This window comes from Capsicum annuum, chromosome 1 (genome assembly GCF_002878395.1).
Source record: "Capsicum annuum cultivar UCD-10X-F1 chromosome 1, UCD10Xv1.1, whole genome shotgun sequence".
Classification (NCBI taxonomy): domain Eukaryota; kingdom Viridiplantae; phylum Streptophyta; class Magnoliopsida; order Solanales; family Solanaceae; genus Capsicum; species Capsicum annuum.
The window spans coordinates 250,448,446-250,519,373 of record NC_061111.1 but is presented as its reverse complement, the minus strand read 5'-3'; the positions used below and the strand labels follow the sequence as shown (position 1 = coordinate 250,519,373).

Here is a 70,928-nt window from a genome sequence, read left to right as displayed (position 1 = left end):
CCCCCCCCCCCCCCCCCCCCCCCCGCCGAAATAATTAAAAGTGTAATTTTGACACCCTTAGTGCCTACGTGGTGCCTACATGACACACACGTGGCACAACACACTGAAGTGTTCACGTAGGTACACGTGTGTGTCACGTAGGCACTAAGGGTGTCAAAATTACACTTTTAATTAGTTCATGGGGTAATAGGATCCCCTTTAAGTTGAGGTGTGTCATATCCTTTTTGAGTATAATTCAGGGGGGAAATTGGGTATTTCTCTTTAGTTTATTCTAATATAAGAAAATTTTAGTAAAACAAAATGATTACTATCTAATAAATGATATGAAGTAACTATGTACATGTGTCGATGTGTGTGTATATATATAATCAAAAGTAAAAATATCTTTAAAAAATACCTTTCTTTTTTTCGTTCATGAAAATGAAGTTTCTCCAAGCTTTATTTTTTTAATAAAAATATTTATATTTTAAATTTCGTCAACATACCTAATTAAGTTTTGTATGTGCATATAAAAATTTATCTCCATTCTTATCTAAATTTATTAAAGAGATCATTAATAAATACTTTTTATAATCGCGCGAAGCGCGAATAATTTCACTAGTTATAATTATGTTTAAGAATTTCCACAAGGTTGTTCTCGACTTATGGAGTTGAAGAGTTCCTAATGGAAGTAGTAAAAAAGAAAACGAAATAATTTAAGTGACATTATTATTTGTTTGTGAGGAATTTTAATAGCTCAATTAGTTAACTATATGAACTTTCACTTTATTGATGAGAATTTAATTCCCCCTCTCTGACTCTAATCTCCTTTTCAATTTTTCTCTTCCCCTACCAAAAATTGATACCGTAAGCGTAAAATTGACATTTTACAAATCAATTGACATATAGAAGGATAATGTCTATTATTCAGAACTGAAGGAGAATTTGATTTTTGAAGCAAAGTTTGCGGGTGAATTTTTTTTTCATTTTTTAAGAAAAGCTAAAAACACAACATTATTTAAATAAAGAATCAATACATGTGAATGTATAGTATTAGGAAAACATATTCTTCCCTTTAATCATTACATGTGAATAATTTGTTACTAATAAAAAGTATGGGGTGTCAATCTATATCTATGCGGTGTCAATCTATATCTATATCTATAACTATATTAAAAGTGTGAAGACCTTAGAAAAGTAATTTGAACTTTTTGCTCATTAAAAGACTCTTCTTCAGACAAAACTATCTTTTTACTATTTTTTAAATTATTTTTTATTATATCAACTAGACTTTCTAAAATATATGGGACTCCTGAAATATATGGTAGAAGAATTAATTAATATTTTTCTTTCTACTAGACTTCCTAAAATATATGGGGCTCCTAAAATATATGGTAGGAGAATTAATTAATATTTTCTTTTCTACTATTTAATTACTAAAATACTCCTAAAATAGAACTATATCAAGGAAATACTTCTATAAATATTGAGATGTACGTTAAACTAGAGAACAAATCGGTTTGCCTATTGAGAGAATATGATTGATGCTCATCTAACTTGATTCGATTGCATGTCTAGATGGTGGATGCTTGATTTTCTAACCCTCAACTTCTTCATTATTTTTGTTAGGATAATAGAATTCAACATGTGTGTGTGTGTGTATATATATATATATATATATATATCTTCTTTATTTTCAGTCAAAATCATTCTTTACGGTCAAAATTTTCTCCCAGACAAGAATTAGTTGGATCAAAATCGAAGCTTTGTGATCATTATTATATTTTTTCTTATAGTTTACAGGTCGTAGATGAATGTCGGTTGGCTTTGAAGAATTTTTTGTGTAAAGGTTAGGTTTAATTGTAGTGTTTTGATATCGTTATTGTCTTATTGTTTTATTTTAATTTACAGATGCCAGATGAATGCGGGTCAACTTTGAATTTTTTTAGGTAAATGTTAGGTTTAATTGTATTATCGTAATATCTCTATTAGTTTGTTATTTTGTTGTAGTTTATAGTTCATAGATGAATCTCGTTCGGCTTTGAGAAACTTTTGTGTGTAAAATTTAAGTTTAATTGTATTGTTTTGATATCACTTTTAGCATATTATTTTGTTACATTTTACAGGTGATAGATAAATGTTGGTCGGCTTTGAGGAATTTTTTTTATGTAAAGATTAGGTTCAGTTGTATTATTTTGATATCTTTATTATCATATTATTTTGTTATTATTTAGATGAGTGTCAGACGACTTTGAGAAGATTTTTTTGTATAAAGATTAGATTTAATTGTATTATTTTGATGTCTCTATCATTGTATTATTTTGTTGCAATTTACGGATGGTAGATGAATGCCGATTAACTTTTAAAAATATTTTTGGTAAAGATTAGATTTAATAAATAAATTTTACATCTTTACATACTCAAAAGATATTAAATTTAATTATTATATTCATCTTTATTATTTAAACAAATATCCTATTTAATGTAATGTTTGAACTCATTAAAGTGAGGTACACGCACAAGGCGCGTATACCTAAACTAGTAGTTTTTAAAAAGCTGAAGTACTCAGCTGAATCGAATCGATTTTTAGTTTTTTTTTTAAAAAAAAAAAATTGTCAAATTTTAAATTTACTTTATATTAATTATAATCGGACTAAATAATTAAGTAGGTTTGTAGTTTATAAAAGTCAACCAAAAAATATCAAATTATACCGAATAATACGCATATAAATATATTTTATATATTAAGTTTAGAAATAATAAAATATTTAAGTTTTTGCTATAGACTCAAGGTGAAGTAGTAAACATAACTAACACTCAAAGTCCTAATATTGAAACTTGTTATACTACTTCGATTGAAAATAAATCGGTTCTAGCATCTGACTCTCGAGTAATAACTAGTAAGCTACAAGGTATTCTAATGATATTGGATAACAAAATACAAGCTCTTGGATATTTTCTTCTATGATTTAAATTTCTCTTATTCGATAATTAATTTAAGTAGACTCAATTTTTGAGTTTCATCTTGATGAATTTCTTCCCACTCATTTCAAGTATTTTTTTTCTTCTGTGTTTGATATTTTTTTACTACCATAAAATAATGTGATGAATTTCTATTCTTGTTTGTTTTTTTTTTTAATGTTTTCTTGATTCATCACCTCTACCAATAAAAATGTCTAAAGAATTGTTGTCACAGTCGTATACAAGGACTATACATGGTAGAGTGTTTTAACTTTTATATTTTTTAAAAATAAATCCCAAAAGTTAACCTAACATATCGATAGTGAAGGGAAACCAAGATGATGACAGTTTCGAAAAATCTTATTTTTAGTATATTAAATAAATAATCAAAAAATTGATATGATACAAACTTTTACAACATAATCGTCCAGAACTGTATCATTTACTTCCGTGTTAGTATGTGGGGGCTTTGAGCTGTAGGTGGCAAAAGAGTTTGAAAATGAGGTGTATGTGACTCAAGTCTTAATAATTGAGTGTATATGGCAATTACTTTATTATGGATTAAGAAAGTTGGGTAAGTTTGAGAATAGCCCAGAAGTTTTTAAATTCACTTTGATTCAAATGTTTACCTAATATAACGAGAAACAGAGGGAAAAAAAGTGTGTTTCTCTCTCTTCCCAGCCATTGTTGTTTTCTCTCTTAGCGATTTTTGTTGTTCATTGTTTTGCTGCTTTATTCATCATTTGTCGCTTCAATATCATTATCTTCTACTTCATTATCATCTTCATCTTCTTCTTGTTGACCATTGTTGTGGTTGTTGTTACCGCTACTGGCTACTGCTGCTATCTGACCAATTTCTTAGGTTAAATTTTATTTCGTACATCACTTTTCACTTTGGCATTACTAGAGACTTTGGTAAGTCAAATTATGATTTTTAGTTGAATTTGTTATCTGGGTAACTGTTATTGTATTGTTTTTCCAACAATAAATAGCACGTGAACATGAATGCAACATAAGAGATATCTATTTAAACTGATCAATCATTTATTGCGACAGATGAGCCATTCGTTGCAACGGAAGACATATGTTGGATTCATGTTTGTGGTTGAATCGAACAGATGGGTCATCTGTTGCAACAAAAGTAGTTATCTATTGCAACAGGGGTAAATATCTGTTGCAACAGATTAGTGACCTGTTGCAACAGAACCTGAACTCTATTATGACAAACTAGTTGTCTGTTGCAATAGGGTAATATCTGTTGCAATAGATTAATAACCTGTTGCAACAGAATCTGTACTCTGTTCCAACAGGCTCGTCGTCTGTTGCAACAAATGTATAGTCTGTTGCAACATATGTTTCACCTGTTGCAAAAGATGACTCATCCTCGGTGAATATTTCAAGAATAGATTCCCCGATGGCAAATGCCCTTCTACAAGGGTTATGGCCAATCAACTCTTTACGGAATTGGGTGTCCTGGTCAGTTATTGAAAGATGTATACAACCATGGGGATTTCCAAGGACTTGGTTAGGAGGACACACAAGCATAGGTATACAGTCCTCGATGCCTACCGTTACATGTTTGAGTCCACAAATCCTGAAAGTAAGACGACATCGCACGTTCATGAAATGAAAGGTTCAAGTACTTTTTTGTATCCTATGATGCATGGATTCAAGGTTTTTGACATTTGAGAAAAGGCATAGCCGTCGACGATACCTTCTTGAGGAGCAGGTATAATGGAGTTCTGCTAGCGGCAGTAGCGTAGGATGCGGAGAATCATATCTTTCCTGTCGCTTTTTGTGTAGCGGACAAGGAATGTGATGCCTCTTATGGATTTTTTTTGAACAACTATGATGGTGCATCGAAGATACCGAAGAGTTGTGTTTTGTTTCAGATAGGCATCCAAGTATTCCAAAGATGGGTTCAATTTTCTTTGCTTCAGCTTACTTTGATTGTTGCATTAGGCATCTTTGAGAGAACATTCGGACCAACTTTCACAATGAAAGGGTCATGACCTTTTTTTATAGAGCAGCTAAAGCATATAGTAGAGAGGAGTTTTTAGATCATTTCAATCAAATAGTGGATATGCATCCCAAGGCAGTAGAATATCTCATACGAAGCGATTTTGAGATATAAAGCCGGGCATTCTGTCCGGCAAATAGGTACATTCTTATGAATTTAATATCTTGTTTGAGTTATAAGTTTAGTATGATGTCGTACTAAGTGATTCTTTTATATAGGTACAATATTATGGCATCAAACATAGCTGAATCAATGAATTCATTGTTTGGTGATGAAAGAGAATTTCCCATCAACACTCTGTTTGAAATAATAAACAAGAAGTATGGCCATATTTTTCATGAAAGACATGTGGAGTACGAGAAACCACAAACCCCATTTGTTCTAGAAGTGGGAAAAAAATATCAATGAATATCAGTCTGGGGAATAATTTATTATCTCATCAAATAACAGATTACAAGTTCAGTATCAATAGTTATGGTGATCTTGCCACGATCGATCTTCAAACAAGATCTTGTACGTGCAGAGTTTTTGACTTGAACCAAATACCATGTCCACATGCTATGGCAGCTCTTCGAGCTCAATATGGTGCAAAATATGGACCTAAAATTTATGAGAACTTCTCTCCATATTATTGGTGGAAAAATATACAATGGCATATAGTGGGCATATTACTCTGGTGCCTCCCGAAGAATCTTGAGTTGTTCTTGCAGAGCTTTTGGAGAGATTAATACCTTCTCCATATATTGACCCAAGCACTATCGAACCGGGAAGATGACCATATAAGGGGAAGCGTGGAGTCAGTGAATCATTTTCATCTAGAAGAAACAAGTGCTTCGTATGTAAGAGCGTTGGCCATGAAAGAACTACATGTCCGGATCGTAATCCACTATGATCGTTGTAATTATAAAAACTTGTGTTATTTTTTGTTGTTTGTTGTGGGCTTTTATATATTTAAGTCACTGTTGTGAACATAAATATTATCATTTAATATATATATAATATCTTTTTAATAACTTGTGCATCAATAAAATGAGGCAAAACATGAACTAAATACAGCAGACCAAAAAATTATTTTCAATAGATTACCCATCAGTTGTAATAGATGAACATTAGCTGGAAGAACACAGTACAGTTCATAAAACTAGAATGTTTTTCTATAACAGATGACAAATCTGTTGTAACAAATGGATAATCTGTTGACAGAAATCCAACTGATGATTAATCTGTTCCAACATATGGTCCATCTATTGAAACTCAAAAGCCAAAATTGCTATTGCTGCTAGATTCAAAATTGCTCCTTACCTCCAACCGTCGACATTTTAACATGTTTAGAAGAAATAGATGGAATAAAAATTAAATAAAATAAGAATTAAAAATCTAAAGTCGACCAAAAATAAAATTTTCATTAAACGAAAAAAATACATTAGATATAAATCTGATATAGAAAAATTAAAATACATATACTAAAAGAAAAAAACACATTCTAATTATCATCATCATCATTATTATTGCCAGCTAACCAATCGTCAACCGGCAACAGCAGGGCCCTCATCAGCCTCTGCATCTCTCTGAACATCCTTACTCTCACAGCGACTAACTCCGTCTACAGGTTGTTAACCTGCCTCTGAAGTTCCCTCACGGTGTCGCATAGAATAACAATGTCCCAAACAGGATCAACCACATCTAGAACACATTTGAATTGACAAAAAATAAATGCAAAAGTAAAGAAAAAAGTTCGAATGTAATACACCGTATACTACCAACTGGTAGATTTACATAGAAAAAACTTACTTCAACGAAAAAGGAATATGCTCTTTGAATAGAAGTGGTTGAAGATGTAATACAAAAAGACAAAATGCAAGAAATAAATATAAGTGGAGTAGAATGAAATTAAGGAGGGACGACCTATTTATAGAGGATTGGATCTTCTTAATGTGTTAGGTAAAAAGGCACGACTGTTCAGCTCCATTGTATTAATTATATTCAAACTGTTGGCTTTTTGTTTTCTGTGAAAAGTCGTGAATTTTTATTTTACATTCAAAATTCTCACCTTTTCAAAATGGTTGACTTAATAACAACAGTTATTATTGACCTGTTGCAACAGATCGTCCATCTGTCATAACAAATAACCCATTGGCGTAACAGATTTATCATTTGTTGCAACAGATGATCCGTAAAAAAAATAGATGAGACATTTGTTGCAACACATGTATTGTCTGTTACGCAGATGGACCATCTGTTGGAGGAGATGTTCTTATTTTTTCTAACAAGTTTACCATCTGTTGCAACAGATGGTCCGTATGTGCAACAAATGAGATATCTGTTGCAACGTATGTATTATTTGTTGCGACAGATGTACCATCTGTTGGAGGAGATATTTTTATTTCTTCTAATAGTTGATTCATCAGTTGGCAAAAGATAGGTGATTCATCAGCTATTGTGAATGTGTTAGACAAAAAGTCACGACTTTCACCTCGTTTTTAATAGTCATCACATCACATGCCTTAATTAATACAAATTGGTGAATTATTATATAAACATATTTAAAAGCATAAAAGGTGAAAATTCATGACTTGTAGCACTTGTTTTTTCTTGACGAGCAAGTAGTCATTTGACATTGAAGATGGCTACTCTTTGAGCATTCGTAGTCTTGTACACTATAACGATGAAAAGTGATGAATAAACACTGTCTGACATGTCTTGATGGGGTAGGAAGAATAAGGGCATGCAGATGAATGGATCCACTTTTATGCGTGGGAGTTATGTATTGTTGATCAGGCTACCGTGATAGACACACATAAAGTACAATGATTTTGTGAATGCAGCTTTTTACCGATTACATTGATCTTTCAAACAAGATCCTGTATTTTACAGTTTAGTTTGATAGGTGCGAACTGATAAGGCCGAAGGATTCCAAGATGGTGGTGTCGATACCTTGTTACAATTTAATAATGATCTATGCTCATATTTTTGTGTCAAGTTTGGAGAAGGGTTCAAGATTTTGACGGTAGTGTAAATATCCAATAGTGATTGGACCAATTTTAATGGCGCAATGGACTTCTTGAAAGGCCTCCGAAGCCTCGCACTGCAGCAAACAATAATGGAAAACTAATAGAATTTTCCCTGGTCTAAATTTATATGAATAGATTGGTCGAGGAGACTATTATACAACAGAAGGTGCTTGGGATAATACCTGTACGGGAAGGGGAAGGTGGATAAGACCATATATCATCTCAGACCTTGTTTAAGAGAAAACACAGGGAAGTAAGTGATACGGGTATCATGGGCTCGAGACCAATCACTAGGAGACAAGCTTGGGAACTACAAAGGCTTTATGACACATTTATGAAAATGGACGTATTGAAGCATGTATTGGAGCCGCCCAAAGGAGTATATGCATTGACATGTGAGGAATTTCCTTAGGTGTTACAAAACACACCAAAGCTGTCCACTTTTGCATCCCAAACCCACCCCTTTTATTAAGGGTAGAAGGGTCCTTTCCTCATGACTTTTATAATAGACTATTTATAGGATCCTTTTAGTCTTGCTCTCCTTAGCTAGCTTATTTTGAATGAATATTGTAACATTGAAACACCATTTTCCTCTCATGAAGAGAGTACACCACCAACTTTGAACATCACAATTGAAAGGTTCCACGTGTGTTGTGAAACGACTAGAAACGTGAGTGCTTGAGTGAATTGAGTTCCTCTTGTGTTCGCGTAAGAACTTGGTGCTTGTTAATGTAATTGTAGAGGTTTTAGAGTTTGATACACTTTTTAGTTGCTACATTTCATATTCTCTTTGTTTCAAGTTATCTATCTTTTTTATCTTTCAAGTATGTGTTTGTTGTTTCAGCTTGGTGTCTTGTATGTGTGGGCTACTTTTACGATATTGCGGACTATTTTGTGATCATTTAGATACCGTTTGGTATCATTTGGTATCAAATTCATCATTGATTTCATTCCCACGACATCAATCTTGGGCTTGTTCACTTGAAAAATAAAAAAAAGGTGTTGAAAAGTTGAAAAAACTCAAAAAAAAGTGAAGCTGTCCCATTTTTTTTGGTTCTTGGCCAAAATTTTGGTCTTGAATTTTGTGTGTTTTATGTGTTATAGTGTTAGATCTTTGTTTCCTAACACTAGAAGATGTGTCCAAAATCAAAAATCTCACAAAAAAAGAGTTGTTCCCCTTTTTGTACCTTGGCAGAGAAATTATGTCTTGTTTGTGTGTCTTGGCCGAGATTTGAAGCATAGATTTAGGTATTATTTTGCTTTTCTTAGTAGTTTTGTGTGTTAGCTTGTTTTTTCCCTAGCACACTCGAGTCTAAGTTCCAATATTTGAGCCTTTTTTTAGTGTTGTTGAAGGGTTAGACGGCTTGAATATTGTTGTTGTTAATAAGTGTTTTTATTGTTGTTCATAATGTTCTTGAGTTGTGTTTGATTTGAAAGGGGGAAGAGAGAGGTTAAGTCTTGTGTTTGTCTTGAAAATAGTTTCAAGACAACACCCAAAGAAGCAAATCAACAATACCTCCCAAAAGATCCCTTACCAAAAGAGTGTCAAAATCTTTTTCAAGAAGAACCAAAAGAGGAAAGGGATAAAGCCAAAGCAAAAAGGTGTTTTGCCATTTTGGTGAAAGATGGTGAAAAGTTTATTGATAGATTTTTGGCCTTTTAAAAGAAAGAATCCAAGGCCTTTTCTTTCATTCCAAAAACTGAAAAAGCCTCACCAAATAAACAAAATTGAATCATTCAAGTTGGACAACATCAAACATCAACAAAACAACAACACCAAATGGCCAAAATAAAAATTCTAGGCCACATACAACAAAACTCAAGTCATAGGACCTTCAAAGTTTCTTTCCTTGTCTCTAATAGTTTTCTTTCTATTGACTCCTACACTAGTTGGCAACTAAGTAATAATCTACTAAGTTGTGAACTAGTTTTCAAGTACGTCTTTGTGTCAACGTTCTTTATGGTGCTTTGTTCATTTACAATTCGTAGTTGTCTTGGTTCAAGTGCATACGAAACTTTCTTGAGTCTTCAAAAGTGAAATCCATTCTAACTCAAGAGTAGGATCATTCCTAAGCACTGAAGGATTGATAGCCGGCTTACAACACTTGAAGAACCAAGTGAGAAAGCCGAGTGTGAAGAATGTGTTAGCGTATTTTGAACTAACATTTGCTTGTTTTGTAGTTACAATTGCAAATGGAACCCAAAAATTCCAATGCTCCAACTGTGGACAATAATGTTATGAATACCCTCTTAGCTAGTCTTGAAAATTTATCTCGAGGCTTGGCTAGGATAAAGGAAAATGTTGAGAAGTTGGGCTTGTATGTGGCCTCAACGAGTGAGAGGTTGGAGAGGGTGGAAAGCCAAAGGAGTTATCGACCTCATACACCTCAAAACACCTCACCTACTATTACTCCCGATACCTTACACCAAAGATTGTATCTACCAAGTGCTAACCAAGTCAATATTTACTCCCAAGCCTAGAACAAGATGGACCTAGCCGTTCCTCACTCCACCAAGTTCCACAAGACGGACTTGGAACCCAAATTCCATACCTAAACCCAAATCCTCCACTCTAAAATCCTCAAATTCAAAGACCCTATACTCCACTAAATCCAATGTCTCCTTCACAAGCTAGACTAACTCGAAAATACCCCATCCAAGTAGAAAAAGAGGGAGAGTTAGAATCCAAGGAGAATGAGTCCAAGCCTCAAGATGGAGATAAACTTAGTGGTGAGATAAAAGAAGAATGTGAAGAAAAGAAGGCAAGAGAAAGGGAAATCACGGGTAGTGAAGTAGGAAATAGAAATAAAAATTTACTTGTGGGGTTTATCCACAAAGGATCTTTGATACTCACTAACCCATATGCTAGCACTTTGCCTAGAATTGATCCTTCTTATGTACAGGTTCAAGTTCATATGCTATCAAAGAAAGATTAAAAAGGGGTTCCACACGATAACATGGGAAATGAGCTAGTGACACCCTTGGCCGAGAGCTCCAAACAAGTGGACTATCGTGGCATACACCGAGGTATAATTACTACACTTTACACTTCCTTAGGCTTGAAATATTATGATAAGGATATTAGTATCCAATGTGAAGTAGCTTCGGGTTTACATAGTGTAGAAAAGCATGAATCCTTCCTTGGTAGTTCTCTTGTTACATATGTTGGTCAATTTGCTCTTAAGGATAGTTCACTACTTGATCATGTGAGTGGTATGATTCAAAATCCTCAAGTTAGTGTTCATTCTTGTAATATTTACCATGATATTGGACCTATTCCTTTGAGCTTGTGTGATGCAAACCGTGCTACTAGTTTTGCTCAAGGTAATTATATGCTTGGAAAACTTTTGAATAAAGGTGTGCTTGCTTTTAAGAGAAGAATTCTAGGCCACAAATCTTTAGTCTTGGATGATAGCCTAGTAAAAGGATTGGTTAATATCAGCTTATACCCTTGGTTACACCATCCCTTTGATCTCGAAACACTAGTGGGTTGGAAAAGGAGTTGCCTCGGCTTATGCTTATCTTTCCTTGATGATTATATTATCCCTATCCTTTGTAATTTTCAAACTACGTATTTCATGGTAAAAATAAATGATTGTTGGTTGAATTTTAAAAGTGTACTCCCTCGGCAAGATGTCTTCACACTTGATTCCTTTCTATACTACCTCTTTACCTATGATGATAACCATGTTAATTTCAAATTTGTATTGCGTAGTGGTAGAAAGTTTGGTGGCTGGTTTTCTTGTTTGCATGATAGTGATATGTGGTTGAGGTGGATCTTAAGATCAATGTGGCACTATATTTGATGAGGTCCTTTGTAAAGGTAATGAAACAAATGTATCTTATGGTTCCTAAGATAAAGATAGTCTTACCTTTTGGGTATAGTAAATCCATTAAGACCATTGTAGTTTCCTTATCTCTTGATATTTTCCAAAGCCACTTCCTTTGTGACATTCATACTAAGCTTTTCATGTCACACACAAAGGACCCTTGGGTATATTCCGAATGTGAACAACCTTGGCTTGATGACATATGAGATAGTTTTGGATTGCACTTCTCTTTCCTTGATGTTTATATTACCCATGTCCTCTATGATGCTTGTGTTAGGTGTTTCATAATCATAACAAATGATTGTTGGTTGTATTCCAATAGTGTACCCCCTTGGAATGTCTATATAATTTGTGGTACTAATGCTAACCCTCATATCATGAGGATTGTGTGCTTGTTTTCCCTCTATTTGGTATTGCAAGGTGCGAATTGAGAATAAATTCCTTTCAATATGGAAAGGATGATACAGGTATCTTGGGCTCGAGACCAATCACTAGGAGCCAAGCTCGAGAACTACAAAGGCTTTAAGACATGATTATGAAAATGGACGTATTGAAGCATGTATTGGAGCCGCCTAAAGGAGTATATGCATTAACATGTGAGGAATTTCCTTATGTGTTACAAAACACACCAAATCTTTCCACTTTTGCATCCCAAACCCACCCCATTCATTAAGGGTAGAAGGGTCCTTTCCTCATGACTTTTGTAATCGACTATTTATAGGATCTTTTAAGTATTTATCTCCTTAGCTAGATTATTTTGAATGAAGATTGTAGCATTGAAACACTATTTTCCACTCAAGAACAGAGTAGACCACCAACTTTGAACATCACAAGTGAAAGGTTCCACTTGTGTTGTGAAACGGGTAGAAAAGTGAGTGCTTGAGTGAACTGAGTTCCTCTTGTGTTCGCGTAAGAACTTAGTCCTTGTTAATGTGATTTGTAGAGGTTTTAGAGTTTGAGACACTCTTTATTTTCTACATTTCATAATCTCTTTGTGTTAAGTTATCTATCTTCTAGCGAATCTGGCCAATGAAATTGACTTGAGAGATAAAAAACTAAATGAGCTTCAAATATGGAAGCGTATTCAAATATTAAAATTCGTCAGTCATTCTTGAAAAAGAAAAATGCTCAAGAGGACTGGAGCTGGTCACTTTACTAGAGACTGCGACTAGCAAGCGAGCGTGTCCTGGATGAAGACCTACAAAATGCAGGACCAGAACTCTAAGGAAACAGCTAGGCGAGCACAGAAGGTGGTAAGATTGTATGTCAGGATTGAAACCTAAACCAACAACTCCATAAGTAAAAATAAGGAAAGTGAAGGCATCAAATTTCTAAAGTCTAACTTGCATCCCATGTTTTCTTTTTGTGGTTATGATCAGGTCAATGACACTAGAAACAAAAAGGTTTAAAGTTGGGCATGTTCCACTGCCTTTAAACTGACCAGAGCCATAATCAGGAGGCATGGGATGCAATTTAACTTTAGAAATTACCACCTTGGATTGATCCCTTATTTTTACTTTAGGAGTTGTTAGTTTAGGTTTCAATACTGACCAATAATCTTACTACCTTCCATGCTCTCGAAGCTGCTTCCTTAGAGTTCTGGTCTTGTATTTTGTGGGTTTTCATTTAGGCCACGCTAGCTAGTTGCAATCCCCTAACAAAGTGCACAGCTCCAGTCCTCTTGAGCATTTTTCTTTTTCAAGAAGGACTGATGAATTTTCATTTTTGGATACACTTTCACATTCGCAGCTCATTCAATTTCTTTTATTTTTCATGTCAATTTCATCAGTCAGTTTTGCTACACTTTCCTTCCTACCCTGTATTTCTTCTTTAATAAGGCCGAGTTGATATATGACCTTCTCCACCCCCCACCTATATAGGTATTCTTACAATAACCTTTTGGTATATAATAGTCTCCTCGAGCAACCCATCCATATAAATTTGGACCAGAGCAATAACTATATTTTTTTTTTGTTTGCAGCAGTGCGAGGCTTCGGAGGCCTTTTAAAATTCCATTAAACCCTTAAAGTCAGTGCAATCACTATTTGAATATTTACACTGCCACCAAAAACTTTAACCCTTCTCCAAACTTGACACAAACATTATCAAAATCTTCATTAAACCATAACAAGGTATCCAGACCACCTACTTGGTCCCTCAGTCTTACTAGTTCAAACCTAACAATCTTAACTGTAAAAGGTCATATCTTATTTAAAAGATTAACGCCTAATAGGTAAAGAACAAACATTCACAAAATTAATGTACTGGATGTGTGCTTTTCATGATAGGTTGATCAGTAATACATACTCCCACATATGAAGTGGTTCCATCTACAAGCAGCTTATTCCTCCAAATCTATCTTTACTCTAGCCTTTAATACTGGTCAGTCAAAAGTTGATCCAGTTTCACTTTCTTTTATCTGCAAATAAGAGAAAAACATTTGATGTCAAACAAGAAAAGAATAAAAAGAACATTACAAAAGGGTAACACAAAATTGAATGAATAAATATATAACCCATCTGATGCAACAAATTCCCCATCTATTCAGTCGATGAGTCATCTGTTGCAACAGATGATGTATCTGTGGCAACAGATGGATGATATGTTGCAACAGATGGGTTATCTATTAGAATAAATCAAACCAGCCTTGCTACTGGTTTGATTTCTTACAATAGTTGCTCCGTCTGTTCCAACAGCTAATTCATCAGTTGCAATAGTTGAGGAAACTGTTGAAATACCACCACCAACATCAACAACAAAGAAACAACACCATATGTTCCAACATCATCAACAACACAAACACCACATGTTCCAGCACGAACACCACCCCCAACAACAGCACCATCAAAGTAACAAACAAAAGACATAAATAAAACTATACTGACAACAAGGCTTTTTAAGTTCTCCCAACTAATGACTTTTGCACATATTTTAATAAAAATAACTGTTCATTCATTCAAGACTTAAAAGCCACATTTTCTTCAATTTTCTCAATAAATAAGAAATTGGTAATGGGTAAATCATTAATAACAACAAATGTAAATATCTAATTTAAATAACATATAAAGAAGAAGATGAGAAGAAAAGAGCAATAGTGAATCATAAAAGCAAAGGGATCAGAACATCCAGTTCGATCGAGAAAAGATATTAATCGATTGAGATCCAAAAGAGGAAAGAAAAGAGAGAAAAAAAGGAGAGAAAAAGAATTGTGAATAAAGAAGAGAGATGAGTTAAGTTAATTTATGGCTGAAGGAGAGAGTAGAGAGTATTCTAGATATGGGTTTTAATATTCATTTGTAACTTTTAAGAGGCATGAGGAGACGGTGACATTGAAAAGACAAGATAGGACTACTCAATGAGGAGATTTTTGAGTTATCCAAGTAATATTTTTTACTTCCTTAGTATTTTATCTATTTTATATCGGACAGGAAATACCTAAATTGCTTTAAAAAAAGATCTTAAAACATATAAGTCATACTTTGAAACAGATGATAATTTCTGTTTGAAAATTTCCAAAGCTTGGCAGCGCCTATTTGATAACTTACAATAGATGGGTAATCTGTTGTAACAGATGACCTAATTTGTTAGATAAATTCCAACAGAAAAGTCATCTGTTGCAACAGGTTGAACATTTATTTTTATACAATTTTAATTGAGTTCAATGTCCAACTACAACTTTAATTTCTGTAATCTAGGACTAGGGGTTAGTTCATAGCGTCAACTACAACTTTAATTAAGTCTTTTGGCAATTGCATGATGTTGGTATGGCGCTCCTCCCGACCAGAGTCATCGATTGATCACTCTGAGTTGAAGCAATTCTTATTACCTCATCGTCAAACTAATACCTAAATTACTTTAATCTAGGACTAGGAGTGATTTCATAGGGTCAACTACAACTTTAATTGAGTCTTTGACAATTGCATGATGTTGGTATTATGCTCCTCCAGACCAGAGTCATCGATTGATCACTCTGAGTTAAAACGATTCTTATTACCTCATTATCAAGCTAATACCTAAATTGTTTTATCTAGGACTAGGGGTGAGTTCATAGGGTCAACTACAACGTCAATTAAGTCTTTTGGCAATTGCATGATGTTGGTATTGTGCTTCTCCCGATTAGAGTCGTTGATTGATCACTTTGAGTTAAAGCGATTCTTATTACCTCATTGTCAAACTAATACCTAAATTGCTTTAATCTAGTACTAGGGGTGAGTTCATAGGGTTAACTACAACTTAAATTGAGTCTTTAGAAAATTGTATGATGTTGGTATTGCGCTCTTCCAGACCAGAGTCATGAATCGATTACTCTGAATTGAAGTGATTCTTATTACCTCATTATCAAGCTAATACCTAAATTTCTTTAAAATAATAATAATAATAAAAAAGATCTTAAAATATATAAGTCTTACTTTGCAACAGATGTAATTTATGTTTGAAAAGTTCCAACGGCTCGATCATCTGACGCAATAGATTACAGCACCAATTCGATAATATACAACAGATGGTTAATCTGTTGCAATAGATGACTTAATCTGTTTGATACATTCTAATAGGTAAGTCATTTGTTGCAACGAGTTGAATATTATTTTTATACAATTTCAATTGAGTTCATATGTTCAACTACAACTTCAATTGCTTTAATCTAGGACTAGAGGTGAGTTCATAGGGTCAACTACAACTTCAATTGAGTCTTTTGTCAATTACATGAAGTTGGTATTGCGCTCCTTACGATCAGAGTCGTCGATCGATCACTCTGAGTTGAAGCAATTCTTATTACCTCATTGTCAAGCTAATACCTAAATTTCTTTAAAATAATAATAATAATAAAAAAAGATCTTAAAATATATAAGTCATACTTTGCAACAGATGAAAATTTTTATTTGAAAATTTTCAATGGCTCAGTCATCTGTCGCAACAGATGGCAGCGCCTATTTGATAATCTATAACAGATGGTTAATCTGTTGCAACAGATGACTTGATTTGTTTGATAAATTCCAACAGGTAAGTTATCTGTTGTAACAGGTTAAACATTTATTTTTATATAATTTCAATTGAGTTCATATGTTCAACTATAACTTCAATTGCTTTAATATTAGACTTGGGGTGAGTTCATAGGGTCAACTATAACTTCAATTGATGTTGGTATTGCATGATATTGGTATTGCATTCTTCCCAATCAGGTATTGCATGATGTTGGTATAACTTCTTTTGGCAATCTGGTATAACTTCTTTTGGCAATTGCATGATGTTGGTATTGCATTCTTCCCAATCTGAGTCGTCGATCGATCACTCCGAGTTGAAGCGATTCTTAATATCTAATACGTTCAACTAGTACCTAAATTAATTAATCTATGACTAGAGGTGAGTTCATAGGGTCAACTACAACTTTAATTGAGTCTTTTGATAATTGCATGATGATGAGACGGTATTGCGTTCCTCCACCAGAGTCGTTGATCAATCACTCTGAGTTAAAATGATTCTTATTACCTTATATGTTCAAATAATACCTAAATTGCCTTTAAATAAATAATAATAAAAAAAATCTTAAAACATATAAGTCATACTTTGCAACAGATGATAATTTTTGTTTGAAAATTTCCAACGGCTCGGTCATTTGTTGCAATAGATGGTAGCACCTATTTGATAATTTACAATAGATGGTTAATATGTTGCAACAGATGACTTAATCTGTTTGATAAATTCCAACAGATAAGTCATTTGTTGCAACAAGTTGAACATTTATTTTTATACAATTTCAATTGAGTTCATATGTTTAACTACAACTTTAATTGCTTTAATCTAGGACTAGGGGTGAGTTCATAGGGTCAACTACAACTTCAATTGAGTTTTTTGGCAATTGCATGATGAGACGGTTAAAAATTATGCATATTTTTTTAATATTTTAAAAAATAGTTAAGATCAATTCGGACCAAATTAACATTTTCAAAACTTGTCATTCTTTTCTAAAATACAAATCAACCCATACAAATCATCCATTTGCGAGAAAAACGTTTCATCATTTTAAATCTTTAGTTCTCGATTTTTCTCTCTCTAAATAATACAGACAACAACTACTGAATAAATTGCTCAACAATTTATAGCAGATTGATTTTCTTCTCATTTTCAACCACATAGCTGTTATTTTTAACTTCATTCTTGCTTGTATCAATTGTTTTCTCTGTCTTCATAGGTAACAGAGTTTGAGAAGAGTTCTATATTGGTTATTTTTTCTAAAAATTAGGGCTTTTAAGTTAATGATGAAAAAGAAGTTTTTAGTTGTATTATCTTCGAGAATGAGTTTACAATTTTGAGTTTTGATAGTAAAATCATAGGAAGAACCTGAGAAAACCTTAGTTTTTGTCTCAGTGTTCCGTTAACTATTGTGGTATTGTTGGATGGTGTTTGTGGTAATGGTGGTCGTGGTGGTGGTGTTGCTGGTCATCGTGGTGGCACTGGTGGTGTTTATGGTGGCTGTTGGTGGCATTGGTTGATAGTGTTTGTGGTGTTGGTGGTTGTGGTGGTGGTGGTGGTGGTCGTCGTGGTGGCACTGGTGGTGTTTGTGGTGTCTATTGGTGGCATTAGTTGGTGGTATTTGTGGTGGCTATTAGTGGTGTCGGTATTGGTGGTATTTGTAATGTATTTTTTTAAAATTTATGTATACATCAATTATAATGTAATTTTTTTTCTATTGTTTGTAGGTAAAACATGTCTCCCAAAAGAAAATAAAGTAAAAATGGATCAACTTCTGACCACCTAAAAAAAAGGCCATAGTACAAAGGGATTCGGAGGATCTTTTTGAACAATCTCAATTAGGAAAAAGTAAAGCTGGGGAAAGTTATGAAAATGACATTGAGGAAGGTGGACAAGGGTCTGTAGATGGTGATGAGAAAAATGAAAGTAAGGAGGAGGAAGAAGAACATAAAAGAGAAGAAGAGGGATAAGAAAGTGAGAAAGAGGATGATAATACATCACCAATGGGGCATGAATTAATATCGATATCCCAGCATGAGGCTATCAAAACTACTAGTATTTACAGGTCTCAAGTTACGATGCCGATAACTGACCCTGCAAAACTAACTGATGATTTTGTTCTTAAATATCAGTTGGGGAAATCTTTTGACGAATTTAGGAATATTATGAAGATTGAAAACATAGACGGAATTTTTAAGAAGAGCTGCTTTAGATACTTTCTTGAGCTGCCTGAGGACCACACCTTCTATTTCCAAATGAGCATGATATATGGTCTTCTTAAACGCAGGATCAAATACGTAGGGGATGATAAAGATTCGAAGGAGGGGGGAAAAAGATGGATGAAATCTGGATCAACTACTGTGGCATGCCGGTTTGTTTTGGCTTAAAAGAGTTTGTCATAGTGATGGGCTTGAGATGTGATTGTCCATAAGAACCTCTCACCAAGAAAAAAACACCACGCAAAAAGTCCAAGGCAAACAGGACAGTCAAACCACCACCATCAAATAGTGGCAATGCAACTACCCACTAAAACCAACAAATGCAAGGAAAAACTAGATGGGTCATTGGACATTGATAGACGTGGGTGCAAAGCCAATGAGTTGATAGAACATCTCAAGGATAAAACCATACCAAAGCAGTACAAGGAGTAGTTGTTCTGGTTTGGTTTACCCATGTCGTTATATTGGCAAGAGACGTCAATAAAGTCATAGAAAATGATTTGTTGAAGTTTGCTGATAATTTTGAGAAAATAAAAAATTATCCCTGAGGATGTGACAGCTACTACTTGACTTTCAAATATTTACTGACAATGCTATCTCCAAAGACGATCACATTATACGGCTTTTCTTAGGGTTTCATGGTAAATTTAATCAGTATTTATTCACTCATCCATAATTTACATTGAACAGTTACTATGACTTTTTTTTGCTTGCCTCCTATTTAAATTTTTTAGGCTTGGGCATTTGAAGCCATTCCTCACCTCCGAAAGCAGTTCAAATATTACCCGAATGAGATTTCTCATCCAAGGATCCTTAGGTGGTTGGCTGCAAAGAATAACCCAAAAATTAAGGAGGTTGATCTTTTTAACCCTCCGAATGATGCAGTATGTATTCTTTTAAGTAAAATAATTTGACTCAAAGAAAGATATTAAAATAGATGTGTCATCTGTTGCGACAGATGGGTCGTTTGTTGCAATAGATACCCATCTACTACAACTGGTGCAACAGATGGGTAATCTATTGCGATAGACGATCCATATTTCACAATAGATTAACTATCTGTTGCTTTATTTCTCTGAACCTGATTTAACGGATTACCCATCTACTGTAAATTATGTAATAAATGGATAATCTGATGCAACATATTATTAATTTTTTGCGACATACAGATCAGTTGTTACAATAGATAGATCATTTGTTGCATAAGTTGTCTGTGTTAACATGTAACCCAACTGACTGCAAATTATTATATGATTTAAATGTATTTGTTATTTTATAGGTTGTGCATTCGTGGATTGTGCCTACTGAGTAGGAGTTGGGATGACTTCTTTTATTACTCTAGGTCTTATTAATACAATAGTAGACCCAATAATAGAGTTAATAAAGAAAGAATTGACTGGAGCAACAGACATAAGAAGAGTAGTTAGGCAAGGTCAACTTAGTGTTAAGGCTCTTCATGACCAAACTACTACAACAGATTCGGGTGCTTCTTCTGGGTGCGTTGCTGGTGGAGTTGATATTGGTGGCAGGCATGCTGATGCTACTGCCACTCGTGATGTTGAGCATGTTAATGCTCAGTAAAAAATAAATATGTTTGAAAACACATTTTTCACAGGTCCCTCTCCCTACTACACAGGTCCCTCTCACCCTTACACCGATCCCTCTCACCCCTCTTCACCCTCATGTTCTCGTTGTAAATGCGAAGAGTGCCAGGACAACCAGGATAAACTCTTTGAAAAAATAGAGGCTATCGCTAAAGCTGTTGAGGAATTGAAATCCAAGAGGGGTGTCATACCATCAAAGAAGGTGACAGAGCCATACATTTCTACAGTGGAGGTTGGGAGGAATAAAAGAGTAATTAGCCTAGTACTCTTCAATTGGAAATCCAAAAAATTGTAACTTCTCCCTCTCCAAAAGCTGTTAAAGTTCAGGGGCCATTCAAGAAGGTGAACATATATGGGAACTTGGCGCCAAAGAGAAGAAGGATCTGTGACGGGCCAATCAAGGCGCACAACATTACCCCATCCGTACTTTTTTCCCCCAAGACTTCAGAAGTATGACAGATATGCGTACGCAGTATGTAGACAGGGTAAGTTTACATTTCCTAACCTAGCCTTCTAATCTACTTGTCATCTGTTGTAACATATGTGTATTCTGGTGCAACTTGTGGTGGTTCTGTTGCAACATATTACCTATCTCTTTCATAAGTTATGTTAGGTGGGTAATTTATGAACAGATTTAGAGAACCCCCTACAATAGATGGACCATCTGTTGCATCTTTCACTATGTTTTCCTTCTTTACAATTACTAACCTATTTAAAAATTGACTTCTTATATCACAGTATGTTGAAGAAATTCTCTGCCTCATGAGGGGCAGGCAATTAGCGTACCGGAAAGCTTATGATGCTGTTGATAGGATAATAGACCTCGACTTCCACATGAATCTCAAGGATAGGTACAATTATCTCAGTAAGCTAGTGTCAACTCCTGGTGGCGAGGGATTTTATTCGTTACTTTCTGGGTTCTAATTGGATAAAGATATGATAAAATATGTTAGAAGGGAGAGGCTAAATTCACATGACAAGAGCTGGACCAAGGCAAAGAGAATTCTTGGAGTCATGAACATGGACAACGTACATTATCGGGCTGTTGAGATACTTCTCGAGGAGGGAAAAATTAAGGTTTATGACTGCAACTTTCCTTCCTTGGATGAGGTCCATTTTTTTACCTACATGCAACCACTATTGGAGTTGTTCCCCGTCTTGTTGAGGCAGAGTAAACTAATGGATCGTTTTCCAACAGAAGTGTTGATGAAGTAGCTATGGGATTTTAAAGGTCAAAACAAGGACATGGACCTTCCAAAAAATAAAACCGTTGTCACGTGCGGGTCGCACACTCTTGGACATATCGAATATTTGCTGACCAACATAGAAATGGCCAAGCCAACGACCTTTCTATGCGACAACACTGTGGCAAACATGCAAGAGGTCTGGGCTAATGGAGTACTAACTGGATGCTTGGAGCTTGTGTATAAAAAAGAGCCTGTGAAATAATAATTTTTTTATTCCAAGTCACTTCATGTTACATAATTTACATTACATACATACATGTAGGGGCAACATTTTTTGTCTGGTGAAAGTTGAATTTTTTACAATGCAATAGATTGTCCATCTGTTGTAAAATATATTCTATTTATTGCGATAATAGTTTATATGTTAAAATAGGTTAGTCATCGGTTGCATTATGTTGATATAATCTTATTTGTTGAACAGTGGAAAGACCTATTTGATAATTTCCAACAAATGACCTACATGTTGCAACATATGTCGAAATCCATTTGATATTTTCCAACAATTACGCTTGAATATTCATGTGCTCAACAACACCAAACTAGTAGCAAATACAAATACACCACCATGAAAATTTCAGTAATTAGGCTTGAATATCCATGTGCCCACCAACACCAAACCAGTAGTAATAACGCCAACAATGTAGTGTCTTCTTGCTCGATTTTGTTTCTCTTTAAAAGCCTTGACTTTCTTCAACAAACCCTAGATTACATGATTTGCTTGTGAAGGGTGTCATTCTTCATACCAATCAAAGTAATCACATCCACCCAACTTTGACAAAAAAAAAGACCACAATTACAAAATAATTACAAGTCAATAATTAATCAACTAATTAAATAAAAAAATATTACCTTTGAAATCTTACAAGTAAAAAATCTACGACCTGGATTTTGTTGAGTCCAAGAAGTCTTCAATAAAGCTTCATGACCATACTTACGATATCAAAAATCTTTATTACAAAAAATAGTGGAAGATGAGGTCGACATTGTGAAGCTCAGTTGGAAAAATAAAAAAAATATGCAGAAAAACCAAATACAAATAATTTGAAGAATTTGGATAGAGGAAAAAAGATTTGGGAATTTAGGGTTAAATTTTAGCAATAAGATGAATATATAAGACAATGGAAGAAAAATAACCGTTGGGGCCAAATCAGACGCCAAGTCTGCAAAAATGAGGTTCAGTGAGCCTTGACTGCGTGAATTACACGCGAGCAGCCAACAGGGCCAAAAGTGTCAAACTGACATATTCGATGCCTATTTTATTTTATTTTAAGTGTTTAAAATGAACGCTATCTACTTGATATCTATTTTATTTTAGGCGTTTAAAATGAACACTATCGATCGGTTCCGCCTTTTTTATTTAGTGACAACTTTTTATGTCAAATGAAAGTTGAATTTTTGTAATGCAATAGATTGTCCATCTATTGTAATAGATATTATACCTGTTCTAACAGATAGTTTATCTGTTACAATAGGTTGGTCATCTGTTGCATTATGTCGATGTTTTTATCTAAGTCTATCTATTGCAACAATGGGAGGACCTATTTGATAATTTCAATAGATTACCTATTTGTTGCAACATATGTCTAAATCTATTTTATATTTTCCAACAGATGTGTCGTTTATTGCAACAAACACATTATCTGTTGTAATATTTGAATCTAGTATTCCATTTCAATTAATAAGTTCAAATCTAAGGAAAAAATATTCATAGACAAAATAAAATAAATCTAATCCTTCAGAAATTACATGAAATAAATTAAAAAATAAATGAAATATAAAAAAATTATCATAGGTACAGATCTCAACAAATACATCAACAATTTAAGTACCGATGCCAAGAATTCCTAAGGAGGGGTGAGGTTATTACTTTGATGGACTTAAGCTATAAAGATCTACTCAATATGGACAAGTTGTTCTTTATTTGGTGCTATAGAATTCGGCTTTGGTCGTCGTGGATCTTTATTGTCGCTTGCGTAGGATTTCTGCGCTTTCTGTTCTCCGTATTTTCATAAAAAAAGTAGCATATTGTCAATGTTGTTCATCAATAGCTTCTACATCCACCTGGAAAGCTAAAATTGGTCAATGTTAATCATGGATATACAAAAAATTGGAAAAGGATAACTCATCTATTCTAGCAAATCAAATAGGTCTTCCTCCTGTTTTAAATTATCCCAAACAAATTATATTTCTGTTACAATAGATGAATCAACTGTTGGGACAAATTTCTACATGAGGAAGACCTGTATGATAAATTCCAACAGATAAACCATCTGTTACAACATATGACTCATCTTTTTTGAAAAAATTAAAACGGTAGAAAGTCTTGACTTAATTTGTCCCAACAGATGACCCATTCGTTGCAGCAGATAGGTCATCTATTGGTACAAATAAAATTAGTACAAAGAGCTATTTGATTTGCTAAAACATACGAGACATAAATTGCAACAGATACATTACCTGATGCAATAAGTTAGTCAACTGTTGTAACAGATGTATATATCTGTTTGATAATTTTCAGCAGATGTGTCATCTGTTGAAATAGATATGTATTTGTTTGTTAGTTGAAACAGACATATATATTCACCTTCTTCAGCTCTTTCTGCTTTCATTTGGCCATTGTACATTCTTCAATAGTGCAACACACGAACAGAAAAGTTGCAATTTTGCTTTTTTGGATGCTTGATGATGCCTTGAAAATTACTTTCCTTCTCATCTTAGCCTTAATATCTAATGGAGTGGATGGATATAAAATCCTCTTTGATGGAATGACACCTCTCTTAGATGTCAATTCTTTTACAGAAGCAATTAATGCATTAATTACTACATCATATCTCGTCTTGCATTCTTGACATTTGCATTTAGAACATTCGCTAGGAGAGGCAAAATCTGTATAACTAGTATGATAATACTCATAATGGTTTGTTTTAAAAACTACAAGAGGAGCATCATTAGCACCAACAACAGCACCACTACCACCACCAACAGATCCATCACCACTAAGACCATCAACAACAACAAGCCCACCCTCCAAAATTATTTTTCTTGTAATGGTTGTTGCTCCAAATAATTTTATTTTTATTCTATCATTGACCTTAGGTTTCAATAAAGTTTGCACGGACCGTAAAGTAAGAAAAAATGATATCTTCAACTCTCGATTAGTCAGAACAAGCGACGGATGCACAATCTAACATAAATCAATACATTTATTAGAATGATGATTAGATCATTCAAAAAATCATTAATTAAAATAAAAACTTAATTATAATTATACTTACTGCATCCTTCATGGGTTGAAGAGATCAAGAACTTTTGCACTTTTATTAGTTTTGACCGACAACCATCTCAAGATTTTTGAATAGAAAATTTCTTCGTGGTAGTTCACTTATTATCTCAAATAAGGAATGGCTTCAAACGCCCAAGCCTATAAAATAACACCAATAAATTAAAATCATTATTGAGTAAAAAAAATAAATGATATCATAATAAAAGAAACATTTACCTTGAAAGCCCATGGAAAGTTATATAAGTTGACTATCTTTGGCGCTAACAGAGTCAATGAATATTTGACAGTTATTTTGAAGGCTTTCATAACCCCAAGGATAGTTGTTAAACGCCCCAAGATCCTCGGAGATTTTTATTAAACCAATGCTTATGTAGTTGTTAACGTCTCTCGCCCAAAGAATATTATGTACAAATCAAACCAAGCACAATGATTACTTGTGCTTCTTTGAAATTCTTTTACCTTTCAATGCTTCAATTAACTTTTTATTTTTGAAGCTTGAACCAACAATGAACACCAGGTCATCATGATCAATCGACATGCCTTTGACTTTTTTCGGTGTGCGGGGTGCTTTTTTTGGGGTTAGAAAAGGTATAACTTGAGAAGGAGAAAGAGGATAACATTTTAGTCCAGTAACTATGGCAAACTCCTTCTAACCAAAACAAACAGGCATGCCACAATAATTTATCCACACCTCATCCATCTTATCTTTGTTTTCATACATTAACCTATGCTTAAGAAGTTCATATACCATTTTCATTTGGAAACGAGCACTATTGTCCTACGGCAATCAAGATATTTCTCAAAGCAGCTGTCTCTGCAATAAGCATCCATTTTTTATTCTCGAAGTATTTTTTTAAAGGTGTTGAAAGATTTTCCCATGACTGACTTAACCATGAAATCACCCGTTAAATCTGTGGCACCATCGCACTGCATTCTCATAGGATAATGATCAATGCTAAAGGTTTTGATCAACTTTTTGGTGGAAGGGCTATTAGTATTTGGATCATCTCTTTTGAAATATTTCTCCTCCCTGTGTTCATCATATTCTGCTCCTGATTGAGATAACGCTTGTAAAGCAAGCTCATAGAGTGGTGGATGTAGCCTAGCTGCTTCACTTGTTCCTTTACTTGGACTTCATTCGGTTTTTATTCTTTTGAGAGCCATATTATCTAAAATTAACAGAAACATAAAAAATATATTAAGTTGATTAATGCATCATTAAAAAGGATAGCAGTAAATCTAACATGCAAAACAGTAAAATAACAGTTCCAACAAATCACATATTTGTTGCACCAGGTAGGTTATTTGTTGCACCAAATAACTAACCTGTTGCATCGGATGAGTAATCTGTTGCAACAATATAAAACATATCACTCATCTGTTGAGACAAATAAATGGTCGGTGCAATAGATCACATATCTGTTGCAATATATGAATGATCTATTGGAATAATTAACTAACCTGTTACAACAGATGAGTAATCTATTACAATAATACAAAATATATCACTCATCTTTTAAGATAAATGAATGGTCTGTACAGCAGATCACATATCTATTACAACATATGAGTGATTTGTTGGAACAGTTAACTAATATATTACAACAGATGAGTAATCTGTTATGATAATACAAAATATATCACTTATCTGTTGAGACAGATGAATGGACTATATAACAGATCACACATCTGTTGCAATATATGAGTGATCTTTTGTAACAGTTAACTAACCTGTTGCAACGGATGAGTAATACAAAACATATCACTCATCTATTGAGACAAATAAATGGGTTGTGCAATAGATCACACATCAGTTGCAACATACGAGTGATCTGTTGGAACAGTTAACTAACCTGTAGCAATGGCTGAGTAATCTGTTGTGATAATACATAATATATCACTCATCTGTTGAGACAGATAAATGGTTTATACAACAAATCACATATTTTTCGTAACATATGAGTGTTCTGTTAGAACAGTTATCAATGGTCAATATTGTTTAGATTTTTTTCCAATACAAGGGTCATCTATCACGATAGATGACTGATCAGTTGAAAAAATCAAGTCTTGGACATGTTTTGTTGGAATAGTTGATAGGATTTTATCCAACAAAAGGTTCATCTGTTGCATCAGATCTTTAATTCGATGGTTCTTCCGTTGCATCAGATGGTTAATATGTTGCATCAGATTTTTAATCTGATGGTTCCTCTATTGCATCCTATGGTAAATATGTTGCATCAGATGGTTAATCTATTGCAATATATGGTTAATCTGTTACATCAAATGGTTAAACTATTGCATCATATGGTTAATCTGTTGCATCATATGGTTTATTTGTTGTATCAGAGGGTTAATATATTACATCAGATAGATAATATGTTGTAGAGAAAAAATAGTAGCACAATTTTGTTCAACAAAATAACAACAATATCACTATTTTTACTAAGAATAAGAACAAATAAACCCAGTAACGGGCACAACACGAAAAACACCAAAATCGGTGTTTTGTTTGTATAAACACAAACAACAAAAATCAAACTTTAAAAAAACGCAACAAACAACAAAAAATCATAATTCACTTCGAAAATAGAAGAGGAGAAATACTAGAAATTAGGATTTTATTCAGACCGTATTTTAAATTAAAGCAACAAATATTGAAATTGTTAACCAATACTAGAAGAGAGGTTGGCTCAAGTTTCTTATTTTATTCAAAACTAAAAAGACCATAAGTTTTTACCTGTGAAAGAAAAAAAGGAAAGATGAAAAATTCGAAGCTGTTGTGGCCGGAGAGTAAGGTTGTCATGTCGATTGATGGTTGAAGTCAAAAAGGAACTAAAAATCCAACTATTTATCGTCGGAGGTTGAAGTCGCCGGGGATTGAAAGGAGAAATTTGCAGAACTGTTGGTTGGGAGAAATTGTCGATCTCTTGAGAGAGAGATGATTGATTTGGATTGAAGAGGGGTGTGGGTTGGGTTAGTTTGATTTGTTGGGTTCGAAATCGAGAGGGTGTCATGCGGAAGCTTAAAGTTTGCAAACCATAGAGACGATAACTCAGACGACAAAGAAAACAATACTGTAAAGCATTAAATTATTATACATTTTGGCCAATTGGCCTACATATTAAAACTAATATTAAAGAAAATATAAAACTGTTGGGAGAAAAATCTCCCCCTAAACAAGATTCTTAAACGATTACCTTGTGGATGCTATTGTGTTGTGGTATGAGAAGGGGTCTTCTATTTATAGATGTCCAAAACCTTTCCTCCAAGAAAGAGGTTAGCCAAATATGGAAAAGAATTATATTTTTTCTTTCGGAAAAATAAAAGTAATTATGGTAACTTTTATTTTCCTTCTAAGAAAAAGTAAAACTTAAATATAGTAAGAAAATCAGGGCAAAAACCCTAACAAATCTCCCCTTTTTGGCTTGATTTTCTTCGATTGATTCGCCTTCTTCACATATTTGATCTTTGTTCTTCATATAGTCTTCATCACTGCTGCTTGACATGTTTAAAAATAGAGCTTTTGGGGTTAAAAATATATAAGCCCTTTTCGGGTTAAAAATATTGGAGCCCTTTGTAGGGTTAAAAGTAAGCTTTATTTTCAAATATGTAACAAAAGAATTGTTGAAAATATGATTGACAATCGTCTCCATATGTAGTTTTTGGATATATATCTTCATTATCATCAAATTTGTTGCAAATTGATTTGAACCGCTTTAAACTTGTCTTCAACCTCGTTTTACCAAATCACTCGATCATTGAACCGTAGGCTCTGATACCACTTGTTGGGTTCGAAATCGAGAGGGCGTCATGCGGAAGCTTAAAGTTTGCAAACCATAGAGACGATAACTCAGACGATAAAGAAAACAATACTGTAAAGCATTAAATTATTATATATTTTGGCCAATTGGCCTACATATTAAAACTAATATTAAAGAAAATATAAAACTGTTGGGAGAAAAATCTCCCCCTAAACAAGATTCTTAAACGATTACCTTGTGGATGCTATTGTGTTGTGGTATGAGAAGGGGGTCTTCTATTTATAGATGTCAAAAATCTTTCCTCCAAGAAAGAGGTTAGCCAAATATGGAAAAGAATTATATTTTTTCTTTCAGGAAAAATAAAAGTAATTATGGTAACTTTTATTGTCCTTCTAAGAAAAAGTAAAACTTAAATATAGTAAGAAAATCAGGGCAAAAACCCTAACAAATCTCCCTTTTTGGCTTGATTTTCTTCGGTTGATTCACCTTCTTCACATATTTGATCTTTGTTCTTCATATAGTCTTCATCATTGCTGCTTGACATGTTTAAAAATGGAGCTTTTGGAGTTAAAAATATATGAGCCCTTTTCGGGTTAAAAATATTGGAGCACTTTGTAAGGTTAAAAGTAAGCTTTATTTTCAAATATGTAACAACAAAATTGTTGAAAATATGATTGACAATCGTCTCCACATGTAGTTTTTGGACATATATCTTCATTATCATCAAATTTGTTGCAAATTGATTTGAATCGCTTTAAACTTGTCTTCAACCTCGTTTTACCAAACCACTGGATCTTTGAACCGTAGGCTTTGATACCACTTGTTGGGTTCGAAATCGAGAGGGCGTCATGCGGAAGCTTAAAGTTTGCAAATCATAGAGACGATAACTCAGACAACAAAGAAAATAATACTATAAAGCATTAAATTATTATATATTTTGGCCAATTGGCCTACGTATTAAAACTAATATTAAAGAAAACATAAAACTGTTGGGAGAGAAATCTCCCCCTAAACAAGATTCTTAAACGATTACCTTGTGGATGCTACTGTGTTGTGGTATGAGAAGGGGGTCTTCTATTTATAGATGTCAAAAATCTTTCCTCCAAGAAAGAGGTTAGCCAAATATGAAAAAGAATTATATTTTTTCTTTCAGGAAAAGTAAAAGTAATTATGGTAACTTTTATTTTCCTTCTAAGAAAAAATAAAACTTAAATATAATAAGAAAATCAGGGCAAAAACCCTAACATGATTTGTATTTTTGAAAAGACTAGAAAGTTTTGAAAATATTAATCAAATTCACAATTAACTTAATCAAATTTCTAATTATGTTTGATTCTTTAAGTTGATCAATATCACCAATCCATCGTTCAAGACTTAGAGGACAGTTTTCCTTCAATTTTCGCTAGTATGTGAGGCCGAGATTTATTTAACAATTAAAAGTGGGAAAGGCCATTAATAAATGAATATTTAATTGACACCTTGGGGCTTATAAATACGATCCTTTCCATGAATGAAATGACCACACAATAATATTCTTATGTTGTAGTTGTTCAGTTTGCAAATATGGCTGCAGTGAAAAAGTTTGCAATCTTCTTCGTTGTTCTCTTGGCCATAACTATTGGTTCACAACTTTAAACTTTTCTTTTTTTTTTAATTTTTTTTTTTGTGAACTCAATGTTAATTCTACGTGCACCTACGAATATTATTAGTATTATTTTATTTTAAAAAAAACCATAATTTTTGGATTCTTACATTGGCCATTGTGACTTACTCAAAATTTAATTATATTGTATGTGCAGTTGATATGTGTGGAACATCAAAAGTAGTGCAAGTTACGGGAAGCAGTTGTGGCGATGATTGTGGGAGTAACAGTGATTGTGGTGGTTGGACTCCTTGCCAGTGGTGTAATGAGAAGACAAATCCTTACACTGGTGAAACATTCAAGTCATGTGACATGTCCTTTAATTTGGAGCCATTTGCCACAATCTCGTCTCGTCAAGATATACGAGGCAGATTCTTTCATGACTCGTTTCGGCCGAGAGAAAGAGAGCAATGAATAATATCAAGGAGCTTCTGAGTATCCCAGATTATAAAATATCTTACTACTCCAATTATGTGTGTGTTTGTATTTCTTTTCCCTTTCCTAGCAAGCTGTCTTGACGTACGTTAAGATATTTGTGCTAGTGTTATGGTTGTACGTTGTTATTCTCATCAACAATAAGGAGCCGTTTGGTAGGGTGTATAGAATAGTAGTGAAGAAATCAGAATATTGTGTATTGGTAATATTTGTATTAGCTATATTTGCATTAGTTATGCTGTATTTGATTTGGTTTATTAAAAATAATATACATTGCATAATTTCTAAAAGAAATATTTCTTTACCAAAAAATATTCTTTACAAATATGACAAAAAAAAGGGCAGTCCGGTGCAATAAAGCTACCGCTCTTTGGAGAAGGGCCCCATCACAAGGGTATATCGTACGCAGTCTTACCTTGCATTTCTGCTAGAGACTATTTCCAAGGCTTGAACCTCCTCTTGGTCACATCGTAGCAACTTTACTAGTTACTCCCAAGCTCCCCTTCAAATATGTATTCTTTACAAATATGACGGAAAGGATGTAGAAATAGTTTTAAGGAGGCAATTGTATGTTTTAACTATGCTAATGTAAGCATTAGAATCCACTACATTACTAATAGAGTAGATTTTCATTTATTAGTTACGAGTAGATTTTCATTTATTAGTTACACACCTTAATACCAAATTAACGGTACAACTAATTCTTATATTATTAATTATATATAAGTTGAAAACATATACTAAACAAAGTACTAATAATTAGGATATGTGTATTATCAATTTGATTTATCGATTGTTTTAAGTTAATTTGTATTCTGTTTTTGTTTTAGCTCCCATTTGATTATACATTTTAACATTGAAGCCTGACATACTAGATGTATTTATATCATTATTTGCGCCTAATTTTACTCCGTGTAATAATTGAAAATTAATTACTTTTTTATATAACTAACCACTTAATGTATCACAATGTATTAAGACTAAAAATATATATCACAAATATAAAAATTCGAGATATTATATAATTAAATAAAATTATGGGAAAAAGTGTTAAAACCGATTAAAAATTCGGTATTTATGTAAGTTGGGCCAAATTTTTTTGTTATAGAGGACATGTGAAGCCCAGAATATTTTAGTGTCATCGGCCCATATAAATGCCTTGGTACCTTTCCATTACTCCTTCAGTGAGCTAGGGTTTTCGCATTAGCACTTTAATTTTTGTTGTTGTAATTTGAAAATTTGAGATTCTCTAGTTGTTGTTATTATTAGAACTTTGAGTTATGTTTGATATTTTGATATATTTACTATTGTTTTTGGTTAATTTGTTATTCTGTTTCTGTTTTAGCTCCCAAAAAAAAATGAATTTTGTAAGTTGTGAGTTTTGGTGCATGAAATTTAGTTTAGACATATTCAATCTTTTGGTGAGTGAAAGTGAAATTTTCTCGTAAATATTTAAGGCGGACTTCAAAATCAGGTCCAAAATGTGTTCCAAAGGGATATTGAAAGATAGATTTTCAAAATCTGTTCCAAAATATGTTGCCAAATGGATATTGAAAGATATATTTTCAAAATCTGGTCCAAAATGTGTTGTCAATGTGTTAGATTTTCAGAATCTTATCCAAAATATAGCCTAGAGTTTTACGTTTTCGTATGCTGTTTAGTCATGATGATTCATTTTGAAGTTGGGGCAGGTTTTATTTGATATCTGTACAGCCCGAAGTGTGAAAAAATCATCAAAAATTAAGCCCTTTTTGTCGATTCTAAGCAGTTTGAGTCTTTCTTTGTTCTTCATCGAAGAAGAAAGAATCATATATCCGAAGAGGGCAATCTCATATCCTATTGCCTTGTAGAGAAGAGTCTCTGCTATTACTATTTGGGATTTGCCATGAGAAGTACAAAACTATTTTGTTCGCGCGAATTAGGGTAGAGAGTTGGTGGGTAGGAGTGCTTTGTTTGTATCTGTGCCTGTTCTTTCTTGTTCGTAGTGTTCTGATGGTGATTGTGATCTCGAACAAATAGTTTATAGTATTACTTTGTCGGCATCTTGTTTCTTTTATTATCTAGCGGTGTGTTATCTCGTTTTGTTGCTTATTTTTTTGTTTTTTTTGGTTTGTTATACTGTTATTTGTCTTGAGCCAAAGGTCTATTTGAAACAGCCTCTCTATTTGAAACAGCCTCTCTACTTCATCTGAGGTAGTGGTATGGTCTATGGATTGCGTACACTTTACCCTTCTTAAACCTCACTTTGTGGGGAATACACTGGGCATGTATGTTGTTGTTGAAGGTTTTTGTGTGGCCTGTGAGGAGATCTATTAATAAAAACACAATCTTGCATATATTTTATCCTTCCCGTACCCCTTTCGTAGAGGATGTAATTCTTGTTTTTATTTGTATTGGATAGTCATGATGGCTCACTTTGAATTTGGGGCGGGTTTGATTCAATACCTGCATGACCTACAATGTGAAAAATCATCAAAAATCAAGTCCCTTTTGTTGATTTTTAAGCAGTTTGAGTCTTTCGGAAGAAAGAATCATGCTTTATTATCTGAAGAGGGAAATCTCATATCCTATCGCCTTGTAGAGCAGAGTATTTGCTATTACTATTTGGGAATTGCCATGAGGTATGCATTCCTTACTTTTTTTAATCATAATTCATATTCTTGAGTTCTTTCGTTGTACATTGTTTTTTGATAAGTTAGTTTTTTTTTTTTTTTTTTTTGTGACAATGTGATTGTGCTTATGGACGGTCAAGTGCTGTTTAGATGATTTAACAGTAGCACTTAACAAAAATACATAAGCTACATTGATAAGCCACTAGGTTCCTTGCCTTTCCTTGAGTTTCATTCTGGAAGACTATCCCCTAGTGGCTGATATATTTTGCAGAACGAGTAATATTGCGGGGTTGTTTAGTTGCTAGTTAGAGTTAAGCATGTCTTAGAAATGTTATGGATGGATTAGTTATGTCGGGTTTGGTTATTTCTTTGTTGTTCTGTTTGTCGTGATAATTTATGTATGGGGCAAGCTGTTGCGGTACTTGTATGACTCAAGTGGAAAAAATCATCACAGAGCAAGTCCCTTTTGTTGATGCATAGGCTGTTGAGGCTTTTCCCTCTTTTATTGGGAGGAAAGAATCCTGCTTTAGTATCCGAAAGGGAGCGATGTCATATCCTATCGCCTTGGGTAGCAGAGTCTCTGTAATTACCATTTGGGATTGGCCATGAGATATACATTCTTTATATATTTTTCTTAGACAGATGTTGCTATAATTTTAAAGTCTTGCTAAGGTACTTGGGGGCTTTGCACAATACTTGAGTTGGATGTGAGTACAAAATTTGTGAATTCAACTAGGCCAGTAAATACAAGACATCAAGTTGTTGCTTAGTTGCTCATTAGAGCTGTTGGTCCTAGAAATGTTATGCAATGATTAGCTATGTGGGGTTTAATTATTTGACCTTGTGGTTCGGCCTTTTCTTGGACCCCAGTTGTAGTGCACCAACACGCACACACACAATTTTTTTTTTTTAATGTTCTTTTTGTTTGTGATGATTTATGTTTCACATCATAATCGAATTCCCCCTCGAGAATGATGAGATCTATGCATATGTGCAAACGCAGCATCTCCTTATTTAGGGTGATGCAGTGAGCGGCACTTTCCACACGAGATTTCTGACTCCCCCTTCCCTTCACCATTTTCCTCTTATCTATATATCAGTTGATTTTTGAAAAGGAAAAATAATCGAATCCCCCCTCCCTCTATTTAATTTTTATGTATTTTTTTCTTGTTTTTGTTTGTGGATTTGAAATATGATATTTTGACTGAAAATAGGGCCGGTGATGTAAGTAAATATTTGCTACTCTTGATGGGAATATATCAAATTTCCATTTGATGATTCTTTATCCACCAAGATCTCTGAGGCCCATTTCTTTTTTTTTCTTTTCTAAAATAGTGTAAGGTTTTCTCCTTAGTATGATTTGTTGCAGTACTTGTATTTGTATGACTCATGTGGAAAAAAGTTATCACAGAGCAAGCCCCTTTTGTTGATGCATAGGCTGTCAAGGCTTTAACTAGAGTAGACAGTACACCCTAGGATCGTATGTACTAAGGGGTTGTTTAGTCGCAGGTTAGAGTTATGTAGGTCCTAGAAATGTTATAAATGGATTAGTTACGTTGGGTTTAGTTATTTCATCTTTTATCGTTCTTTTTGTTTGCGATGATTTATGTTTGAATTTGTGCAAATTGTTGTTGTACTTGTATAACTCACCCTTTTGATGATGCATTGCCTGTTGAGGCTTTTCTCTCTTCTATGAGAGGAAAGAATCCTGCTTTAGTAACCGAAAGGGAGCAACATCATATCCTAACACCTTCGGTAGCAGAAATATGCATTCTTTATATGTTTTTCTTACATAGAGTTGCTATATAATGTGAAAATTATGGTAATGAAGTTAGGGGCTTTGTAGAATACTTGAATTGGCTGGTTGATACAAGACATCCTAGGATTCTATTGTACCATGGGATAGTTTAGTTGCTACTTAGTGTCATCAATGCAGGTTTTAGAAATGTTATGCAGTTATTTAGAAATGAGCAACTGTACTACTTTTTGTTGATTTTCTTCATACAAGAATTTCTTTGAGATAATTTTTCATATTTAGCTCCAATAGAACACTCTCTTTAAAAATAAAGATAATTGATTTTGCAGTTTCCAGTGCTTCATAGAGTGCCTCCTGAATTCATCATCTTGGTGGACAATGTGTCCAACTCTCGTACGAATGAGTTGTTTGGAAACCCACGGCCAAATGAGTATATTATAGAGAGCAGACAAAGATTTCCATTAATAAGTCTCTTTGGTATCCCGTTAATCCAATTTGGAATTTGACTGATTAATTGTTCTTTTGGAAAGTGAATAAAGTTTTTTCTTTTGTTACAATGTGATTGTGCTTATGGACGGTCAAGTGTTGTTTAGATGATTTAACAACAATACTTAACAAAAATACATAAGCTACATTGAAGGCCACTGAGTTCTTTATTTATGTCTTTTATTGAGATTCTATCAGGAAGACTATCCCCATGTGGCTGATATTTATTGCAGAAAAGTTATTTCTTGTTGAGAGGAGTAATATTTTCCTGGGGTCGTTTAGCTGCTAGTTAGAGTTAGAGATAAGATCCATTACCCCTGAACTATGACCATTACCCCCTAAACTATGACCATTACCCCTGAACTATGACCAAAGTTGCTACGACACACTCCAACTCCATGGGGGCCTATTACCCCTGAAATCAATTTTAGCGGATTTTTGTTGTCCTTTCGTGCGGATGTGGCACCTTGCGTGAAGTTAAACACCCGAGGCGCGTGAAGGACTACCATGTGCCACGTTAGCTGAAAAGATTGATAAAAATACCCTAAAATTTAGTTGAGGGGGTAATAGGATCCCCGTGAAGTTGAAGTTTGTCGTAGCAGGGTACTAGATGCTCTCTTAGAGCTATGCATGACTTAGATTGTTATTCAGGGATTAGTTATGTTGAGTTTAGTTATTTCTTCTTTTATTGTTTTTGTCGTGATGATTTATGTTTTGCATTGGGGCAAGTTGCGGCGGTGTACTTGTATGACTCAAGTGGAAAAAATCATCACAGAGCAAGTCCCTTTTGTTGATGCATAGGCTGTTGAGCTTTTTCCCTCTTTTATTGAGAGGAAAGAATCCTGCTTTAGTACCCGAAAGGGAGCGATTTCATATCCTATCGCCTTGGGTAGCAGAGTCTCTGCAATTACCATTTGGGATTGGCCATGAGATATACATTCTTTATATATTTTTCTTACACAAATGTTGCTATAATTTGAAAGTCTTGCTAAGGTACTTAAGGGCTTTGTACAATACTCGAGTCGGATTTGAATACAAAATATGTGAATTCAACTAGGCCAGTAAATACAAGACATCAAGTTGTTGCTTAGTTGCTCATTAGAGCTGTTGGTCCTAGAAATGTTATGCAATGATTAGCTATGTGTGGTTTAATTATTTCACCTTGTGGTTCGGCCTATTCCTTGACCCCAGTTGTAGTGCACCGACACACACACACACACACATTTTTTTTTTTTAATCTTCTTTTTGTTTGTGATGATTTATGTTTCACATCATAATCGAATTCCCCCTCGAGAATGATGAGATCTATGCATATGTGCAGATGCAGCATCGCCTTATTTAGGGTGATGCAGTGAGCGGCACTTTCCACACGAGATTTCTGACCCCCCCCCTTCTTCCCTTCACCATTTTCCTCTATCTATATATTAGTTGATTTTTGAAGAAAAAAAATAATCGAATCCCCCCTCCCTCTCTTTATTTAATTTTATGTATTTTTTTCTTGTTTTTGTTTGTGGATTTGAAAAATGAGATTTTGAACGAAAATAGGGCCGGTGATGTAAGTAAATATTTTCTACTCTTGATGGGAATCTATCAAATTTGCATCTGATGATTCTTTATCCACCAAGATCTCTGAGGCCATTTTCTTTAATTTTGTTTTCTTTTCTAAAATAGTGTAAGGTTCTCCTTAGTGTGGTTCAGGTTGTTGCAGTTCTTGTATTTGTATGACTCAAGCGGAAAAAAATCATCACAGAGGAAGGCCCTTTTGTTGATGCATAGGCTGTTGAGGCTTTAACTAGAGTAGGCAGTACACCCTAGGATCGTATATACTAAGGGGTCGTTTAGTTGCTGGTTAGAGTTATGTGGGTCCTAGAAATGTTATACATGGATTAGTTACGTTGGGGTTTAGTTATTTCTTCTTTTATCCTTTTTTTGTTTGAGTTGGTGCAAATTGTTGTTGTACTTGTATGGCTCAAGTGGTAGAAAATCATCATAGAGCAAACCCCTTTTATTGATGCATTGCCTGTTGAGGCTTTTCTCTCTTTTATTAGAGGAAAGAATCCTGCTTTAGTATCTGTAAGGGAGCGACGTCGTATCCTATTGCCTTGGGTAGCAGAGATATACATTCTTTACATATTTTTCTTACATAGAGTTGCTATATAATTTGAAAATTTTGGTAATGAAGTTAGGGGCTTTGTACAATACTTGAGTTGAGTAGTTGATACAAGACATCCTAGGATTCTGTTGTAGTATGGGATAAGTTTAGTTGCTAGTTAAGTGTCATGCATGCAGGTTTTCGAAATGTTATGCAGTTATTTAGAAATGAGCAACTGTACTTCTTTTTGTTGATTTTCTTCATACAAGAACTTCTTTGAGATAATTTTTCAGATTTAGCTCCAATAGAACACACTGTTTAAAAATAAAAATAATTGATTTTGCAGTTTCTATTGCTTCGTAGAGTGCCACCTGAATTCATCATCTTGGTGGACGATGTGTCCAGCTCTCATATGAATGAGTTGTTTGGAAGCCCCCGGCCAAATGAGAATATTATAAAGAGCCGAAAAAGATCTCCATGATTAAGTCTTTTGGAATCGCGTTAATCCAATTTGGACTTTGACTGATGAATTGATTTTTTGGAAAGTGAATAAATTTTATTGTTTTTGTTACAATGTGATTGTGCTTATGGGCGGTCAAGTGTTGTTTAGATGATTTAACAAAAATACTTAAGCAGCACTGAAAGGCCACTGGCTTCTTTATTTATGTCTTTAATTGAGATTCAATCGGGAAGACTATTCCCTTGTGGCTGATATTTATTGCAGAAAAGTTATTTCTTGTTGAGAGGAGTAATATTTACCTGGGGTCTTATAGCTGCTGCCTGCTAGTTAGAGTTATGCATGTCTTACTTATTTCTTGTTTTATTCTTTTTGTCGTGATGATTTATGTTTTGCATTGGGGCAAGTTGTTGTGGTACTTGTATGACTCAAGTGGAAAAATCATCACAGGGCAAGCCCCTTTTGTTGATGCATAGGCGTTTGAGACTTTTCCCTCTTTTACGAGGGGAAAGAATCTTGCTTTAGTATCCTAAAGGGAGCGATGTCATATCCTATCGCCTTGGGTAGCAGAGTCTCTGCAATTACCATTTGGGATTGGCCATGAGATATACAAGTTTCTTACACAAATGTTGCTATAATTTTAAAGTCTTGCTAAGGAGCTTAGGGACTTTGTACAATACTCAAGTTGGACTTGAATGCAAAATTTGTGAATTCAACTAGTAGGCCAATAAATACAAGACATCAAGTTGTTGCTTAGTTGATAGTTAGAGTTGTTGGTCTACAAGTGTTATGCAATGATTAGTTATGTGGGGTTTAATTATTTCACCTTGTGGTTCGGCTTTTTCCTGGACCCTGCACATAGCTGGAGCTGTAGTGCATCGGGTTCCCCCCATCCTACCCTTTGTTTTTTAAAAAATCTTCGTTTTGTTTGTGATGATTTATGTTTCACATCATAATCGAATCCTCCCTGGAGAATGATGAGATCTATGCATATGTGCAAACGCAGCATCACCTTATTTAGGGTGATGCAGTGAGCGGCATTTTCCACATGAGATTTCTGATTCCCTCTTCCCTTCACCATTTTCCTCTATCGATATATCAGTTGATTTTTGAAAAAAATAAAATAATCGAACCCCCCTCCCTCTCTTTATTTAATTTTATGTATTTTTTTTCTTGTTTTTGTTTGTGGATTTGAAAAATGAGATTTTGAACGAAAATAGGGCCGGTGATGTAAGTAAATATTTGCTACTCTTGATGGGAATTTATTAAACTTCCACCTGATGATTCTTTATCCACCAAGATCTCTCAGGCCCTTTTCTTAATTTTGTTTTCTGGCAGGTTGTTGCAGTATATATATAAGAAGTTTCTACATAATTTAAAGATTTTGGTGATGAACTTGGTGGTTTTATACAATACTTGTGTTGAATTTGAAAACAAAATTTGATAATTTAACTAGGATAGACTGTACACTCTTGGATCGTATGTACTAAGGGGTCGTTTAGTTGCTGGTTAGAGTTACGTAGGTCCTAAAAATGTTATACATGGATTAGTTACGTTGGCTTTAGTTATTTCATCTTTTATCGCTCTTTCTTTTTGATGTTTTATGTTTGGGGCAGGTTGTTACTGTACTTTGTATGACTCAAAAAGTGTAAAAAAAGTTATCACAGAAGAAGCTACAATTAGAAGAAGGGCTAAACAAAGAATTTGAAGTACAGGGATATTACTCCATTTGTGTAAAGCTTACAAAGGAAATGTTGAGTTGGTTGGTCCGATGTTGCTCGGACTCTTCAAAAATGTCAGCAGGTGCGTGTTGGATTTTTCGAAAGTAGTGTATATTTGGAGAATCCGACATGGTGCGGTATCAAAAGTGAAGAGTTTGTGCAACTTAGGATTGGACAACGAGCGGCGAAAAACTATCCCATCATGCATTTGATTGATGATATGGATTGGAAAGAAATAAAAGATGTTACAATAGATTCAGCTCATTACACAACATTAAGGTGAATTGTATTTTGTTGTTTCACTTTTGATGTAAAGAAAAGTATTTTGATGAAGTTGAATCAATTGTTGTCTTGTAGTCATGCAGTTTCCTTTAATTTCTTGCTCTTTTTTATGTTGTCATTTTGGTTTCTATATTTGTTACATTCATCCTATATCTGTTAATGATTTGTATCCTAACATTTCTATGTTCTTACAAAACCATAAAAAATATCCATTCTAAAAATACTTGAACTTTGATCGGATTTGCAGTTGAGCATATTGAACTTTTCAGGGTCTTATTACCTACCTAGATTTTTTTAAAGTGAATTTAATTTCCCCGAAATGTTATACCCAGTTTTGGTGGCTGGCGGTGTAATACATGCGCCAGTCTGATGTTTACACATGTATTTTTTGTCAGATGGTGGTGTAATACACGCGTCAATTTCATATTTATACGTGTTCAAGTGGGCGGATATATCTATGCTATTAAAATACGAAAAAAAGTTTAGGGGATGATAGGATTTCTGCAAAGTTCAGTATGCTCAATTGTAAATTCAAGCAAAGTTCAGGTATTTTTGTAATTATTATCTGTTTATTTTTTGTAATTACAACATGAGGAACATACAATTCAAATATCCCTTTAAGTAATTGTGTGAGAGAATTTATTTTATTTTATTCTCTTGCTTTTGATCTTAAGCGCTTGAAAGGATTATAGCTTTTTCGCGACCTGGAGACATCTACTGGACTTTGTAAGGACTCTAGTAGTTGCGGAACATAGGAGTAATAAAGTCATTTAAATCAAACGATCGATATTCAAATTTCATTAAAAAGCTTAGACGATCAGGATGTTGCCACATTAGCCGAGTTGGTTATATAACCAACTTAGGAGAGAGAGAATACCAACGAAAATTTGTTATTTTTCAACCCCCTTCATGTTTCTCTTCTCTATCAGTCCTCTCCTTACTCTCTTTCTAAATCTCTAATTTCTCTTTCTCTTCTACTGCAGATTCAAGGATGATCATGGTAGCCCAACTATCTTTACTATCCTAGTTTACTTCAGTTTTTATTTCTTTTGTATTTGAATTCCATTTCTCTTATTCTTAAATATAAATCGAAAATTGTCCCAAAACAAGCTCAAATTTCCTTTTAGATTGTGAATTGAATTCCAGATCTCACTTGAGGGCATAACAATTAGTATCAGAGACACCGTTTCGTGCGATCTGTGTGGTTGATATGCCTGAGGGTACCCTTTTCAAATTGGTGGATGAACGACTTGCGAGGCATGATGAAGTTTTGAATGAGCTACTAGCTAACTAGCAAGAGGTTCAAAACACTCACACGGGTATTCAAGGAATCTTTGAGCTAATATTGGATCGACTTACAGCTCTAGAGAGAGCTTCGAACAGGGCACCAGCTTAACAACAATTAGGAGATGGATTGCTTCCAATTCCAGCTCATGACCATAGACCAGACAGGTTGCAGGCAGTACCTATTCCTGTTCCTAAGTGGGAGCTACATTGCTTCGAAGGGCACGAGCCTAAGGTATGGATTCGAAAGTGTGAACGCTATTTCAATCTATATAAGACACAGGATAATCATAAGGTAGAGGCTGCGACATTGTATTTGAATGGACTAGCTGAGATTTGGTACCATTCATTGGTGTTGAGTAGAGGTGTGGTTAACTGGATGGAGTTTAAGAAAGAATTAATCAATAGATTTGATGATGAATTGATATGGGATATTGTAGAAGAATTCAACAAACTCACTCAGGTAGGTACTGTGGATGAATTCCTAGGGAAGTTTGAGGAGCTGAAGGCTCAGATGCTAGTGCGAAACCCCAATTTGAATGAATCTCACTTCCTATCTAGTTTTGTGGGAGCATTGAAGGAAGAGATCAAGTTTGAGTGAAAATGTTTAAGCCTACTACTCTAAAGGTTGCAGTGGAGAAGGCTAGGATGCAGGAGAAAGCTATTGACGCTGTCCAAAGGAGGCACAAGGTTCAACACAAATCTGCTCTAGTAGTGAGCAACCCTTCTTATGCTAAAAATTCAATGCCCAATACTAGTAGACCTACTGCTTTTAAGTTGAGTCCTGAGGTCTATGAGTACAGAAAAAGTAATAGGTTATGCTTTAGGTGTGGAGAAAAATATGCACCTAGTCATCAGTGCAAGAAGCAACAACTTAATTGTTTAATTGGAGAAGTGGAGGTGGAAGAAGTAGGTCCAGATATAGTAGAAAATCCTTCCATCCCGACCTGATTATTGAAGGAGATGTAGAACAAGTGGTGCAGGAAGCTGTATGCCTGAAAGTTCTATCAGGAAATTCCTAGGGAGAAAACACTATTTTGGTCGATGGAACTATCAAGAACAAAAGTCTAACTTTATTGGTTGACACTGAAAGTACTCACAGTTTCATTGACCAAAACACCGTAGTTGGAGCTGGCTATCAAGCAACTTTTTGTGCACCAGTAAGAGTAACAGTAGATGATGGAAATTATGTCATATGCACTTCACACTGTAATGGATTTTCATGGAAAATGCAAGGCAGATCTTTTCAGGAGGATCTTCTGATTATTCCTCTAGGAGGTAGTGACATTGTTTTAGTCAATGATTGGATAAAGAAATACAATCCCACCAAGTTTGATCATGAGAAGAATTGTGTTACTATTGATAGGAAGAACAACAAACTAGTCCTAAAAGAAGTCACTGGTGAAGGCAAACTAAACATGATCCATGGTAACACTATGAATAAGAATCTGAAGAAAGGTCAAACCCTCATTGCACACTTGTTTGTGATGAGTGTAGCACATGATGGAGTTCAAGAGCCATTGAATGAGACTATTGAAAGAGTTCTAGACCATTATCCTGATGTGTTTGCAGAGCCTACAACCCTTCCCTCTGTCAGGTCACTTGATCATTCAATACCACTTAAGCCATGTGTGTCTCCAATCAGTTTGAGGCCCTATAGATACAATTATTATCAGAAGAATGAGTTGGAGAAACAGGTTTCTAAGATGCTCAGACATAGAATTATTCAACAAAGCCAATCTCCATTTTCTTCGCTTGCTCTTTTGGTTAAAAAAAAGATGGCTCCTGGAGGTTCTATGTTGATTATAGAGGACTAAATAATATCTCTGTGAAAAATAAGTACCCTATTCCTATTGTGGATTATCTACTTGATGAACTACACGGTTCTGTTATATTTTCTATGGTGTATCTCATAGTTGGCTTCCATCAAATTAGGATGAAGATAGAAGATGTGTACAAGACTGCTTTCAGGAAACACTTAGTCCATTATAAGTTTAAGGTGATGTCCTTTGGTTTTCCTAATGCTCCTGCTACATTCCAAGCCCTGATGAATCAGGTTTTTCAACCTTACTTGAGGAAGTTTGTTTTGATGTTTTTTGATGATATACTTATTTATAGTGTATCCCTCGAGGCACATGTGAAGCATTTGGTTGTTGTTTTTGATCTACTGAAACAACACTCATTGTTTGCTAAGATGTCCAAGTGCTCTTTTGAACAAGACAAGGTGGAGTATTTGGGGCATGTTATTACTAAGGATGGAGTCTCAACTGAACCTGCTAAGATTCAAGCTATAGTGGACTGGCATACACCTAAATCAATTAAAGCACTTAGAGGATTTTTGGGGTTAACTGGTTATTACAGGAAATATGTAGCTGGTTATGGACCTATATGCAGACCTCTTACTGATGTGTTGAAAAAGAAAGCTTTCAGGTGGAATACAGAAGCTGATATTGCATTTCTGAGCTCAAAGTTGCCATGGTTTCTACCCCTGTATTGATTTTACCTGATTACTCCAAGAAATTTATTGTGGAGACTGATGTTAGTCATAGTGGTATTGGTACTATGTTGATGCAGGAAGGAAGACCTGTGACTTACTTTAATAAGGTCTTAGCACCTAAACATAGAGGCAAATCTGTTTATGAGAAAGAATATATGGCATTACTCAATGCAGTGGACAAATAGAGGCATTATTTGCAGTTCAAGCACTTTGTGATCAGGACTGATCACCATAGTTTATAGTACTTGGTAGAACAAAAGGTTACCTCAGTTATACAACAAAAAGGATTGTCTAAATTGTTGGGATTGGATTATGAGATCCAGTATAAAAAGGGTAATGAAAATAGAGTGGTTGACGCCCTCTTGAGACAAACTGATAATGGACAATTGATGATGATTAGTGCTACCCTCCCATCTTGGGCACGAGAAGTCACTTCCAGCTACTCAGGTGACACTCAAGTTGAGGAATTGATCACTCAACTATCAATGGATTTGCAAGGCCCTTTCTTATTGCATCTCACTTCGGGAATACTTAAGAGGAAGGGAAAGGTCTATATTGGAGGTGCTGGTGATCTCAGGCAACATTTGTTCTCCACATTTCATAATTCTCCTATAGGTGGTCACTCAAGCCAATTAGACACCTATAAAAAGACTGTCACAAATCTTTTACAGGCCTGGCATAAAATAGATGTGGTGGATTATGTTAACAGTTGTGATGTATGTCTCAAAAACAAAATGACTAAAGTTCATTGAAGGATTGCCCAAGTCTAAAGGCAAAGAGGTGATTTTTGTAGTTGTGGATAGAATGACTAAGTATGCACACTTTATTGCACTTTCACATCCTTATACTGTTGTTGATGTTGCTGAGATATTCTGGAAAAGGATTCATAGCCTCCATGGAACTCCTGAATCTATAGTCACTGACAGGGATAAGGTTTTCCTCAATAACTTTTGGCAGGCATTGTTTAAACTTTTGGACACACAACTACATTATAGCACTGTGTACCACCCCCAAAGTGATGGGCAAACTGAGAGAGTGAATAAATGTGTGGAGAATTTTCTCACATATATGACATCTAACAGACCTCTCAATTGGGAATAGTGGTTATCTATTGCAGAATGGTGGTACAATACTAACTTTCACAATAGCCTACAGTGCACACCCTTTGAAGCCTTGTATGGTTACTCACCTCCTCACTTGTCTATGGGGCCACTATTGGAAACTAATGTCCCAGCTGCTAAGGATTTAGTACTAAAAAGGCAACAAATGTACAAGCTCTTGAGGGATAACTTGATTAAAGCTCAAGAGAGAATGAAGTATTATGCTGATAAAAGAAGGTCTGAAAGAGAGTTTTAGGTAGGTGATTTGGTGTACTTAAAATTGCAACCTTATAGGCAATCGTCAGTTGCCTTGAGAAAAAATTTGAAGTTGTCTTCCAAATATTATGGTCCCTTTAAGGTTATTTCCAGAGTTGGCATGGTGGCTTATAAACTAGAATTGCCTGCAGCATCTAGAGTGCATCCTGTTTTTCATGTTTCTTTGTTGAAAAAGAAGGTTAGTGATACTGTGGTGGTGCAAACTGCTTTACCTAGAACTAATGAAAATGGCCAGTTTTTAGTGCAACCAGTTGCTATACTTCAAAGGCAGATGGTCACTAATCAAGCATAATAATACAGTTGCGGTTAAGGTGTTGGTCAATGGTCTAACCTCTTTCTTGAAGATGCAACCTGGGAAGACTACCAGTTCCTCAAACGTCAATTTCCCAACTTCGATTCTCATCCTTAAGGACAAGGAAGGTTTTGAGAGGCAGGGTATGGAAGGACCCTAGTAGTTGCGGAGCACGGGAGTAATTAAGTCATTTAAATCGAACGGTCGATATTCAAACTTCATTAAAAAGCTTAGACGATCAGGATGTTGCCACATCAGCCAAGTTGGTTATATAACCAACTTAGGAGAGAGAGAATACCAATGAAAATCTGGTATTTCCCAACCCCCTCACGTTTCTCTTCTCTCTTATTCCTTTCCTTCTCTCTTTCTAAATCTCTAATTTCTCCTTCTCTTCTACTGCAGATTCAAGGATGATCATGGAAGCCCAACTATCTTCACTATCCTAGTTTACTTCAATTTTTATTTTCCTTGTATTTGAATTCCATTTCTCTTATTTTTGAAATATAAACCAAAAATTGTCCCAAAACAAGCTCGAATTTCCTTTTAGATTGTGAATTGAATTCCAGATCTCACTTGAGGTCATAACAGACTTTAGTTCGTATTGAAAACCCTTATGGATTCGTCGATTTCAGATACTTCAATGGAAAATTTTATATCTTCTTGTTGTGGTCTTGAAGGTTGTCATAGTAACAACCCTCGACCATCTGTAAAATCGCACTTGGATGCAAGGTTAAGCAAGGTGATACGTTTCTAAGGCACCAAATCCAGCTAGAAAAACTCACATACGTTTATAAGGCAGAAGTTTAGGGAGAATCAGGCTCGAACTAATGACTTTTACCACGTCAAGACAGCAAATCCAGCTAGAAAAACTCACGTACGTTTATAAGGCAGCAAGTTTAGGAAGAATCAGGCTCAAACTAATGACTTTACCACGTCATGGTGACACTCTACCGCTATGCTATATTCCTTCCCCGCCCCATCGAAAAATACAACCGACTAATCCTAAATTAAAAAGGGCCTATTCCAACTGCAAAACTTAAAAATATGAACATATGTTTCCTATAGTATCATTAATCAGATTTCAAAAGAACTTCCAAAATTTTATGAGGTTTATACATTGAAAGAACAAAAAAAAAAAAGCAAGGATGAACAAGAATTGCACAAGAAAAATATTTTGCCCTGCAAAAGCAGGAAAATTGGATGAAGATCTAACATGGTAATAAAGATTCCGAATGGATAAATTTTATAACTAATAGAAGCTTCAAAATAATAAATGTTGGAATGTGAAAATGTTGTATTCTAAATTACTACTATTAAGAAAATATGCTAGAATAGGAGCAAAATAGTAATCAGCTCTGCAATTTGAAGCTTCCCACTTTAGTATAATATATGATAATGATGGTGTGAGATAAAATGGATGATTATTTTATTCTGCATTTGGTTGGAGGTATTGGTTAGTTCTGGAAATATTTATTTATTTCACCATTTATACCATAGTGAATTAGTGATAGGAAAAGTTATCCCATATACATGATGGGATAACTAATCCTAGGGTAGCTAATTTCAAGATTAATTATCCCTAATTATTTCCAACCAAACGACCTAAAGGTTGAACTCGTCAAGTAAAACTTGCTGGACTTGCCTGTTGTTCACACTCAAGATCTTGAAAATATATGGGGACTTGCCTGTTGTTCACACTCAAGATCTTGAAAATATATGGGGTCGTTTGGTCGGGAAAGAGTTATCCCGGGATAATCAATTCCGGGATTAGTTATCCCACCATGTATGTGAGATAACTTATCCCATCACTGATACTAACTATTACCTCACACCAAACATTAGACAAAATAGTCCATTTTATCCCGGGACTATTTAGCCCTTATACCTCACGTCAATGATAAAGTCTTAGGCACAGTTTCCATTCACCAACTCAAGTTACACAATAACATAATGGTTCCACTTCTTTTAAAGGAAAACAACACATATATCTATAAGATGCTCTTTGTAAAGCTAGTAGATTAGTTAGTTTACAAGTCAGTGACAATTGTAGTAACTAAGGAGCCTATTCTTCCAGTGCTCAAAGATTTTCTTCATCTTCCTGGTTGTCATCTGCAGCTAGAAGATGATTCAACGCAACTTTCGCCTTCTTTGTTTCTGTTGACTTGTCGTTCGTTTCATCTTCGTTGGCTTTTCTCTTGAGCGATTCATCTTTCTTGGCGTCTATTTCTCCTTCCTCAGTTGCAGCACCTTTGTCGTCAGACCTCTCTATCTTCGCCTTCGAAAATGATTTTGATTCTGATTCGGATTTAGCCTTGTTTGCACCTTCTTTGGAGGATGCAGTTCCAGGTTGACCTAAAATGGAGCTGACTTCTTCATCGCTCGCGAGATCAATGGAGGTTTTCCCTGCCTTGTTTTTAGCGTTGGGATTTGCACCTTTCTTCAGCAAATACTTTACGAGTTCCAGGTGAGATCCTTGGGCAGCATAATGAAGGGCAGTCATACCTTTGCGATTGCATGATTTGACGGATACTCCAGAACTAACAAGAAGCCTAACAACTTCCAAGTGTCCTTTTTGAGCAGCAAAGTGAATTGCACCCATGTCGTCCATAGCAGCAGCGCCAACATCAGCTTTGTTTTTGACGAGATAATCCACTATCTGGGCATGCCCAGACCACGCCGCTAGATGGAGCCTAAAGTCCATTTAAAATGCATTAGTAAGGCAAAACGATATAACAAGTTACTGGATCAAAGCGACTTTAGAGTTGGAAAAGAAGCTACATATTACAATTAAGAAAAGAACAAGTAGAGAGACATTTAGAACTGGCAATGTTATGGTTGTACTGAAAGTCACGCGGGATGTAGCGCAGGACAAAAGAAATTGAAATCTGAACAACAAAATGACTTCCCTGAGATATCATTTTCGGAAGTTATTCATCGATTAAGAAGTAGAATGAGCTAATTGACATATGTCAGGTAATGAAATAGTGTTGACCGGGGTGAGAAAAGTATCGGATAAAGAGGGACTTACAGAGATGGAAGTAATATCATAACGGAAAAACAAAATACGTCTACCTTTTCTTCTCATTTATACACAAAATGAACTTAACCAACCTACTTAAGATACTAACTAGGCCAACTTGCACTCACGTCTATTCCACGAGGTACATACATCCTTCCACTAACATGAGTACTATTCAGGTTTCACTGTTCATTAGTGAATCAGAACTTGATATTCTGACATAACAGTATGATAATGCGGCGAGTTAATAACTGTCAACTGAGCATTACAAGCCAGAAAAATATATAACATTAGCCACACAATAATATTTACAATGCCTGTCTAGATGTAAAAGGATAATGCAACTCATTAAGCAACCGTGTTATCAAAAGCAAAAAGCAAAAAAAAGCTAAGATCCATTGAGGTTTTAAGTGCAAATAAAGCGTGGACTTTAATGAAAAAAGGTGCAAAGGAAGAGACATCACAAGCATGAATGACAACTATACGAACAAAAGAAATTGAAATTTTTTTTATGATAAAGTGAAATATCAATCGCTTTGCATCGGCTCATTGGTAAAAAGAAAAGTATGTCCTAGAACCTTGATGACGATATTGAAGTGCACATTGAGCGAGGCAAATCTCTGAGCACGTTTTAAACCTCGCTTCAAGGCTTAAGCGTGCTTTACGCATGCCTTTGACAACACTGTTAAGCAAGTGTTAAAGTAGATAAGATGATTACATAACCTTTGGCTTGTGATGATTGCAAAAGGCTGAACTGGGAAACTTCGATAAGACCCCCTTAAAGTATTGATAAGTGATAACAACACAAGTTAACCATCCTGTCTTGGTCATGTCAAACATCAATGAATATCGTTCAAGATTATCTCCTTGGGTAACACTTGATACTAACATCTTACTTTATTTTTCTTGACATTTTACTTCAGATTATCCAGTTAAAAGTCATTATTAAGCCTTCATCAAATGTAATGTAAAAATGAATTATAAGGTCCACAAAAATATCTTAACTACAGCAGCCTTGTTAATCATTTCTTAAGTTGTGCAGACTCTTCGTTTTCGATGCTGCACCCGTGTCGGATTTTCCAAAAATACACTACTTTTAGACCGACACGCCACCCGAATTGCTCTTGTCCCGACAGAGAGCAACTTATGCTAATTTGCTCAAGTATCCAAGCTTCTATAAGCTATTTTTACCAACTCGCTTAGTTTTACCAAAATAACAGGTTTCATAACCAAAAAAAAGGCCCTCCATTACCATAATGGATGAAATTACGATGCCATGTTGTTCTCACGTTGACCGTCTATTATCTTCACTGGATAAAGGTAACAACAGATTGCACTAACATGTTGGTGTCACGCCAGAGGACATGAAAGAACCCCAATGAGTATCAGATAATAATTTTCCTCATAAATAGAATAGACAATTTAAGGTGCTCAACAAGGTGGACAATCCAAAGGGAACACTGGCATAACCGGTAAAGTTGTTGCCATGCACCAAGACATCACAGGTTTGAGCTGTGGAAACAGCCTTTTGTAGAAAAGCAGGGTAAGACTATGTACAAAAGACCCTTGTTGTCCGGCCCTTCTCCAGACCCCGAACATAGCGGGATCTTAATGCATCGGGCTTCCATTGCTCTTTGACAAGATGGACAATAGGAGGGTTAAAATGCAACTTAATCCCTCATTTACTTTCTGAAAATATCATCTCTTGTCCATATTACCTGAGCTACTTAGGTAGTTAATCTCCTGAGGTGTGCTTGTCAAGTACCAGTGCGGTTAATACATTTTTAAGTAGTCTTATGAGTTAACAAGACTATTCAAAAGCTTCTAAACTAGCTTATAACATGCAACAAGGGAAAAAGGTTCCGACTTCTGAGAGCTAAAATTTGGATGTTGTCATGAATGAAGGAAGATGCAAGACCAAACTTTGATATTATTTACTGCCACAACCATCCCAATAGGTAAGGAAAGCAGCAATTTGACCAATCCCATGCCCTTGAGGTGATTCGTACAGTTTTAAGCATGCTAGAGAAGAAGAAAATGTAATCTACATACGAGCAACTGTTGTGAAAGATCAAGACCTTTCTTCAGTTTCTTGGAGAAGTTCGATGGTAAAACGGCATAAACAGTGACCTAATACTAACAATTTAAGGTTTCAGATCAGATAGGTGGGTGAAATATAGACTAGTAACAACAAATAAAAATCGATTATGGTAACAAGGGATGTGAATAATCTGACACCGATGCTAGGAGCTTAGAACTTTTAGTCGGACTATAAAATCTTCTAAAAAAATCCGTAAATCTTCTCAGCTTTGAATATATACATTTAGGATGACGTTCACCCTTTGCCACAGGCAAAATGGCGTGTCAACAATGTAGCAAATCTAAAATTAAAAAGGCAAGCCCTTTTACAACTAAAGCACTAGGTCCGAGTAGGAAAACAATAGGAGGGGATTAGAAATAGAAAATTTAAGTTAATGGTCAAAAAGATATCTATAGTATCTCGATTTTTTTAGGTTCATACTTGAACTATCAAGTGTGTGAGTTTCCAACCTAAACAATCACCAACTATATGTTGCAACACACCTCAACTATCAATTGTTCACTTTTCCTACATGTGGTGAGCGGAAGAGGTTCCTCCTTACTCAACCAAAGGTCTCAGTTACTTGGCTTGAAAATGGAAAAATCCTTGGTAGGAAGGGCATTCCCTAATGGACTACACAATGAGAATCGGGATTAGACAGGCTCCAATGGTCGCACCGGATGGGAAACCAAAAAAAAAAAAAAAATCAAGATAATAAATTTCAACCTTTTTTTCTTCAACCCACAATTCGAACTTTGTTGTTTCAGCAATACAATTGCTCCCCCTAACCCCAACCAAATGTAAACTACAAAGAAACTCTTTACTACTGTTGTTTGCTATTGCTTGCAATTATCTCCAGCTTCTGTAGAATTGCTCTTGTCCCGACGGAGGGCAACTTATGCTAATTTGCTCAAGTATCCCAAGCTTCTATAAGCTACTTTCACCAACTCACTTAATTTTACCAAAATAACAGGTTCCATACCCCAAAAGAAGGTCCTCCATTACCAGAATGCAGAGGCTATTTCCATGGCTTGAACCCGTGACCTCCTGGCCACACATGGTAGCAACTTCACCCATTACCTTCAACTTCCTAAAAGTGAAGTTCTAGAAATACCCACTATCAAAAACATTCATAATTACATCTTCAATCATCTTCTGAATCCCCCAACTCCAATTCAGATGTTTCAGTAATAAACTACACCTTCATCCTAAATTCCAACAACAACATACATACCTAGTGTATTCCCACAAAGTGGGGTATGGGGAAGGTAACGTGTAATCAGTCCATACCACTACCTTAGATGGAGTAGAGAGGTTATTTCCGATACACTCCCGGCTCAGGACATATAGCAATATAACAAACAAAAGACATAAAAATAAACAACAAAACGGGATAACACACCGCTAGATAATAAAAGAAACAAGACACCTACGGAGTAATACTTTAAACTATCTATTCAAGGTCACAAACATCATCAGAACACTACGAACAAGAAACTATAGTCACAGATACAAACAAAGTACTCCTCCCTACTATTACGGACGCACCCCGACCCACTAACCCTCTACCCCACCTTCAAAAATCCATTTCTAGAAACCCCATTTTCTTAACTTAGCTGAGCAATAAATTTGCACCCCCCAAAAGTAACTTCCCACCTTCAAAAATCCATTTCAAGAAACCCCACTTCGTTAACTATTTTTTTTTATAACCGTGATGTCCGGACTAGCTTGCATGCACCTCGACTTAATCCACGGAATACCTGCCACCACCCATCAGCAATAGCTACCAGGTAACTCTGTCCACCACGGAACATATGAGAAGAAATCACCTATTGCTTCAGTTTGGAATTGAACCTGAGACCTCGTGGTGTTCATCCCACTTCACTGAACCACTAGGCCACACCCTTGGGTGCCCCGGTTTCGTTAACTTAGCTGAGCAATAAATTTGCAACCCTAAAAGTAAATTCCCACCTTCAAAAATCAATTTCAAGAAACCCCATTTCGTTAACTTAGCTGAGCAATAAATTTGCAACCGCAAATGTAAATTCCCACCTTCAAGATTATACATTTCAACACCCCACCCCACCCCCACCCCCCAAAAAAAAAATAAAAAAAAGTAAACTCCTACCTTGAACAATCCATTTTGCAAAACCCCATTTCTTTTTAAGGATAAATTTATCAAATAAAACCTTCAACAATCAATTTCAAGAAACCCCATTCGTTTTTAAGGCTAATTTATCAAAAATAAAACGTTCAAAAATTCCATTTTGGGAAACCCCATATCGTTTTTAAGTAAAAAATCATCAAAACTATAAGAGGAAGTAGAATCAAGAAAGCATACTACGGTGTAAGATAAGCATAAAATAAGAGGAAGGAGAATGAGAAAGCATACATACGGTGTACGAGAGTGTTTATCCCTAGAATTGACTGATAAGGGATTAGTAGTACATAGTGTTTGTACTGCGTTTAGATCTCCATTTCGAGCTGCTACGTGTAGTTCTTCCTTCTTCTCACTTGATTCTTCTCTCTTTGGTTTACCCATTGCACCTGAAAATTGAAGTGAATTGAAGCAACAAAAGAATATGTATTTTTTAGTTATTCATATGTATTTATGAGTAATAAATATATATTTATATATGTATTTATATAGTAATATTTTACTTAAATATAAATATAATTTGTTATTTTTTATAATTATAAAATTATTGCTATAAAAGTTATAATTAAGGCCTACAGAGTTGTTATTTCTGAAATTTTCCCTATTTTAATTACGGGTCCGATCGAATTTTTAATTTTGGTTGTGAAATTAAAGATGATGTGGATGGTGATGTGGCATGGTCACGTGGCCTTTTTTACCTAGGTGGCATGCTTGGTGAAATTCTGTTAGAGGAAAGAGCATTTTTTAGTCAAATATTTAACGAAGGAATATTTTTTAGCCAAAAAATTAATGAGGGGTATTTTTAATTCATTTTAGATAGTTCAGAGGTATTTTTAATCCTTTTTTGTTTAAGAAATAAAACATATCCGAATTTAATTCGTCTCTGTAAAAAAGAAAAATAAAAAAAAATACACAAACAAATATACCACTCCCTTAATTTTGTTGGTCGAACTTTCTCAACGAGCAACAAAAAATTTGACCTACAGAACTGAAGGAAGGATATGTTTGTTTGTGTTTTTTTGTTGTGGGTCAGGTCAAAATCCCTTCCTCAGTTCTATTGGTCGAACAGAAAATTCAACCAACAGAATTGAGGGAGGGGTATGTTTGTTAGTATCTTTTTTGTGGGTTGGGTCGAAACCCCTCCCTCAGTTCTGTTGATCGAACAAAAAATTCGACCAATAGAACTGCGGGAGGGGTATGTTTTTCTGTGTCTTTTTTGTTGGTCCGATCAAAACTCCTCCTTTAATTTTGCTTGTCGGTTTTTTTCAACGAGTAATAGAACTGAAGGAGGGGTACGTTTGTCTGTGTCTTTTTTTGTGTGTCAAGTCGGAACCCCTCCTCAATTCTGTTCGTCAAATTTTTCTAATGAGCAACAGAAAATTTGACCAACACAGAACTGAGGAAAGGGTATGTTTATTCGTGTCCTTTTTTATGGGTTGGGTCGGAACTCTCCCTTAGTTCTATTGGTCGAATTTTTTCAACGAGCAACAGAAAATTTGACCAACAGAACTGAGAATGAGTATTTATCCATGTCTTTTCTGAGGTAAGGTCGGATGTGACGACTTAGATGAGGGTGTGTTTTATTTTTAAAAAATAAAGTATTTAACGTTGATTTAGGCTTTTTTGTTAAACGGTACAAATTAAGAGTTTCTCAACACTGATGTAAATGTGGCCATAAAGTATGACATCAAGGGTAAATTTGACCTCAAAGTATGACGAAGGGTATATTTAGTTAATTTTTCAAAGTGGAGGAGTAAATTTGACCCTTTATTCTTTTATTTAGTAAGTGTTTGACCATGAATATTATTCACAATATTTCAGAATACGTTTTTACTTTATTCTGAAAGTACTTGTTTGACCATAAATATTTCAAAATACGTTTTCGCTTTATCCTGGAATGCTTGTTTGGCCATAAATATTTTGGAATACGTTTTCACAATGCTTGAATTTTTAAAGAACATTCAAGAGGTGTTTTCACCATTTTTGGATTCACTTTTTGCACTTTTTAATTTATTCTTTTGCAAAAAAAAAAAATGAAATTTTTTATTTTCATAAAACTTTAATTTTTTATATTTATTTTCACTTTTTATATTTTTTAACTTCAAAAATACCTCATTTTCAAAATACTATAGCCCAATACAATTTCAATGATTTTTTTTCAAAAAACAATTGATGATCAAACGGATTCTGAGTTGCAAAAACTCTCACATTTTGCAAGTTTCATGCCTCAATAAACAAACTTCAATAGTGAATTGGCGTACATGCTCTTGTTATTGATTTTAAACAAATATTTGACTACCTCTTTTAGTACGTTTTGATACAAAAGGAGTGATAACTTAAATAGTTAAAAAAAATTTGAATTGTTAAAATATGAAACTTTCAAAGTGACAGTTTAGATGTTTATTTGATAATAACTTTTCTAATTTTTTTTTTTTTTTAAATGTATATATAGATCTTAAGGAAACTTGTCAACCCTTAGTAGTTGAATAAAAATATTGTCATCCTAATAAAATTGGTCTAAATATGTCCTTATTTATTAAGGGCGGAAGCACTTTAATAGATTGATATTTTTTTAATAAGGTGAAATAGTCAAATTTATCTTTGAACTATGCCGAATAACCTGAGAGCTAATTATGTAGCTCGACAGATCCAAAATTGAAAAAAGTGTTAGAAGTTAATTATGTATCTTTACAAAGAAAAAAATATACCTTCGTTAGATATACCGGAAGCTAATTATGTATCTCGACAGACCTAAAATCGAAATTTCAGTAATTATGAAAAATATCAAAAATTTCATAAGTACCAAGTTATCGGAATTTATGATATTTATCACAACTTAGCGATAAGCATTCGATGCATGACTCTTGTTTAGCCCTTGATACATATTATTTAGCCTATTTTGAATACTTTAAGTTGTCCAATGGCCCTAACCAATAGTCAGTTTCAGTTCGGTTAAGCTTATGAAATTAGCTTATTTTGAAAAGTTTTTTTTTTTTTTTTTTCCAAAAATGTTATTTAAAAATTTACTCTTGGTAAGAAGTGTAGTTTTGTGTTTGGCCAAACGATACATCCTATCTTTTACATAAGTATTTTTTTATGGGTTATTTTTTTCCTATTAAATTGTAAATATGCACATATTGTCCCCTCTCTAAATAAAACACAGAAAAGAAGGTAGAATCTTTCTAGGGGATTTGGGCCACAGGTAACAAAAGAGTTTTAAAATGAGATGTAGGTGACACAAGTCTTAATAATTGAGTAGAGGTGACAATTACTTAATTATGGTTTAAGAAAGTTTTGAAAATTTCAAAATAACCCACAAGTTTTTAAATTTATACTTTGATCCAAATGTTAGTTAATATATAACGGGGAACGAAGGGAAAAAAGGCGCCTTTTTTTCTCTCCTCATTCGTTGTTATTTTTCTCTCTCTTCGCGATATTTATTGTTCATTGTTGTTGTTGCTTTTTTCATCATCTTCTGATTCATTATCATCATCTTCTAATTCATTATCTTCATCTTATACTTCATTATCATCTTCATATTCTTCTTGTTAACCATTGTTGTTGTTGTTACCACAACTGCTGCTCTTTGACTAAATTCTTATGTCAAATTTTATTTCATAAATCACTTTCAACTTTGGAATTTACTTGAGAGGAGACTTTGGTAAGTCAGATTATGCTCTTTAGTTGAATCTGGGTAACTGTTAGTGTATTGTTTTTTCAACAATAGCTTGCACGCGAACATGAATGCAATACAAGAGCAATCTGTTTAAACAGATCCATTATCTGCGGCAACAGATAAATGTTCTGTTGTAACAGTAGACTCATGTTGGATTCATGTTTAAGGGTTCTAGGTGCCCGTAATAAGAATCGAATAGATGGAAATTCTGTTGCACCAGATTAGTAATCTGTTTTAACAGAAATAATTTATTTCATCAGATTACTAATATGTTTCGAACAATAAAATACAACTCCTGTCACACACAAAACCTAACAGATAACTCATATGTTCTTGCTATTGATACTGGAATCAAACTATTACTTAATTGTAGACATATCATTCATTAAGAAATAGAAATAGACAGCACGGAAATTAAATAAGAAATAAAAAGTCAAGTGCATCAAACATAATTTTTTATAAAACAAACAAAAAAAATATATAGATAAAAGAAAAAAAATCTGAATTATTATTATAATCATTATTAACATCATTATTATTTGTATGGCCAGCCAGCCAATCTTCAACGGGCAGTAGCAGCGCCCTCCGCAGCCTGCGAATCTCCCGCAGCATCCTTACTCTGACGGAGGCCAACTCTCAATGCAGGCATGAACCTCCTTCTGCAGTTTCCTCATGACGTCTCGTAAAATAGTGACATCACACACAGGATCAGCCATATCTAAAAAATGCATAAGTTGACAAAACACACACGTAAAAATAAAAGTAAAGAAAAGAAAGAATTCGAATGTAATGTAATACAACGTATATTTACACAAAAATCAAGCAAAAAACTTACCAGAGACAGGAAAAAGCTATCAAGTTCTTGAAGAGAAAGTAGTTGAAGGTGTAACAAGAACAAGGAATAAATAGTGTGTAGTAGAACGAACGATTGAGTAAGGAGAGACCTATTTATAGAGGATTGAACTTGAATGAGTTAGGCAAAAAATCGCAACTGTTCACCTCCATTTATTAATGACATTCTTGATTACTGTGAAAAGTTATGACTTAATTAAATTAATCAATATTATGATAAGTCATGACTTTTCAGCTTTATTATTATTAATAATTAGTTCTTTTCAGGAACCGGTTTTTTACACTGAGTTGGACAACAGATAATATATCTGTTGCCTCAGATAAATCATTTGTTACAACAGATATATCATCATTTGCAACAAATAGATAACCTATTGCATCAGATAATATATCTGTTACAACATATAATATATATATATTTTTTAAAAAAATAAATTATCTTCATGACATTCAAATTTTCTGACTTTTTAATTATAAAGTAGATTTAAAGGCACAACTGTTCACCTCCATTTATTAATGACATTCTTGATTACTGTAAGAAGTTATGACTTAATTAAATTAAAAAATATTGTGATAAGTCATGACTTTTCAGATTTATTATTATTAAAATAATTAATTCTTTACAGGAATCGTTTTTTATTTACACTGAGTTGGACAACAGATTATATATTTGTTGCATCAGAAAAATCATCTGTTACAACAGATATATCATCCGTTGCAAGAAATAGATAACCTGTTGCATCAAATAATATATCTGATGCAACATATAATATATATATTTTTTAAAAAAAATAAATTATCTTCATGACATCCAAATTTTTTGACTTTTTAATTATATAAATTAATAAAGCAGATTTAAAGGCACAACTGTTCACCTCCATTTATTAATGACATTCTTGATTACTGTAAAAAGTTATGACTTAATTAAATTAAGTAATATTGTGATAAGTCATGACTTTTCAGCTTGAAGCTTTATAATTATTAAAATAATTAGTTCTTTCCAGCAACCGTTTTTTTTACACTGAGTTGGACAACATATTATATATATCTATTGCATCAGTTAAATTATCTGTTACAACAGATATATCATCCGTTGCAACAAATAGTTAACCCATTGCATCAGATAATATATCTGTTGCAACATATAATATATATATCTTTTAAAAAATTAAATTATCTTCATGACATCCAAATTTTCTGACTTTTTAATTATATAAATTAATAAAGAAGATTTAAAAACAAGAATATTTCTGGTGAATGTTTTACGGTTTAAACTGTGTTTATCATTTATTTTCTTATTCTTTTCTGTGAAAAGAAATGACTTAATTAAATCAAGTTGGTGGTGAGTTTTTTATTATTGTGACAAGTCATGACTTTTTAGCTTATTAAATTTAAATAACCTTTTTCTAAATTTAAAAATCGAATACACCTGGTTTTCAATAACCGTTCCGTTTCTTTAATAACCATTTTTATTAATTGAGTTATGGCAATAGATTGTATATCCGTTGCATCAGATAACCCATCTCTTTCAACAGATATACCATCTATTGCTATGAATCGACCATCTGTTTAATGAGCTTTTTTTATTTCTTCTAACTGATTCATCAGTCGCAACAAATGAGGAATTTGATGCATCAGAAGCGTTTTTTGTTTTTGTTTGTTGAATGTGTTTAGACAAAAGTCATAGTCACGACTATTTATTAACTTTTTTCTTAAAAATCATATCATCATATATCTTAATTAAATTAATCCAATTTTATGACTTTTTTAAAATTAAATAATCTTTCTTTTATGATTATAATATCATTTAGTTCCTTATTATTTACTAAGGAACAATATTTAGGAGAATTTCTCTTTCTCATTATGACTGTATCCCTAACTCCAACCGCCGACATGTTGGGTATAGGGAATAAATAGTATGATAATTAAATATTGAATAAGAATTAAAAATTCAAAATTGACCAAACCAAACCAAGCCAAACATATACATGGATTTTTTTGAATCCCTTATAGGTAGATCGGATATAAAAAAGGGAAATACATACGCTAAAAGAAAGAAAAAACATAACCTAATTATTATTATTATTATTATTATTATTAGTAGTACTATTATTATTGTCAACCTGACAATTTTCATCCGGCAGCAGCTGGGCCCTCCTCAGCCTTGCTCCCAAGTCGGCCAAATCCCTCTTGAGTTTATTAAACTGTCTTTGAAGTTCCTGCAAGGACTCGATATGAACCTTCTTGTACGAATCTGGATCTGACATATTAGTATTGTAAGTATAGTAGAATGAACGAGAGTGAGTGAGGAGTGAGGAGTGAGAGTGAGAGTGAGAGGAGGCCGGAGGGACCTATTTATAAAATCATTGAATTAGAAGGGACTGGACTTAGTCAAACAAAAAGTCACGACTATTCATATCCCTTAAAAGGAAAAATTACACAAATCTCATATTTAAGACACCATATTACACAATATCCTTTGATGTTTTAAAAAATTACATAAAATTCGGGATTCATATTTACTAGTGATACATATGTTATATGTATCACTACTGTATGTATATGTATATACTAGTGATACATATACATATGTATCACTAGTCCATATGTATCATTGCTTAACATATGTATCACAATTTGAAATTCCGGGATAAGATGCAATTAGCAAACTATCCGGGATTTTATGTAATATTGCTGAAACTATTCAGGATTTATGTGTTACTTAAACAAAACTAGTGACTTTATTAATATGTAAATTAAAAAATGGATCTAAATACAACATTTTTTTTGTATTTCCAAAAAAGACAAATTAGTAATCTGTTGCAAAATATATTCCACCTGTCAGATAACTTACAATATATGGAGAATCTGTTGCAACAGATGGATATATCAGTTTGCTTTTCCATCAGCTGTGGCGTCTGTTGCACTTTCTAGTCATCTGTTTATTCAATTTCATAGAGAGTAATCGATTTTTCTGAACACTTCTTGGCCAAACTCAATTTTTGCCCTTGGATTGCTTCTCTTTTTTTTCTTTGCATCCTTCAACCTGGCCTCCAAATTCAATTTTTTCCCTTAACCAAACTAAACTTTTGCTATTGGATTGAGGGGAAAAATTGAATTTGGAGGCCAGGTTAAAGGATGCAAATAAAAAAAAGAAGCAATCCAAGAGCAAAAATTAAGTTTGGCCAAGAAGTGTTTAGATAAATCTATTGCTCTCGATGAAATTGAATAAACAGATGACTAGTAAGTTGCAAAAGATGCCACAGCTGATGGAAAATCAAACTGATATATCCATCTTTTGCAACAGATTGTCCATATGTTGTAAGTTATCCGACAGGTGGAATATATTTTGCATCAAATTACCAATCTGTCTCTTTCCGAAATACAACAAAAAGATAAAATGTTGTATTTAGATTCATTTTTTTTAATTTACATATTAATAAAGTCACCAATTTTATTTAATTAAGGGATATGAGCAGTCATAGTTATGCCTTTTTGTTTGACTAAGTTAAGTTACCACCACTTTCAATTCAATCATTTTGTCATTGTGGTCGTTAAGCTCAGTATAGAGCTCTTGATCTTTTGTGAGTTTGTCAACGAGGGCCACTCACTCACTTTCTTTCTTTCTTGGCGGCTTTGTTATAATTCTCATCTTGGTCCTTCTTATCTCTAAGAAAGGTCAAGGAGAAGTATGGAAGGTTCTCTTTGAGTTTTTCCAACGAAAATGCTCTCTCGACTGATAAATCCTATGCTGCAGCAATATGGATAGTGCAACACTCAATGTAGAATAGTTTTTTGGTAGAAGCAAGTTTTAAGAAGACATAATCAGTAATCTATCGATATCAGATTTCGCTGTGTCAAGCAGTTCTGTTGATATCTTGTCTTCTACGAAGAAGATTGATCAGTAGAAAAACCAAGTGATTGAGATCGTTTAATCTATTGACTAAGCAGTTTGGTGGTTCAATAACATCAGATGTCTTGTTTCCGGTATTATCTAATGATGGGGAGATTCTGCCTTCCTCACCATCCTGAAAAGAAAAAGCACTCAAAATTAGATGGAGTATCTCTACATAACGAAACAAGATGAACTAAATCTAGCATTCAGTTTTTCCTTTCTATTTCCCTCCCTTGTTTATCTTCTCACCTTTGTCAGATCCAAATTTTTTCTTTTTTCGAATACTTGATAATGCCTTGGAAATTTCTTTCTTTCTCCACTTAGCCTTAAACTCTAATAGAGTGAAAGAAACTGAAATCCTCTTTGATCGAATGAAACTACTGTTAGATATCAATTCCTTTACATCAGCAGTTAATGCATTAACAGTATTAATCACACCATCTTGTTTTGTCTTGCACTCTTCAAATCTGCATACACAAGAAAAGCAAGGAAGGGAAAGATTAATCATTCTTCTACCATATAGAGGACAACATATCCATCATGCAAAAGTCTACACCGTCGCCAGAAATTAGCAACATCCGACATTAAATCTTAACAAGGTATCAGAACCATATTCATGGTCCCTCAGCCTTATCAGTTCGGACCTACCAAACTCAACTGTGAAATTGCAAATATCTTATTTGAATGATCTATAACTAATCGGTAAAAGCAACATTCACAAAATCAGTGTACTCTATGTGTGTTTCCATGATGATATTATCAGTAATACATACCTCCCACATATGAAGTGGTTCCATCTGCATGCAGCTTATTCCTTCGAACCTATCTTTACTGCAGCCTCTTGTGATGGTCAGGCAAAGGTTGATCAACTTTCAGTTCCTTTTATATCTACAAAGAAGAAGGAAAAAATTTATTTCACAGAAAGAAAATTATCCTTCTGTTGCAACAGATGTAGAGTATGTTGCGTCAGATGTAGAGTCTGTTGTATAAGATGTGGAGTTTGATGCAACAGATATGGAGTTTGTTGGAATACATAGCAGCCTTGCTGGTGGTTTGATTTGTTCCATCAGTTGCTCCGTCTGTTGCAACATCAACAACAACATAAACTATAAACAACAAATAAAAAACATCAACAACAAAGAAAACAACAACATTTGTTCCAACAACAAAGAAGCATACATCCTATGTTCCAAAACCATCAACAATAAGGGACTGACCCACATGGAGTCCTCCGGGTGCGCGAGCACAGACTGAACTCGTATTGAACTTTATTTATGTATATGGAAATAAAGAAAAAAACCTATATAATCTAATCAGTGAGCACCCATAGTAAGAGTTGTTTGGTTAGCCTAGCTGTTGTTTATGGATGCTTAAGGCTATTTATTTCTTTTGGTCTTTAGTTTAATTCCCACTCAGCACATATTTTTTTAATTTTGGTAACCAACTCTTCTCTTCTTATTCACTTTAAACTTTCTTTTATTCCCCCCCCCCCCTTATTTCCTGTGTTGATTGTTCGGACTCCACTATTTTTAAGCAAAGAAGCACCCACCGTCTAAAAAACCTGAATCCTCCACTGTCAAAAGCACCACACCACAAGTTCCAACAACGCAAACTCCACCAACAACATCAATAGCAGCATCAACAACAAAGAAACAAAGAAAATACATAAAAAAATGATACTGCCAACAAGGCTTTTAAACTTCTCCCAACAGATGACTTTTTTTGCTTCTTATAATAAAAATTCTCGGTTCGCTTATTCAATAATTAAAAGTTTCTTCAAATCTTTTAAATAAATATGACATGGGAAAATGGTAATTAAATAAAAAAAAGATGTAAATAACTTGCAAGAAGAAGACGAGAATGAAAGAGCAATAGTGAATCATATCATACCTTAATATCAAAAGGGGGTCAAAACAGCAATTTCAGTCAAGGAATCTAAGATATAGATATCGATAGGTTTAGATCCAAACGAAAATTTATGAGAAAGAGGAGAGAAAAAAAGGTTGTGATAACCCTAAAAAGGATAGAAAAAAAAAGATAAGAGAATTAGGGCTGAAGGAGAGGAGAGGAGAGATGAGATAATTCTAATTTCTAGATGTACTACCCTTAATATTAAATAACTAAAAAAAGTGTATTTATTCAAATTTATATTTTCAAAGCATAATTAATAAGGCTAATTTGGTATAGTAAAATAAACCCCTAATTAATATTTTCTTAATGGGAGTTCCAAGTCAATATGAAATGGAAGAAGTTTTAGGGATTTCAATATTCATTAATTAATATTCACTAATAATTTGAGGGGCACGAGGAAGAAAATGGGTGACATTGAAAAGACAGGACAAGACTACTCAATGAGATTTTTGAGTTATCCAAGAAACATTTTTTACCGCCTTTAGTAGTACTACTACTTTATCTACTCGGACAGTAGCTTGCTTTAAAATTAAAAGAAAAAAAAAGATTTTTAAACGGATATGTCATCTGTTGCAACAGATTTAAATATCTGTTTGAGAAATCCCAACAGCTCAATCATCTATGACAACAGATGGAAATGTCATTTGATAACTAAATCAGAAACGTCATCTGTTACAACAGATATCAATGTTTATTTGAAAATTTTTAACAACTCAGTCATCCGTCATAACAGATGCAAATGTCTATTTGATCATTAAATAAGAAATGTCATATGTTGCAACATATATTGTTATCTATTTGAAATTCTCCAATAGCCCAGTTGTTTGTTATAATAGATTTCATTGTAATTGATTCAAGAAAAACTAGGGATGAAAAAATGAATTCCTTATTAACTTAATGTTATGATTAATAATAGTACCAACATCGATCTAGGTGGAACGAAGGATGAATGAATAAGCTCACAGGGTCAGCTATAAATCCAATTGAGTCATTTGGATGGTGTTAGTATTGCGTTCATCCTGACCCGAGTCATCGATCGATCACTCTGAGTTGAAATGTGTTCTCATTAACTTAATGTTAAGATTAATAATAGTACCTACATTGATCTAGGTGGAATTAGGGATGGATGAATGAGCTCAAAGGGTCAACTACACCTTCAATTGAGTTTGCATGATGAGACGGTATTGCATTCCTCCCGACAAGAGTTACCGATCGATCACTCTGAGATAAACCAATTCTTACTACCTCGTATGTTCAACTAATACCTTAATTGAATAATCTGGGACTAGGGGTGAGTTCTCATAGGGTCAACTACAACTTTAATTGAGTTTTTTGGCAAATGCATGATGAGACGGGACTGTGTTCCTCCCGACAAGAGTCATCAATCAATCACTCTGAGCCGAACCGATTCTTACTACCTCATATGTTCAACTAATACCTTAATTGATTAATCTAGGACTAGGGGTGAGTTCTCATAATGTCAACTACAATAGATGACAACGTCTATTTGATAATTCACAACAGATGGGTAATATGTAGCAACAGATGACTTAATTTGTTTGATAGTTTACAACAAATTCATGATCTGTCGCAACAAATGACTTAATCTATTTGATATTTTACAATAGATGGGTAATATGTTGCAACAGATTACATAATCTGTTTGATTTAATCCAACAGAAAAGATATCTGTTGCAATAGGTTAAACATTTATTTATATATAATTCAATTGAGTTCATATGTTAGACTAATACCTTAATTGAATATGAGTTCTGATAGGATCAACTACAACTTCAATTTAGTCTTTTGGCAATTGCATGATGAGACAGTATTGGGTTCCTCCCGACAAGAGTCGTCGATCGATCACTCTGAGTAGAACCGATTCTTACTACCTCATATGTTCAACTAATACCTTAATTGATTAATATAGGACTAGGGGTGAGTTCTCATAATGTCAACTACAATAGATAACAGCGCCTATTTGATAATTTACAACTGATGGGTAATCTGTCGCAACAGATGACTTAATCTATTTGATAGCTTACAACATATTCGTGATCTGTCACAACAAATGACTTAATCTATTTGATAGTTTACAACAGATGGATAATATATTGCAACAGATTCCAGAGTCTGTTTGATTTGATCCAACAGAAAAGACATCTGTTGCAATAGGTTGAACATTTGTTTATATATAATTCAATTGAGTTCATATGTTAGACTAATACCTTAATTGAATATGAGTTCTCATAGGGTCAACTACAAATTCAATTTAGTCTTTTGGCAATAGCATGATGAGATGGTACTGCGTTTCTCCCGATCAGAGTCGGCAATCGATCACTTTGAGCCAAACCAATTCTTACTACCTCATATGTTAGACTAATACCTTAATTGATTAATATAGGAATACGGTACTAATACCTTAATTGAATAGTCTAGGACTAGGGATGAGTTCTTATGGAGCCAACTACAACTTCAATTGAGTTTTTTGGCAATTGCATAATGAGACGGTACTGCGTTCCTCCCGATAGAGTCGTCGATCGATCACTCTGAGCCAAACTGATTCTTACTACCTCATATGTTAGACTAATACCTTAATTGATTAATCTAGGACTAGGATACTAATACCTTATTGACTAATCTAGGACTAGGGGTGAGTTCTCATAGGGTAAACTATCGATTAATCTAGGACTAGGGATGAGTTCTCATAGGGTCAGCCACAACAGTTGCAGCCCCTATTTGATAATTTACAACATATGGGTAACCTATTTCGACATATGACAATCCATTTAATAATTTACAACAGATGGGTAATCTGTCGCAACAGATGACTTAATCTGTTTGATACTAATTTATATCAGATTCGTAATCTATTGTTACCTAATCTAATTGATAATTTACAACAGATGAGAAATCTGATGCAACATGTTGAACATTTGTTTTTTACAATTTCAATTGAGTTCATTTGTTAGACTAATAGTACCTAAATTGATTAATCTAGGACCAGGGGTGAGTTTTCATAGGGTCACCTCCTAGAGTACTCGATCAACTACAACTTCAATTGTTTTTATACAATTTCAATTAAATTACCCTTTTGGCAATTGGATGATGAGAGGGTTAAAAATTATGCATATATTTTATGATTTTAAAAATAATTAAGATCAATTTGGACCAAATTAACATTTCAAAACTATTTGTCATTCTTTTTCAAAATACAAATCAACCCATACAAAATGTTTTATCATTTCAAATCTCGAGGTCTCGCTTTTTTTTCTCTCATTCTTACTCACTCAACAATACAGTACATACAACAACTACTCAACAAATTTGTTCAACCCTCCATAACAGATCACTTTTCTTCTTATTTTCGACCACATAGGTGTTAGTTTCGACTTCATTCTTGCCTGTATCAGTCGTTTTCTTTGTCTTCGTAGGCAACAAAGTTTGAGAAGAGCTCTATATTTGTTATTTGTTTTCTAAAAAATAAGGACTTTTAAGTTAATGATGAAAAATAAAACTTTTAGTTGTATTATCTTTGAGAATGGGTTTACAATTTTGTGTTTTGATGGTAAAATCGTAGGAAGAATGAAGAAATCCCTAGTTTCTGTCGCAGTGTTTTGTTGACTGTCGTGTCGTGGTATTGTTGGATGGTGTTTGTGGTGTTGGTGGTGGTGGTAGTGGTGTTTGTGGTCGTCGTGGTGGCATTGGTTGGTGGTGTTTATGATGGCTGTCGGTGGTGTCGGTATTCGTGGTATTTATTTGTTTATTGGCATTGGTTGGTGGTGTCTGTGGTGGTGGCTGTTGGTGTGTCGGTATTCGTGGTATTTGTAATGTATTTTTTAAAATCTATGCATACATCAATTGTAATGTATTTTTATTTTTCTTTGTCTGTAGGTAAAACATGTCTCCCAAAAGAAAAGAAAGTGAAAGTGGATCAACGTCTGACCACTCAAAAAAAAAAAACTACAGTACAGAGGGATTTGGAGGAGCTTCCTGAACAATCTTAGTTAGGAAAAAGTAAAGTTGAGGAGAGATATGAAAACAACATTTAGGGAGGTAGACAAAGGTCCGTAGATGGTGATGAAAAAAATAAAAGTGAGAAAGAGAAAGAATTAGAGAGTGAGAAAGAGAAAGAGGATAATCATTAACATGATGATAATGGATCACCGAGCAAAGAGCAACACCAATATTAAGGAGGTTGATCTCTTTAACCTTCTGGATGATGCAGTACGTCTTCTTCAAGTAAAATAATTCTACCCAAAGATAAGAAAGATATTGAACAGATGTTATATCTGGTGCAATAGATGTTATATCTAATGCACCAGATGGGACATCTATTACGACAGGGTATATCTTGCATCAGATTACCTATCTGTTGCTTTGGTTCTCTGAACCCGACTTCTAAAAGATTAACCATCTACTGCAAATTATGCAACAGATATTTAATCTGATAACATATTATTCATCTGTTGCAAGGTACAGATCATCTGTTGCATAAAAGATTACTCATTTTGTGCAGCTATTGCAACAGATGATTGATATTTTGTATCAGATTATCTATGTGTTGCTCTGTTTCTTTGAACCAGACTCAAACGAATTTCAACCGTATACTGCAAACTATGCAACAGATGGGTGATGACTTCTTATATTACTCTAGGTCATGTTAATACTATTGCAGACCCAACGGTAGAGTTAATAAAGAAGGAATTAGCTGGAGCAACAGCCATAAGAAGAGCAGTTAGGCAAGGTCATCCTAATGTTGAGGCTCTTCATAACCAACCTTTTACTAAGGCAGATCCGGGTGCTTCTTCTGGTGGAGTTGTTGGTGTTGGTGGCAGGCATGCTGATGCTTCTACCACTCGTGATGATGAGTATGTTGATGCTCAACAAAGAATAAATATATTTGAAAACACCCTTTTTTGCCCCTACACAGGTCCCTCTCACCCCTCTACACCCTCGTGTTCTTATTGCGACTGCGATGAGTGCAAAGGCAGATAGGATAAACTCTTTGAAAAAATAGAGGTTATCTCTAAAGTTATCGAGGAATTCAAATCCAAAAGGTATGTCATACAATCCAAGAAGGTGAGGGAGCCACACACTCCTACAACGTTGGTTAGGAGAAAGAAAAGAGTAATTAGAGACGTACTCTCTGCTCGAAAATCAAAAGAAATTACAATTCCTCCCTCTTCAAAAGCTGTTGAAGTTCAGGGGCCAGTTAAGAAGGTGGACATATACGCGGAACTTGGCGCTGAAGAGAAGAGGGATCAACGACAGGCCAAGAATGCCAAGCCAGGAGCACCAGATTATCCCTTTCCCCCCAAGACTTCCAGACTATGACTGATATGCGTATGTCATATGAGGACAAGGCAAGTTTAGTTTTCCTAACCTAGCCCTTCTAATCTACCCCATGAATAAGAAGCTACGCAACAGATTTCACATCTGTTGCAACAGATAGGTATACTGGTGCAACTGGTAGTGGTTCTGTTGTAACTTATTATCCATCTGTTGCATAAGTTGCGTTGGATTTTTGATTCAGAGAACCCTATGCAACAGATGGACCATCCGTTTCATCTTTACAATTACTAACCTATTTAAAAATTGACTTCTTATCTCACAGCTTGTTGACATAATTCTCTACCTCATGAGAAAAAGGCAATTAACGTACCGAGAAGTTTATGACACTGCCGATAGGATAATGGACCTCGACTTCTGCAAGAAGCTCAAGGATAGGTACGATCAACTCAATGGAGAGGTGTCAGCCCTTGGCGTGGGACTTGATTTCCTAGTTCCTACATTGGTCTTGGATGAAGAATAAATATTAAGATATGTTAGAGGGGACATGCCAAATCCACATGGCAAGAGCTGGACCGAGGCAAAAAGGATTCTTGCAGTCATTAGCGTGAACGACATGCATTATCGGGATGTTGAGATACTACTTGAGGAGGGAAAGATCTATGTTTATGACTCCAACGTACCTCTCATCGATGATTTCGATCTTTTTCTCCTCGTGGATCCACTGATAGTGCTGTTGCCCATCTTGTTGAGGGAGAGTAAACTGATGAATCATTTGCCAAAGGAAGTGTTGATGAAGAAATCATGGGATTTTGAAGGTCGAAATAGTGGAATGATCCTTACAAAAGATGATTTCGCTAAAGGGAACGGCTCGCATGCTCTTGTACACATCGAATATTTGCTGACCGACACAGAAATGGCCGAGCCAACGACTTTTCTGTGCGACAACGCTGTGGCAAACCTGCAAGATATCTGGGCTTATGGGGTACTAACTGGACGCTTAAAGCCTATGTATATAGAAGAGCTTGTGAAATAGAAATTTTTAATTTCAAGTCACCCTTCACTTTATTACATGTACTTGTAGTGGCAATAATTTATTTTTTTATGAAAGCTGAGTTTTTTTATAAAGCAATAGATTAGATTGTAAATCTGTTGTAAAATATCTTTAATCCGTTCTGGCAGATAGTTTATCTGTTGCAATAGGTTGGTCAGCTGTTGCATTACGACGATGTTATTTCTATGAATAATCTAATAATCTAAGTCTACTCTATTGCAACAGTGGGAAGACCTATTTGATAATTTCTAACAGATGACCTAAATTTTACAACATATGCCTAAATCTTTTTTATATTTTCCAACAGTTACACTTGAATATCCATGTGCTCGACAACACCAAACCAGTAGCAAATATACACACCACCATAAAAATTTTAGCAATTAGGCTTGAATATCCATATGCCCAACAACACCAAACCAGTAGCAATAGCGGCAACAATGTAGTATCTTCTTGCTCGATTTTGTTTCTCTTCAGAAGCCTTGACTTTGTTCAACAAACCCCAGATTACACGATTTACTTGTGAAGGGTGTCGTTCCTCATACCAATCAAAGTAATCGTATCCACCCAATTTCTATAAAAAAGAAAACACAATTACAAAATAATTACAAGTCAATAATAAATCAATTAATTAAATAAAAAATATTACCTTTGAAATATTACAAGTAAAAAACCTACGACCCAGATTTTCTTGAGTCCAAGAAGTCTTTAATAGAGCTTCATGACCGCACTTACAATATCAAAAATCTTTATCATAAAAAATAGTGGAAGATGTGTTCGACATTGTCAAGCTCAGTTGGAAAAAAGGAAAGAAATATTTTGAATAGATAAAAGAAGATGACGATAAATAAGAAGATTTGGGAATTTAGGGTCAAATTTTAGGAGGAAGATGAATATATAAGACAATGCGGGAAAAAAAATGACCGTTGGGGGGCAAGTGATGGCAAGTCAGCGAAATGTGTCATACTGACATTGACACATTTAATGCCTATTTTATTTTATGTGTTTAAAATGAATATTGTCTACTTGATGCCTATCTTATTTTAGGTGTTTGAACTGAACACTGTCGATGGGTTGTGCCTTTTTTATTCAATTCAATTCACTTTTACCTTTTTACAAGTAGTCATAATTTTTTATGTCCAATGAAAGTTGAATTTTTATAATGCAACAGAT

General features: G+C 34.4%; 2 protein-coding genes, 1 long non-coding RNA gene and 3 other non-coding genes across 7 annotated transcripts; 5 read left to right on the top strand and 1 right to left on the bottom strand.

Moving 5' to 3' along the window:
- The first annotated feature begins 30,364 nt into the window (after nt 1-30,364).
- Nucleotides 30,365-31,253, top strand: LOC107857382 (fruit-specific protein). The gene is made up of 2 exons (XM_016702268.2): nt 30,365-30,507; nt 30,686-31,253. Exons 1-2 carry the CDS (start codon nt 30,450-30,452, stop codon nt 30,940-30,942), a joined length of 315 nt encoding a protein of 104 aa, XP_016557754.1. The 5' UTR covers nt 30,365-30,449; the 3' UTR covers nt 30,943-31,253.
- A 2,341-nt stretch (nt 31,254-33,594) lies between these two features.
- LOC107850327 lies at nt 33,595-46,400 on the top strand. Its single transcript, XR_007048606.1, has 2 exons — nt 33,595-46,129; nt 46,221-46,400. It is a non-coding gene; the product is annotated as an uncharacterized LOC107850327 (long non-coding RNA).
- On the top strand, nt 34,790-34,881 carry LOC124892654. Its single transcript, XR_007050363.1, has one exon. It is a non-coding gene; the product is annotated as a small nucleolar RNA SNORD24 (small nucleolar RNA).
- On the top strand, nt 37,363-37,454 carry LOC124892662. Its single transcript, XR_007050365.1, has one exon. It is a non-coding gene; the product is annotated as a small nucleolar RNA SNORD24 (small nucleolar RNA).
- On the top strand, nt 39,587-39,678 carry LOC124892667. Its single transcript, XR_007050371.1, has one exon. It is a non-coding gene; the product is annotated as a small nucleolar RNA SNORD24 (small nucleolar RNA).
- Nucleotides 46,401-47,709: 1,309 nt separating the features above from the next.
- Nucleotides 47,710-53,534, bottom strand: LOC107850318 (ankyrin repeat domain-containing protein 6). 2 transcript variants are annotated; one of them, XM_016694747.2, is made up of 2 exons: nt 53,314-53,534; nt 47,710-48,508 (listed from the first exon to the last, which is right to left on the bottom strand). In XM_016694747.2, the coding sequence occupies exons 1-2, from the start codon at nt 53,457-53,459 to the stop codon at nt 47,896-47,898; spliced, it is 759 nt and encodes a 252-aa protein (XP_016550233.1). In that variant the 5' UTR covers nt 53,460-53,534; the 3' UTR covers nt 47,710-47,895. The 2 variants fall into 2 exon arrangements, with proteins under 2 accessions (XP_016550233.1, XP_016550243.1); XM_016694757.2 differs by having other exon boundaries at nt 53,310-53,470.
- Nucleotides 53,535-70,928: the final 17,394 nt, after the last annotated feature.

Coding starts and splice junctions, on each gene's coding strand:
- LOC107857382 (XM_016702268.2), top strand. CDS start 30,450: ATGGCTGCAGTGAAAAAGTTTGCAATCTTCTTCGTTGTTCTCTTGGCC. Junction 30,508..30,685: donor TCTCTTGGCCATAACTATTG/GTTCACAACTTT, acceptor TTGTATGTGCAG/TTGATATGTGTGGAACATCA.
- LOC107850318 (XM_016694747.2), bottom strand. CDS start 53,459: ATGGGTAAACCAAAGAGAGAAGAATCAAGTGAGAAGAAGGAAGAACTA. Junction 48,509..53,313: donor GATAAACACTCTCGTACACC/GTATGTATGCTT, acceptor AATGGACTTTAG/GCTCCATCTAGCGGCGTGGT.